At 40.2% G+C, this 72089-nt stretch overlaps 2 protein-coding genes, 1 long non-coding RNA gene and 1 pseudogene across 7 annotated transcripts; 2 read left to right on the top strand and 2 right to left on the bottom strand.

The window, feature by feature from the left end:
• Window positions 1–23418: 23418 nt before the first annotated feature.
• On the bottom strand, window positions 23419–34977 carry LOC149011506 (uncharacterized). The gene is made up of 3 exons (XR_016174762.1): window positions 34895–34977; window positions 31636–32756; window positions 23419–23542 (listed from the first exon to the last, which is right to left on the bottom strand). It is a non-coding gene; the product is annotated as an uncharacterized LOC149011506 (long non-coding RNA).
• A 6192-nt stretch (window positions 34978–41169) lies between these two features.
• Window positions 41170–69137, top strand: LOC149011503 (uncharacterized). Of its 5 annotated transcripts, none has more exons than XR_016174633.1 (6): window positions 41170–41657; window positions 61187–61489; window positions 61713–61818; window positions 67141–67284; window positions 68008–68652; window positions 68743–69137. XR_016174633.1 is itself a non-coding variant. In XM_089163429.1 (6 exons), the coding sequence occupies exons 3-6, from the start codon at window positions 61215–61217 to the stop codon at window positions 68266–68268; spliced, it is 786 nt and encodes a 261-aa protein (XP_089019555.1). In that variant the 5' UTR covers window positions 50333–51184; window positions 51298–51366; window positions 61187–61214; the 3' UTR covers window positions 68269–69137. The 5 variants fall into 5 exon arrangements, 4 of the variants coding, with proteins under 4 accessions (XP_089019553.1, XP_089019555.1, XP_089019556.1 ...); XM_089163429.1 differs by lacking the exon at window positions 41170–41657 and adding exons at window positions 50333–51184; window positions 51298–51366 and having other exon boundaries at window positions 68008–69137; XM_089163427.1 differs by having other exon boundaries at window positions 68008–69137.
• On the bottom strand, window positions 48225–49220 carry LOC149011505 (uncharacterized). The gene has a single exon (XM_089162681.1). It carries the CDS (start codon window positions 49218–49220, stop codon window positions 48225–48227), a length of 996 nt encoding a protein of 331 aa, XP_089018807.1.
• On the top strand, window positions 51642–53205 carry LOC149011504 (putative pentatricopeptide repeat-containing protein At1g26500 pseudogene; annotated as a pseudogene).
• Window positions 69138–72089: the final 2952 nt, after the last annotated feature.

Genomic DNA, 72089 nt, shown 5'->3' with positions numbered 1-72089 from the left:
ATCAAGGTCGGCCAATGAGACGATGGGGGATAAGCTTCATCATCAAGAGGGAAACAGCCCGGATCACCAGCTAAGGCCCCTAAGTGACTGCTCAATGATAAAGGAGGTAGGGATGCAGAGACAGCCAGGAGGTTTGCCTAAAACTAGCTACTCTTGAAAGAGTGCATAGTAGCTCATTGATCGAGCGCTCTTGCGTCGAAGATAGATATATTGTTTTTTAGGATATATATTAGATTGCATAAAAACATATTGGCCAATACATATAATAAGATACCTAATATTAGACCTTAAGATTCGGCTTGGATTCGATAAGCAACATCGCTATCCAAATCTGATCTGATATTCGGCCGAAATTTACAGAAATTATCCAAATTCAAATATGAAACTTTATCGGATATCCAGTAATAATCTGATTTGATAAATTATCCGATCACTGATTGTTAATTATCATTTTTTTCTTTTTTATTTTTGGTTTCCTATTTTCAAATCAGCTGTTTTTAGAGAAAAAAATGTTATAATACTTTACTCTAATCGGATTACTTTTTATCCGAGTATTATTCAATCCGATAAGCAATTATCCAAATCTAATTGATTGTCGGAAAAAATATGAATATTTATCGATAAGAAAATTCCGTATTTGGATACCCTTAAATAAATACGAATGCAAATTTGAAGGCGAATCTCTACTATCTATTTACAGCTTCTACTTAACGTAATATGCTATGTTTCTTAAAATCACTTGACCCGATACTCATACTTTAAACCTTGAAAAATGATGTCATGTATGATAAGGTCAATTTTGTATTTTTTTTATCACAAAAGAATACCTCATTAAGATACTAGAAAGCAGTTACATAGAGCGCAATGTTTTCCTATTGCTGCTAGTAGTGTTGTTATAAAGAAGTACCTGTTAGCTATAGTAGCACAATATACAAGGAGTGTGAGGATTTAAAATTACAAAAAGAGACATGAGGTACTTTTTTGTTTTTTTTTTTTTTGGTAGTGAAGACATGTGGTACTTGACTATAATATCTAGCAAAAGGGGAAGTAAATGTTACACCATATTTCTGTAATATTTGGACCTTTAATAAGTGGGTGATGCAATCCTTCTCTACTGCCTGTAGCACAACGTTCAAATCACTTCCATGTTCTACTTTGCCAGCCTTAATAAGAAGCTTTCTTGCTTGGGTGATTACCCCACATTTCATCACGTTTTTTCAAAGCTAAGTCTTGTTGACAATTGTGCAGTTGGAGTCTCTTGGATATCTTGAATCCAAAAGAGAGTGGAATTGGCTAAACACCTTGCAGGGGTTGGTTGACAGCCATAGATAGTCCTGAGATTTTGTCTAAATACCTTAAACTTGTTGTAAAGCGATTGAGGAATCTGCACACACACTAGAACTGTTGTTGTAATCACAATACTCCTTTAGAGCTGAAACGTACATGAAGTACTTTCTTTAAGGTATTTAGACACCCTGATTTGTGCAGTATGGGTTCTAAAAGTGTCTTCACCCAAGATCAGTCAGCCCGCCTTCCGGACCAAAGCCCACGACCCACGACCCAAGTCCCCAAGTCCCAAGTCCCAAGTCTTACAGATTTATTAATATTAATATTTATCTATATAACCATAGAAGGGTCACAACAGGATTCAGGCTCGGTTCGTGTCGCACAAATTAATAATACATGGGCCCTTACTATATATAAACTATATAATCAACACTAAAGCTATGTTCACTAATGACATTAGATTCTGGTTGATATGGGGCAGTGGTTTCATGAATAATGCCATTCTCTTCAAAGAATTTACTAAGGCTGAAATATTCTGACCCTCTGTCAGTCCTTAGCCTTTTTATCTTTCTTCCAAGTTGATTCTCTACTTCTGCTTTATAAGACAGAAAGGCATTGCAGGCTTCATTCTTAGATTTCATTAGATATATCATAGTATATCTAGAACAGTCATCTATAAAGGTGATAACATACCTATTACCACCTCTTGATTCTTGTGATTTGAAGTCACATAAATCACTATGCACTAGTTCTAGCAAATTCGATTTTCTATCCACTGACTTATGAGGTTTCTTTGTAAATTTAGCCTCAACACAAATTTGACATTTAGTCAGTGGTGGTTTAACACTATGTATAATGCCCAACTTACATAATTGAAATATATAAGGTGCACTACTGTGACCTAGTCTACCATGCCATAAATCAAAAGAATCAAGAACATAACCAGAATCAGAAGTATTTATTAATTCAGTAATACTCAATACAAAGAGGCCATCATTTAAATAACATTTTCCAATAAATACATCATTTTTCAAGAGAACTGCTTTGTCTGCTTCAAAGGACAGTTTGAACCCAGCTTTATTCAGGAGCGGACCAGAGATCAGATTTCGCCTTATATCTGGTACATAGAGGACATTCTCCAACTTTAGAATTTTTCCAGAGGTAAGCTTCAGGATGATTTGTCCTTTTCCGATTACATTGGCTGGTTGAGAATTTCCCATGAAGATCTTGTCAGCAGCCATCGAGTACTTGGAGAAGAAGCTCCTATCTCCACAAATGTGCCTGGTGGCACCTGTATCTATCACCCAGGATGTTGACTTTTCAACTACAAAAGCCTCTGTTATCATTGTAATGTAGATCTCAGAATCAATCAGATTAGCTCTTGCTTTCTCTAATCCTCCTTTCTTCTTTACCCTGCAATCCTTTATGAAATGCCCAGGTTTGCCACACTTGAAGCATGCTCTCTTCTTCTTTTTGAAGGTAGCATCTTGATTGGGTTTCAGAGACTTATTAAATTTCTTTTTCTGTTCAGTCTCTACCAAGTTGGCCTTAGGCTTATTGGAACTACTAGGTTCATTCCTAAGTCGGTTCCTCTCTTCTATTCTGATCCGAACCACAACACTGTCAAAAGCCTAGTCCTTCCTCTTCTGTTTCATTGAGACCTTGAAGGCACTCCAAGAGGAAGGAAGCTTGTGTATCAAGGCACTGGTCACAAAGGCATCTGGCAGAATGATATTTTCTTTTGTCAAATTCCCCGCCATCACTTGATACTTGTTTACTTGGTCAGAGATGCTAATCCCATCAACCATCGTAAACTCGAGAAAGGTTTCAACAACAAACCTTAAGTTACCGGCATCCTCAAGAGTATATTTCTTGACTAATGCCTCCCAGATTTCGTAAGCAAATTCAAAAGAGCTATACACATTGTACAACTCATTTGACAACGCATTTAGAATGCGATTCTTACATTTGAAATCCGCAGTGAACCATTTGATCCTTTTCTGATCGAATGAAGGATCACCTGACTTATTAGGTTGGGGTTCACTTAGCACAAATGCTATCCCAGCTTCCATAAGTGTGAAATATAGCATTTGCTTCCAACGTTTAAAGTTCTCACTTTTGAACTGCTCGATTTTGTCAAAATCTGACTTTCCGGTTGGTGCTTGTGAAGCTTGCAGAGATGGAAGAGGAGTGCTGTTCTCAGAGACTTTCTCATGTGCACTTACGTTTGCAGAGTCCTTCATGTTGGTCTCTTTTCCAACGGTTGTGTTGACTACTTCAGTGTTGTCAGTAGCCATAGTAGAAAATATTAAATACCTTAAACTTGTTGTAAAGCGATTGAGGAATCTGCACGCACACTAGAACTGTTGTTGTAATCACAATACTCCTTTAGAGCTGAAACGTACATGAAGTACTTTCTTTAAGGTATTTAGACACCTCGATTTGTGCAATACGGGTTCTAAAATTGTCTTCACCCCAAGATCAGTCGGCCCAAACCTTTAAGGTTGCACCCCATAAAGGTTTACTCAAGGTATAATTAGGTTATGTTCACTGCTTGACAGAATAACAGGGAGAAAGAGAGAGAGAAAGAGGAGGAGGAATTCAGTGTGTCAAGAATGAGCACGAAATTAAGTTTATATAGAGCCCCAAAGGTTGTGGGTGAAAGGGTAAGGCTGTGAGGTACCTTTCAGCTCAACTCTCTTCAAGAAGGTACCTCCAGCTGACCTCCCTACAGGAGAGTGCCACTCAAATGGCATCTCCACGTATTCACCCAGTAGTGGACTTTCCAGAATAGGGCCCATGACAAAATGTGCCTTCCAGACCAAGTCCCAAGTCCCAAGTCATATAGATTTATTAATATTAATATTTATCTATATAACCATAGCAAGGTCACAACAGGATTCAGGCTCGGTTCATGTCGCACAGATTAATAATACATGGGCCCTTACTATATATAAACTATATAATAAAATCCTCTCAACCCGATGTGGGACTAAATAAAACCATGGATAAAAGACACGATTTAAACAAATATTTATATAAAATAGCTTTAATAAGTTTTAAACATATTTACAACAGTCTCTCACCCCATGTATTGGACTGATGTTGAGTTCCTTTAACCATTATGTGATATTGGCTAATGTTTTTTAGGGTTGGGTTGTTGGCTATTAAGAGTCATCGAATTTCTTTCCATTTATACAAAATAACAACTGATAATAAAAACATAGAAAAACCATCCGACTATATTATTGCCTAGCTGGTGACGCCCAAGTCCTAAGGGTGTCAATCGGTATGATTTCAGTAACTGAGTACGGTTTCAGAACTTTGAATACCGAAAACCAGAACCGTACCGTAATGACTTTACCCGGTACTGTACAGTACAATTTCGGTATTACAAAAACGATTCGGTATGGTTTTAGTATTAAATTAGTGCAGGAAAACGGTTTAAACATGGTGTCTAGTGCGGTACAGCTTTGATACGAATGAACTTACGCTACTTTTGTTATTAGTTCATTAAGATCCGGTCTTCTTGCTTACTTATTTTTTCATAATTTCTCATGACTTCTTCTGATAATTTCCGCCATCCCAGGAATGCTGTGTTGAGCTTCTATCAACACATGGAAGCATTGAGCCGGGTTGGCCGCAACAGCTCCTTGTTGCGACCCTGTGAAGAGAATTTGGCCAAAGCCAATTCTAAGATAGACCGGCTGACTGCAGCTGCCGAGGAGCTGCAAAGAAAGCATGAGGAAGAAGTGATCTCCCTCAAGGAGGCCCTTGATGCTTCGAAGGCTCGTGCTGTTGCTGTCGAGTGCGAGGCCAAAAAGCAAAAAGAAGCTGCCACATTGTTTGGTGACAGACTTGAATTTAAATGTATAGAGAACGAAGAATACTTGAAATTGGCGATTCCCAGCAAGCCCGAGCACATCAAGCCAGAGCTTCGGAAGGATTGTGTTCGGAAATACCTGAACAGCGAACCTTTCTCCCAGCTATTGGGTGCTTACAACATCCAAGCTTATCGCTTGGGGCAGAATGACGTTTGGGAGTGAATTCTCGCATCAATCCCTTCCTTCGATACTGCTTCCTTTCGTGAGGTGTGCCATAAAGAGGTCTTCGGGAAATTAGGCATGGATCTCCCAGACTAGGCTCGGGAAGAAGATGATCCTTTTTCAGCTGACCCACAATATGAGGCATATCTGGCTGACGAGCCGGCACTTCCAGAGGAAAAGTCACAAGCCGAGTCACAAGCTGCTGCTAAAGAGGACTCTGACAACGTTAATCTTGAGGAAGGCTCTTCTCAAGATCCTGAGAAAAGTCCTCCTGACCAAGGCTTCTTGGGCAACAATGAAAGAGGCTTAGGGAGTTATCTTTTTTTTTTTTTTTTTTTGTAAAGATTGACCTCCTTGCTAATGAATAGACACTTCTTTTTCATGTTGGCCTTACTATTTCCTCGTCTCCTGCTGAAATCTTGTCTTGAATAAAATATAAATGATAAAACTTATCACTTAACTTCACATTCCTCGATTAATAATAATCTTGTAGAGATATTATGAAGATACGTTTTGGAAAGATGCATTAATCTTCCCCACTCCTTCATTTACTGCAAAGTCCGCACGTTTCCCTTCTAGTATCCGCGAAGTCCAAACATTTCCTTGCTTTGGTATACCATTCACTGTTTCCAATGAATCGGTAATACATCCATTATCACAATGGCGGTGCGACAATTGGAGGTATCCCTGCATCGGGTGCTCACCTCCACATGTTTCCATGTGGCCTCCCTACGACCGTTGATCTTGCTTGTTACGGATTTCGAAGCGTCATTTCGATCTGGGCCATTGGTTGTCTTTAGCTCTCAACCGTCGTCTTAATACCTGAGGCTATTTAAAGCCTTCGTGGGTACTCTCCATCTATCCTGCTATCTGCAAGTTAGATTTGCAAAAGCGACATTCCGTCCTCCTGCTTGCTTCCGTATTCCTCGTACTCCAACAATAACTCTATCAACTTCTGAACAAGTGAGTTTTTTGATTACTCATCTCTTTCCCCCTTTCCCCCTGAGTAAACTGCATAGTAGTAGTACTTGGGGTTTAGTTAATCGGGTTTGGGCATTTGACAGAGAACTAGGGTTTTCCCTTGTTGCTGTTGTTGTTGGATATCTGTACTGATACGGTTTTTCTGTTTATATAGTGGCTCCCAGGATCAACCCGAACTTTATCAGAGCGAAATCTTGTAAGAAAATCGTTCCGTCGGCGATGGTTGGGGCCAGTGAGGTGGTTTCAGCTAGTGAATCCTCCAAGTGTAAGGCGACTGCTGTTGGTGAATCTTCAAGTCAGATTCCCACAGTTTCTATTGATGCCGCCCCTACGTCTCTTTTGCCTGAAGTGATCGCTCATTCTTCCCAGGAAGATCTTGATCACTCCGTTGTTGATGGCGCTGCTGACGCCCCTGCTGCAGAGACCGTTGGTGCACCCCCGAAGGAGACTCTTCGGGCATCTGAGGCAACTATGTTGGCGTCTGATGAAGGTGTGGTCCCAGTAGGTGCTGCTCCTATTTCCAATTCCAGTGCTTGTTTGGCATCCTCCTCCTCTCCTTTGGAGTTGGAGGATTTTGCCACCAGGAAGCGCCGTCGGGTGACAAGTGATGCAGCTCATCCTTCTCTTGGTGTAGCTCATCCTTCTCATCCTTCGCCCGAATTAGTGTCAAACGAGTTTGACAGAGCGTTGGAATGGTGCACTGCTGCTCGAATGACTTCTGAGAGCGCAGTTCTTTCCAAACTTCTAGATGAAGTCTTTATGAAGTCACTGGTGATGTAAGTCTTTCTTCATTATCTTTTGATTCTGAATATTACTCTTCTGCTCCTTTTTAACTTAGAAGTTGTTTGCAGGAGTCTTACTGGTAACTTCCACAACCAAGTGGAAGCAGCTTCTAGGCTCAATAGGTTGAGCAATGAAGTTTCCAGGCTTCGGGAAATCTCTGAAGCAAAGATGCTGAGATTGCTCGACTTAGGAAACTAGCTTGGGAGGTTGTAGGAGAAAAGAATTCGGTGATCGATCGTCTTTGGTCAGACTTGGATGATGCTAGGGAGAAGATTCGGCACCTGGAGAGAGGAGTTGGAAAGTCAGGAGCCAAAGGATCTGAAACGTTACCCCAAAGGCAAGTTGTCGTTCCTTTTCCCGAATCCCTTCCAACTGATGTTCGCAGAGCCTATGTCTTCAAGTATTTACACAGTAAGCCCTTTGTTGATATGCTGAATGCTTATAACTTGCAGGCGTACCGGGATGGTGAGAACGAAGTATGGGAATCAATATTAAGGAAGGATCCTCATTTTGATACGACTCCCTACAGTGCTTTTTGCCATCCTGAAGTATTTACCAAATTGGGCCTTCCTCCTCCTAACTGGACCAAAAATAAGATTGATCCTCCACCTTCTGATCCAGATATTATGCATTATCTGGAAGATTCTCCTGTTTATTCTCCCTTGGAAGGATTCAATTATGACGAGCTCGCCTTGAATGCAAGTTTGGTCAAAGACCATACTTCTCCTTGACAAGCTGGACAAAGAGTATGAAATTGCAGAGGATTTTATACATACTGAAATGTTTTTTGTAATCCTCATTTCTCCTCTTCTTCTCCTTGAATCCATACCAATGATTGACTCATGTGTTTGTTCTAGCAAAGTTGTGCCGATCTTGTATGACTTCTTAATGATCATCGATGATGACTTTCTTTTTGGACCGGAGATTGTATCCAGCTCTTGTAATCTTATGTTTGATGTTGAGACCGGCCTCTTCTAGTCTTTTGAAGAAATAAGAAATTAACTTCATCTTGAACTTTGCTAGCCACTTGAATCGCTGTTGTACTAGGTCATAGTTGTTTAGAACAATGCCTTTACTTAAAGATTTCCGGAGAAATACAATAAGCCTGAGAAGGAACTCACTCGGGTTTTAAACCGATGCCTTTACTTAAGGATTTCCGGAGAAATACAATAAGTCTGAGAAGGAACTCACTTGGGTTTTAAACCGATGCCTTTACTTAAGGATTTCTGGAGAAATACAATAAGTCTGAGAAGGAACTCACTCGGGTTTTAAACCGATGCCTTTACTTAAGGATTTCCGGAGAAATACAATAAGTCTGAGAAGGAACTCACTCGGGTTTTAAACCGATGCCTTTACTTAAGGATAATTCGAAAATTCAATAAGTCTTGAAGGAACTTACTCGGGTTTCAAACCGACGCCTTGCAGAAGGAACTCACTCGGATTTTCATCCGATGCCTCGACTTAAGAGATTCCGAAAAAATTCCATAAGTGTTGAAGGACCCACATGAATTTTCATCCGATGCCTTATAGTTGAATCTTGTTCTTGAATGTGGTGTATGATGCCCCCCCAATCAAAAGATGCCTGGCATTCCACAAACAATCCAACTCTTTCTGGGTGTTGATGTTCTTCAGCTTGTAAGCTCCTGAACCAACTGGTTTTACAACCAAATAAGGTCCTTCCTAGGAAGGGTCCAATTTTCTTTGGTGACGCGGGTCGGAAGCTAAGGTGTTTCTCAACACCAAATCTCCGGCTAAATACCGACGATTCTTCACTCGAGTATTATAATGAGACGCTATCCTTCTTTGATAATGTTGAGTTCGTGCTATTGCCTTTGCCCGAACTTCGTCCAATAGATCAAGACTATTAAGCAGTCCTTGCTCGTTTGTTTTTTCCTCGAACTCTCGATCCCGTAATGTCCCCGCCATTATCTCCACTGATGCCAATGCTTCGGACCCATATGCTAACCTGAATGGAGTTTCTCCTGTGGGTGTTCGAACCGTAGTTCTATGGGCCCACAATACATTATGAAGTTCTTCGACCCAAGAAGCCTTGTTAGCTTCGAGTCTTCTCTTTATTCCTTCCAGTAGCGTTCGGTTAGTAACCTCTACTTGTCCATTGCTCTGGGGGTATGCCACTGAGGACATACGATGCTCGATCATATATGTTCCGCAAAATTGCTCAAATTGCGGACAGTCGAACTGAGTACCATGGTCAATGACGATAATCTTTGGAATCCCAAAGCGATATATGATTGACTCAAGCACAAATTTCTCCACTTTTTCTCGCAATTGCTGCCGGTGCACCGCTTCAACCCATTTCGTGAAGTAATCAATTGCTACTATCAGATATTCCCGTCCGCCTGACGCCTTGGTGAATTTGCCCATGATATCAATTCCCCACATCGCAAAGGGAATGGGATCTAGAATTGAAGTCATGGTTTCCGCCGGGCGCTTCGATACTGTAGCATGAATTTGACAGTTGCCACATCGACGAACATACTCCATAGCCGCCTCTTGGATCTTAGGCCAATATAACCCAAGTCTTAGAATTTTGTGGGCCAGGGCTTGTCCACCCATGTGAGCCCCACAAATTCCTTCATAAACCTCAGCCAAAGCTGACTTTGCTCCTTTGGGGCCTATACATCTCATAAGGGGTCCAGAATAAGATCTTTTGTATAGTCTCCCATTATGAATGACAAATCTCGCCGATCGTATCTTGATCAACCTTGCCTCTTTCGGATCCTCAGGTAATTTGTCATCTCTCAGATACTCAATTATCGAATCCATCCAGCAACGCTATGCTTTAATATAAGAAATTTCTTTCTCATGATAACTTGGAAATGTTATCTCTTCAATATAGACCGAAGGGTTTAGATTTTTTTCTTTGGCATTGGCTAGTCGGGATAGCTCATCTGCCACTGAATTTTCAGTCCTCGAAATCTGAGATATCTTCAAATTCCGAAATTGGTTTTGAATTGCCTGCACTATCTCTTGATATTTCTACAAGCGTGGTTCTTTAATACCATACTCCCCCTGGACTTGGTTGACTATAAGTTGAGAGTCACTATAAATAGTAACATCTGCTATAGACAATGCTTTTGACAACCGAAGTCCATCTATCAGAGCCTCATATTTTGCTTCGTTATTACTTGCTCCGAATGCAAACCTCGAAGCATATCGAATAATAAATCTTGCTGGACTTTTCAATAGAATTCTAGCTCCTGCTCTATCTTTATTACTCGAACCATCCACATATACCTCCCAAGTGGTTGGTATAATGGGATCCTCAATGGTGGACTCCACTGGTGCAGTAGTTTCTACTACAAAATCGGCTAACGCCTGAGCCTTGATTGCCGTTCTGGGCTTAAAGCTCACCTGGAACTCGCTGAGTTCAACTGACCAGGACACCATCCTTCCAGATAAATCAGGTTTATTAAGAACTTTACTGAGAGGAAAAGTTGTAAATACCTCAATTGGATGAGCCTGAAAGTATGGCCTTAGCTAACTGGCGGCCATCATGAGAGCCAGAGCCTGCTTCTCAATCTACGAATATCGTGTCTTCGCATCTAGCAATACGTGGCTCACATAGTAAATCGGCCATTGTTTTTTATCTTTCTCACGAACAAGTATTGCACTGACCGCTGAAAGGGACATCGCTAGATATAGCTGTAATATTTCCCCCTTCTCTGGTCGGGACAAGATCGGTGGTTGTCCGAGTGCTTCTTTTAACTCCTCGAAAGCTTTCTGGCATTCTTCGGTCCATTTTGCCTCCTTGTTGCCCCTCAAATCTTTGAGTGCCTTGAAGAATGGCAAACACTTTTCTCCAAACTTGGAGATGAATCGATTCAAAGCGGCAACTCTCCCTGTTAAACACTGCACATCACGAACAGTTTTGGGAGCCTCCATATCAATCAGAGTCTGTATTTTGGCAGGATTAGCCTCAATACCTCTCTGTGACACCATGAAGCCCAAAAATTTGCCCGAGGAAACTCCAAAGGCGCGCTTTTCTGGATTCAACTTCATTTGATATTTTCGCAGTACTGAGAATACCTCAGTCAAATCTGCAATATGATTTGCTTTTGTAAAACTCTTCACTAGCATGTCGTCAACATAAGCTTCAACATTCTTTCCTATCAGATCTTTAAAAATCTTGTTGATGGCCCTCTGATATGCAGCACCTGCGTTCTTCAAGCCAAATGGCATGACTTTATAGTAGTAGCTTTCACGATCAGTCATGAAAGCTGTAAACTTCTCATCTTCCTTATTCATAAGGATCTGATTATACCCTGAGTATGCATCCATGAAACTTAGAGTTTCATATCCTGCAGTCACATCTATCAAGAGGTCAATCCGAGGCAACGGATAGCAATCTTTAGGGAAAGCTTTGTTGAGATCTGTGTAATCTGTACACATTCTCCACTTCCCATTCACCTTTTTTACCATTACCACGTTAGCTAACCAAGTTGGGCATTCAATTGGTTCTATGAAACCAGAATTCTTCAGTTTTTCAACTTCGCCCCAAACGGCTTCATACTTTTCAATGGAGAAATTTCTCCTTTTCTGTATCACTGGTTTCACCTTCGGATCTATCCAGAGTTTATGCTCTGCGACAGCCCGATCGATTCCTGGCATGTCTTCAGTAGACCATGCAAATATGTCTTTATTCTGTTGAAGAAATAACTTCAACTCATCTTTGAATTCCTCCAGCTATTCAAACCCGATATAAGTAATCTTCTTCTTATCCTCGGTACACAGTTGGATTTGCTCCAGCTTCTCCACTGGTTCGGGCCTTTGCATTTCTGCTTCTTCCCAATCATCTCAAACTTCTATAGGTAGGGCAGTCTGTCACACCCCACCCGTCGGTCTCGGTTACCCACCCGACAACCCGTGGGTGTGATCCGTCACAAGATCCAAGGTTTTAGTCTATCAACAATATTTAAGACAATATAGAAAATCAAGAGCAAAGAATATTCAATAACTGAATTAAATGAATTACAGGAGCCCAAAATACTCCAATATCAAAGGAAAGAAATAAAGAATAAAGGATAAAACAAAAATGAGGGCAGCGGAATAATTCAAAAGTATTTATATCAGTTTCTTTCCAGTTTGCTTTTCTAAGTCAATGAACTTAGACTCCAGTTTAATAAGGTGAGGGGTCCTCCAATTCTTCTCCAGCCTCTGTGCGAACTGCCTGACCACCTTTCGCCGCTGACCATCAACCGGTGCGATAAGCGCACTCCATGCACCCGCAGGAACTCCCGCACATGCTATTTCCATATCCCACTGGCGGTGCCACATCTTCTTCAAACGAGATGGTTCCTTCATAGGAAACCAGCCCATCTTCAGATATAAATCCTTCTTCTGTATAGGCTAAAAACATACAAAGAATAAAGGAATGAGTTCTAAAGAACTCAGTAAGAAACAATCATATATCTCATCCATCATCCAAAAATGCCATGATACAACAGTAATATGAATGAATGCAAAATATGAATGATGCTATGATTTCTATGCAGGTCTCTAACAGTTGACATGCTTTAAGAATAAACACCAACCCTCCTCTGGGTAAGTCTCATCACTCTGATCCGGCAAGGACTGGTTACCTCTGTAGGGATCCAGGGAAAAAGGGAAAGTCCACACCTGGCTCACAAACCATGGTTAGGGGTTAAGTTCACACTCTCTCACCACGACCATTGGTAATGAGTACTGGCGCATGTCGGGGTTTCTAATCCAATGCATGGTCATAATGGTTACATGTCTACATGAAGTCCAGATACATCCCCTATGGCACCAACCAACTCGGTTCAGTATCCTTCGCAACCTAGGAGTAAGAATCCTCACGGACTGGCTACCTCTGTTGGACTCTACTCCTTAACCCTATGGTCATCCACATATTATTGGGGCGGATGCTCTCATGATTCCTCACGACACCCGGTCCGATCCTTGGACATCCATGAGCCCAACCCTAACATATGCAACCCTACCATTTCATGACTAACAGTGGACCACCAAGTCACATCACTGTCATCACGGGTCACTCGGTTTCAATCCCCCTACCGAAAGGGTAGTAGCATGTGGGGTACCTAGCCATGCAATCTAGACTCATCCTAACAATGTCATCAATTAATCATGATAGTGCTGAAGGTATCAGCAGGCATGTGTCCCATTCCACAGCCTTCTGATATCATCAGCCAAGATATCCCAAAAGGAACACCCCAACTATCATAACCATATACTAATTACCATAATCATATAACATTCACAATTCACCAGATAATTATGAAATCAAAGCAAACAGCAGTAGTATATTAGAAATAAATACAACTACAGCAGCATATAACAATAGAAATTAAGACTAACAACTATCAGATTAACATGTTCAAGTATATGTAGATAGATAAGATAGACTGTCCTTACTTGCATATAACTGAAACGTCCGTAAAATGGAATCCAGTAACTATTAGTAGACTTTTCTTTTAAACAGTAATCACCTAAACACAAGGTTATTAGAATATATAAGTTACATGAATCAATTTGAATCAGAACCGAAATCCAATTGGTCACTGTTTACCAGCCGGTCGCTTGTGCCGGTCGCTTAGGTTAAGCGACCGCCACTAGTGACCGCCCCAAAAACAGTGAGTTTCAATCCGAAACTCAGGCTTCTGATTACTCAATTTCAATCCGGATTTCGAGTAATCTTGACTTAAGTTTCGAATTAAACACTCCCTAAGCCAAAAGGGTGAGAGAAAATTAACCATTACCATCAATAGATTACCCATAACCCTCTCCTTGATTGGATTAACCATCTCACGGAAGCAGGGTTCCGTTTACGGTTATTCCATCTCAAGTAAATTTAAAAGAGAGTTAAAATATCCAAGGGGTAATCACAAAGATGAGGGAAAAAAAAGGTAAAACCAATCTAACGGAGAAAAGAGAGTAAAGAACGAAGGGTTAGTTCAATACCTCACACCAGAAAGCCAGAGAAGAAAAGAACTGATCTTCCAAGTCACTGTCAGTACTCCAGAGACTCTTTCGGATCTTCCCCGCAACCGTCTAACCTCGCAAATAAGCAACCACGAATAAAGTATTCGTTAATTAGACGGAGGTTAACTTATATAGAAGTCAGGGGGGAAAATAGGGCAAAATCCCCGAAAACAGACCGGGCGGTCGCTTGGGCCGGTCGCTTAGGTTGAGCGACCGCCACTAGTAACCGCCCCCATGTAATTTGCCATACAAGGGTGCTTTTACTAGGGGCTTGATACCCAAGGCCAACCTAGCCCTAAATAAGAGATGGGGGAGATCTTACCTTCATTCCGAACATCTCTGAACAACACCTGACTTTCAGAATTCCCAGCTTCAACCAAGGCAGGCTCTTCAGATAAAGGATCCAGATCCATGGGTCCTAGGTATGGATCATGGGCTTCAATCCGGATACTCCACAAGTTCACCCGACTAGACCTTCGGGTTCTCGGACCTGGAATACGGATCTCGGGTTAGAAATATGGGGGGTATTACACAGTCACCTTCCTCGGGCACTCCTTGTCTTTTAAATAGGCAACGTAACATTGTCGAGAGATCCTCTGGTCAGAGGAAACTTGACCAATTCCCATATCAGTCGGGAATTTTATCTTCAGGTGTTTTGTCGAAACAATAGCACCTATCTTGGATAAAGATGGTCGCCCGAGGATAACATTGTAAGTTGGCAGCTCCCGAACCACCAAAAAATTGATTCGGACGGTTGTTTCCTTAGGAAAACTTCCAATAGATAAGTCCAACTGGACAGATCCTTCCGCCACCGCAGACGACTCTGCAAAACCATATAGATGCGTGGATGAAGGCTCCATCAAGTCCTCATCCACCTTCAGTTTTTGATATACTTCATAAGAAAATAGGTCAGCTGCAGACCCTGTATCAACCAAAACTCTATGCACTTCCCGACGTGCAATCTCTACCTTGATGACTATGGCGTCATCATGAGGTAAACAAACGCCTCTTTCATCCTCCTCGCCAAAGGTGATAGAATCTTCACCATTCAGCTTCTTTCGCTTCTGCGTCTCTCAGGTTCCGACAAATTTGAATTTTGTCTTCAAACTGCGGAGTGATTCGGGCTCTGGTCCTCCGAAAATGGTAAGGATAGGTGACCGAGTAGCTTCAGTCACCTCCTTGCCCTTCTTAGACTTCGGATCCTCCCTTGATCGTTTTGAACTAACCGAACAATCCCTTTTAGGAGCAGCCGCGCGTGGCTCACGTGGCTCCTCCCTCCTTCTGCTAACAAAATTGGACAAGTGTCCCTGAGATATTAATCTCTCAATATCTGCTTTCAGATGACGACAATCATTTGTATAATGACCATAGTCCTTGTGGAATCGGTAATACTTTTCTCGATCCTGCTGCTCCCCAGGTTTCAAAAGAATTTTAGGTGGCCACTTCAAAATATTTTTCCTTTTGATGATATTTAGAATATTAGCCCGAGGAACATTCAATGGAGTATATTCACTTTTACCGGGAGACCTCTGGCGCCAAGCCTGAGATTTTCCAACCCGATCACGGACATTTTTCTTTGGCTTCTGCTTCTGCTCAGGAGCCTTCTGTTCCTTATTGGAGACTTTGTTATCTCCTTGGCGGGCATCTAGTATCTCCATGACTTCGGCCTGCTTCTGGCATCTCTATACCAACTCAGCATAAGTTGCAGGCATATCCTGTAGTAATAACTCCAGGAGTTTTCGGTTAGTGAGTCCAGTGAATAGAGCAGTTTTGGCTACTTGCTCATCCAAATTTTCTATCTCCATCGTTACTTTGTTGAATCTTTTCAGAAACTCTCTGATTGATTCGCTCTTTCCTTGTCTGACAGTAAACAAGGTTTCTTCCATTTTCTTGACTTGTATTCCACTCTGGAATCGCCCTATGAATTTGCGCGCCAATTCATCAAAGTTTACTATACTTCCAAAGGGGAGGTTCGAAAACCACTTTTGTGCTGCTCCGGTTAAAGATGAACAAAAAACCCTGCATAAAATTTCATCAGAATTACCTGAAACTGCCATGGTCTGCTGATAATAGCCAATGTGGGCCGTTGGATCTCCGGAGCCATCGAATGTAGAAAAGGTAGGCAAATGAAAGTTATGGGGAAACTGATATCCCACAATTGGCTCGGCAAAGGGGGTCTTCCGAATGACTGAGTAAATATCCTCAGTCATCCTGCCTTTAGCCAACTGCCCTAACTTCTGATTGATGTTGGCCAATTCCTGACCAATCTGGGTCGGGTGATCTTCAGCGATATGATCACGACCTCGATTAACACGATCATCACGTGCTATTCTATCATCACGAACAGCCCGTCCTTCCCGAACATTCCGCTCGTCGCGAACTGCTCGATCATCACGACCGGTTCTTCTGACAGTTGGTGAGTGAGTTCTCACCCCTGTGTCCAACCTTGTATTTGAATCGGTTGTACTTTCCTGCGGTCTGTCGAACCGATCGTCCCGCCTAGGTTGATCGTCAACTCATCTAGGTCCTCGATCGCCTTCATAAAAGTTCTGACCGATATTCCGGTCTTCAGCCAATCTTTGATCACGCGGTTGATCACGTGGTAACGCGCGCCTCTCTGGATCGCGATGGTCAGGCTCTTGCGGTAATACCACTCGTCTGGTGAGCATGCGGAGTGCTTGGCTCACCTCCAAGAGTTGAATCTTTACCTGATTCAATTGATCTTGGTATGTATCAGGAGGATTACGTCCTTCCTGACCACCATCTACTTCGATAGGATTTTGGCTTCCCCTGGGAACGTCTGGATTATTCACTCCAGGGATTTGAATACTAGAATCGCGTTGTGCAGCGGCTGCTGCAGCTGCTACCGATCTAGTCACCATGGCTTTACAAGTCTTTCCCACAGACGGCGCCAAATGATGCGTCCAAAATCTGCTCAGCCCTTAGATCTCCTCGTGATGACCTTCAAAACGAAAGCGTCAGATGTGGCCCGACCACGGGGGTCGGGAGTCCACCTCCGAAGGCTAAGTCAATTGATGAACTTAATCACAAACGGCTCTGCTAGAAACACAGAGCTAAGGAATAAAGAACTGGAAAACGTGATCTAGATCGTAAGCCTCTGATAGTTTACGTCTACCAGTATGTATCTGAATCTGAGTCCCTCACCTCGTATGGTAGTGAGGTTTATATAGAGTGTACCTTCGAATCTCCTTCGTTGGATGCACTTGAGCCTTCTTCGGGTAGTCGTTGGATCTTAACAGTTAGCTCCATTGAGCGATAGACTTCTACTAATTTGGACTAGTAGAGGACTCCTGAGATAACCTTTAGGTTATGCGATGATTATCCCTTTGATAATGATTAGCCGCAGCCGTCAATTTGAGTCTGCCATCATTAGGGTAATTAACCTAATTCATAAGTTGAATTAGGGCGTGCTTGTAGCTGAATAAGTTTTCTTCCTCAGCAAGCCATCTTCTGGATCCGATTCGCTCGGGAGCGAGTCGATTCCCTCTGTCTCGACCGGGGTCGAGGGTCGAACTAGGTATGAACCCGGTTCGATCATATTTTCTCCATATCAGTTAGCACATTAACTTCTTGGGGAACAACATTGACCTCAAGGGGAACAACATCAAAAGCTTCTTCATGTGGTGGGATGTTTTGGACATTTTCTTCAAGAGCAGGAGCTATGTTAATGTCTAGAATGACATTATTCACAGCAAGATTTGGTAAAGGGAAAGCAAAAGTAGGGGCATTATTCACAACAATATTTTCATTTTGAGGAATATTTTCAGAAATATTCTCTCCAACAACAGTTTCCAAAAGCGGATCAGGCACAGCAACATTCTCATCAAATAACTGATCAGCAATCTGTTCAATAATTTCACCTGCAGCATGGGCGAGTATATCTTCAGCAATTTTCTTCAGATGATCAAAATAATAATCAGGAATTTCCTTACCTTGACCTTCATTCTCAACCATTTCTTCTGGGAGAATAGAGGCATTATGGAGTAATTCGGCTGATGCAGGGGGAAGTACATGTTCTGTAGTTTCTTCAACAATGTTGTCAGTGGCTGTGGGGGCTTCTTCCTGAATATTACTTTTTTCAATGGGAATTTCAGCAGGAGCAGAGTCAAATTCTTTCTTCTTTCTTTTCTTGGAGCCGATAACCCCCGACCAAAAGCCAGGATCTGTAGACCGGAGTCTACATCTCAAAGTATTGGAGGTCCTGGAAGTTCTTGTCTTGACAGCAGGATTATCACTGGCAACTATTTTAACGAGCTGCAAATCAGGACTTTCTTCAACAGTTTTTTCTCTAACAGTATCTTCTGGTGCCTTGTATGCTTTTCCCCGACCAGGCGAAGATATCTTTTCAACGGACTTTTTCTTGGAGGGTTTTTTGTGACTACGATCACTGGAAGGACGGAGGGCAGTATGTTTTCTCTTCTTAACAGATCTTGAAGGTTTGGGATCAGATTTCTCTTCTTCTGAAACAGCCTTTCGAAGTTCGGCAACGTTGGGGACTTGATGAACAATAGTTCCTATATATGTATATATATATATAGAGTGAAGACCAGGTTTTAAAAAAGAAAATGAAAGAGAAGAAAAAGTATATCATTATCATTGTTCTTTACCTGGAAAAAGACCGTGGTTGGCGAGGCCTGCGTCAGTTTTCAGGTCAGCCGCATCAATCGGAACTCCAATAGAAATCAAACCCCAAGTCTCTCGATCATACTCGTTGAGTTAAGGATGCTTGTTCAGAGGAAGAAGAGAATTCAAGGAGTGCAGACACCAACGAGAGCGGAAATTTGGATTGGGAATGGCACAGAAAAAATATTTTCTCGCCACTGCTTGTTATCATGAGGGATGGAAGAGTCAATGAAAATCCGGGACTCTCTACCCAGTTCATTTGCAATGCATGTTCTTCTTGCAAAATGAATGTATCCACATTCGCGGGATACTTTCAAAGTATAGTAATTTCTAAAAAGTTCAATAGAAGGAAGGTGCTTCATTCTAAGAATAAAGACAAAAAAGCAGTATACTAACCTCCAACTATTTGGAGTAAGCTGAGAAGAACAAACATGGTAGTAATCCAACAAAGACTAGACTATTGGAATTAAAGGGATCCTAAAACCAGATTCAAGGTGGTCGAGATAGACAGTGATAACTCCGGGATCAACGATATATAGACGATCAGAAGGTCCAGGAACCCATATTTTAGCATTGGGGGGAAAGTGATAATCTTCTAAGTAAGATGACAAATGAGATTTCTTTACCTTGGTCGGGTACCACTCTGGGCCAGCGTATTTTGGGTCTTTCTTTTCCTTGGACATGCCACAGGCGTATAAGGAACAATAACTTCGTCGTGGGCATAGGGAGAGGGTTTCCAATCTGAAGAAATCTGATCGGAAGAAGAAGTATCTAAGGTTTTTTCCGGTCGTTTAGCACTTGGAAGTATAGTGGGTTGCACAAAAGTACTGGGCGCTGAAGGAATAGTTGTAGGGTCCATAGTTGAAACAGAAAGGAAAGATGAGAAAGATTTGCAGAGTGCAACTTAGAAGGAAACTTGAAGAAGAGTAATAGAAAATGGCGGATAGATATATTTGATATTTTCGAAGAAAGCGGACAAAGTACGGATGAGAACAGATAACAGCTGATGAATAAATATAAAGAATGAAGAGAGGCGAAAGAAGTTTCTTGAAAAGTGGAGGGAAATATACGATGTTTCAAGATCGATGGTCATCACTTTTCATAACCGACGCGTGGAGTCAATTGGTGGATTTAAAGGTATTGCGGTTGAGAACACGAGAATGATATGAGAGGAGTGGGGAAGGACATGGTAACCGTACGTTGGGAAGAAACATAATTTATGATCAAACGGCACAGGAGGGAATAACGTCAAAGAAGATGAAAAGTTATATTTAAGAATGTATAAAAAGTCTGACAATATAAAGACTTCAGCTGGTCTGCCGGATGATTTGGGGGCTGAGCACAGAAACATAATGATTATGGAGGATGGTTTGGTTATCGAGAAAACTGTGATTTTACAAAGAAGATGAACCACAGATCAACGTTCGAGTTAATGATGATTTGACAACTTGATATTATAGTTTTCGAAAATCATAAATCTCTTGGGAAAAGTTATAAAGTATTGATCCGGTGAAGATTAGTTGCGTAGAGAAGGCGATACAAAGGTTGACGAGGAATATCAAGAGTCGACAATCACAAAGGAGAAATATGAAGGAAATCTTTATTCTGATTAACGATACAGATTCAACATATATGGTCTTTTGATCAGAGTTCAATATGGTATTCTGGAGTTCCTTGGAAGAAAGATTCAAACCTCCTGACCAGAGTCTCGTATGAGTTCGACCTGATCAGCAGGCTTGGGGGCTTGTGTTGTGACTAAAATATCCCAGTCCCGGTTCAAGGCGGTTTGCTCGGTTCAATGACAGTGTAAATGGGTTCAATTATTTAAACAAAGTAATCTATGGGTCCGCCCAAGATTACAAAGAAAGGTTGATCATCACCATCCAATCGAAGCTACGATCCCGGAGGTCATGGTTGAAAACACTATAGGCGGGAAAATCTATATAAAAAGGAAGCAAAGGACTTGTCGGGGTTAAGTCTCTCAAAACAATTCATACACTGGATTCATTCTTGATTTTACTCCATTAGAACATCTCAGAAGCTCCTTCGAGCTCTGAAGAATTGTCTTCACATACCTAACTAGACCGTCGGAGATGCGACGCCGATCAAGACAATCGGCTCCGTTTCTAACTGGTGTGTTTCATTTTCCAGTGAACGAGAGACTAATAGAGGAATAAAACAACTCAGATCGATCTAGATCTGAAGAGCTTGGTGCGAAGATTGCGGTTCAAAGCTATTGGCAAAATTAGCACCAACAGATATTAACAGAGATAAAACAAGTGAATTTAATTAATATAGACAAAACAAGTAAATCTAAGAAGGGAAGTGAAGGACAAAACGAAAAATTGAAATAGAAAATTAAGGATAGGGTAAAGGTAAAGTGTTTTAATTGTAATATTACAATTTATATCCTTTAATTTGGTACGGTTTCGGTACATACCGACAGTATGAGTACCTAAAACCAGAACTGTATCAAAAAAATTCGGTTTCCATACGTACCGTACCGTACCGAACCGAATTTTGAAAGGTACGATGCGATTTTAAACAGTGTAGTTCGGTACGGTTAAAAAAATATGAAATAAAATAAATAAATAAATAAAATTGTTCCGATACGCAATTGACACCCTTACCAATCCAAAAAAATTGAATGTTAAAATGTCAAATTTTGTAATTTTAAAAAGCCAAGTGGAAAGGTTGGCACAACTTACAAGGTCAAATCAAGATTTTATTTTTATTTCGCTTTTTGGTAAAGCAAGGTAAAGTCAAGTCAAGAGGAGAGATACGGGAAAGGACAACCTCCAGTGGGGTCCATGGGCACGTGAAACGGCAATCTTTTTGAAGAATTCCTTGGCGTGGTGAACATATAATAAAAAACAAGAGTTTCTTTGTTATCGTGGGCCCTTTTTGTATCGAAATTGATGGCGGGAGGCCCAGCGTGTTCTAATACGTCACGTGCACCATATCCTGTTGTGAGTCCCCACAGTCGCTTTCATTCAAGCAGCGTCTGGTCCCTTCTTCGAGTCCGGATCAGCTCCCCCGACGGTTTCTGACCACACAAAGCAGTGGGGCCCACGGTGAAAACACTTTTTGGAAAAACACAAAAAAAAAAAATTACATTTTACCCGTGGGCCCCACGTTTTGTGTGGTCAGAAACCCGTCGGGGAGCACTCTGTGCTACCCCGACGGGGTGAGGATCCAGATTCCCCTTCTTCCACCTTCGCGTGAAAACGGAAAAACCATCGCGAATCATTATCCACTATTGCCCTGTGTGGTCACCATTACTCTCTAGTGCGCAAAATAGTGCTTGAGATTTTTCTGTTTTTATTTGTGCACTAGGGTACTTGTTTTTTTTTTTTTTTTGATAATTCACAAGGTGGCGTTTGATTCTGCAATTCTGCGGAATCAGATTCCAGGAAATCATCTCCAACAAAAAAAAGGGCGTTTGGTTAGGGCCTGTTTGGTTACATAAATTCAGGAATTTAAAATGAAATGAGATTTCAAATCTATGGATTTCAAATCTATGGATTCATGATTCAAAAAATTAACCATTTGGTTACTTGAATCTAATGAAATGAAATCTGTGGATTCATCTTGAAAATTGTTTGGTTACCTGAATCTGTGGAATGAAATCAGTAGATTCATCCTGAAAAACTGTTTGGTTATCCTAAATTTGTGGATTTGAAACCAATAGATTCATCCTGAAAACTATTTGGTTATTTGATTCATGGGTTCCAAAAATTAACTTTGTTAGTTTGGTATATTTTTTATATGAAAATAAAAAATATTTAAATTCACAAAATAAATCAAAAACTTTAAAATAAAAAATATATAAATTGACAAATTCACTTTTAAATTTGTCTCCATCTAAGATATTCCATCATCAACAATCATAAATTGCTTCTTCATAATTAGATTTGCTTATACCTCACAGGTTCTACATTATCAAAACTGAATTAGTCCTATCTGGTTGAAAGATTCAAATCCAAAACCTAAGTCTATTAAGGTATATACGTGGCTAACAGAAAACAAAAAAAAAAAAAAGAAGTGAAATATAAATGTGTTTAGAAGTCTTTCATAAATTTGATGCTTGATAAGATGAAAATATTTACCTTATAGAAGTCTCATAGATTTTCTTTCATAATATGGAAGTCTCATAAATTTGATGCTTGATAAGATGAAATATTTAAGTTATTATTTATAAAGGAGATTATGGATTTACTAAATTGAACTGCGGTATTTATTTTAAATTTTATCTTTTAAAAATATCAAACTCCAACTGTATTTTGGAACTTAAAATTTCTTGATTATGCCATGATCTTCACTTATTGGAAGCTTGAAAATTATTTGCACCAGATGGCTATGCATCGAAAACAGATGCCATGAACATTGTGAGATTGTGCTTTTCCTCAATTCTCCTATACATATGCTATTTCTATGGTTCCTTATGTAAGAATGTATAGGAGAACTAAGGAAAAGCACAGTCTTACAATGTTAATTACATGTCTGTATCTCCATTCTTTTTTATTTATTTTGACAAATATATTAGTATATTAGAGGATAAGCATTGCTGATGGCATTTACGAATCAAACCCATCACTTGGCCTCAAAGCAAAGGATAACGAATTATTAAGTTAGCAGAACAACGACAAGTGCTTGCAATTTTGAGTTTCTAAGTAAGCCTCCGTATAAACAACCTGGTGCAAGTGTTAAATGATGAGCAGATTCTTACAAGCATATTGTGGAGATCTTCCATGAGTCCTAAATTTCATGAGATATTGATTGAATTTCAACATAGGCACATACGAAATATTACATACCTGTTGCGTATAGAACTTCTTCGAGAGTCGGATATTGAGATGACCACCTTAAGAGCTCTCCAACCAAGTTGGAATAACTGAGATGCCTGCACACACAAAGAAAGCAAGAACGGTCCGGCCTAGTTTTGGCCGGGGAGCCGCCTCCGACGCTCAAATCAGCCTATGTGACAATAATGGTTCTTGAGAGAGTTCTCAAGAACGTAATGAGTAAGTACTCAGATGAAAGTTCTCGTTACCTTTCTCCATGTTGGAGGTAGGTTTATATAGAAGTTACCTGGAGGCGGCGATTCCTTAGATTCCGGATCGATAGTTGAGGAGTGAGTGGAGTAGTGGAATAACGGCTCCTTCTTTGTCGCACCTGATAACGCCGTTATGCTGACTCACCTCCCCAATTCTCGGAATAGATATGTTGAGTGTTTATGCGTAACTAACTCTTCTTGACTTAGTCAAGAGAGTCTTCTGAGAAATGCTAGAGTTGGATATTTTTCCCAAGTGTGGCACTTCTCCAACGAAGAAACGAGCCTGCCCAAGAGGGAGGTATCTCTCCCGAATGAGGCCCTCGGGACCTTCTCCAACGAAGAAACGAGCCTGCCAAGAGGGAGGTATCTCTCCCGAATGAGGCCCTCGGGACTTTCTCCAACGAAGAAACGAGCCTGCCCAAGAGGGAGGTATCTCTCCCGAATGAGGCCCTCGGGACCTTCTTCAAGGATGAGATGCACCCGCCCACGGGGGTGCCTTTCTCTCCCGAGATGGGGACTCGGGACTCTAGCTCCCCACAACAGAGCCCCCCATTCCGTGCGATCGGTTTCTCGAGTGTATGGAATGCTTTTCTCATACCTCTTTGAAGGTTTTTTCTTTTGAAGAAATTCCAATGCGTCTTCTTGAATGATAGCCATCATTTCTCTAAAGTCTCGTCGAGTCGAGAAGCCCCCGCCTGGTTCTCCGAGAGATGCCATTGCCTTTATTAAGGGTGACTACCCAAGTGAGGTCCCAAGTGTGACGCCTTAGAAATTCCATCTCATGAGAGTCTCACTTGGATTTTCATAAGAGGTGGGGAAAACTCCCGAGTGGCTACCCGAGCGAGGTCCCGAGTGTAACGCCATTGAATAATTCCATCTCATGAGAGTCTCACTTGGACTTTCATAAGAGGTGGGGAAAACTCCCGAGTGGCTACCCGAGCGAGGTCCCGAGTGTAACGCCATTGAATAATTCCATCTCATGAGAGTCTCACTTGGACTTTCATAAGAGGTGGGGAAAACTCCCAGTGGGCTACCCGAGCGAGGTCCCGAGTGTAACGCCATTGAATAATTCCATCTCATGAGAGTCTCACTTGGACTTTCATAAGAGGTGGGGAAAACTCCCGAGTAGCTACCCGAGCGAGGTCCCGAGTGTAACGCCATTGAATAATTCCATCTCATGAGAGTCTCACTTGGACTTTCATAAGAGGTGGGGAAAACTCCCGAGTGGCTACCCGAGCGAGGTCCCGAGTGTAACGCCATTGAATAATTCCATCTCATGAGAGTCTCACTTGGACTTTCATGAGAGGTGGGGAAAACTCCCGAGTGGCTACCCGAGCGAGGTCCCGAGTGTAACGCCATTGAATAATTCCATCTCATGAGAGTCTCACTTGGACTTTCATAAGAGGTGGGGAAAACTCCCCAGTGGCTACCCGAGGCCGAGGTCCCGAGTGTAACGCCATTGAATAATTCCATCTCATGAGAGTCTCACTTGGACTTTCATGAGAGGTGGGGAAAACTCCCAAGTGGCTACCCGAGCGAGGTCCCGAGTGTAACGCCATTGAATAATTCCATCTCATGAGAGTCTCACTTGGACTTTCATAAGAGGTGGGGAAAACTCCCGAGTGGCTACCCGAGCGAGGTCCCGAGTGTAACGCCATTGAATAATTCCATCTCATGAGAGTCTCACTTGGACTTTCATGAGAGGTGGGGAAAACTCCCGAGTGGCTACCCGAGCGAGGTCCCGAGTGTAACGCCATTGAATAATTCCATCTCATGAGAGTCTCACTTGGACTTTCATGAGAGGTGGGGAAAACTCCCGTGGGGGCTACCCGAGCGAGGTCCCGAGTGTAACGCCATTGAACCCGGTCGGTTCGGGGGGCGGCGTCGGGTGACTCTCTTGGGTTCTTCGTTGATTTGAAGGGCGCTCCTGGGTTCTTAAGCTTGTTAAGAACTCTCCCTGGGCTCTTCTTAAGAACGCTCTTGGGTTCTTGAACTTGTCAAGAACTCTCTTGGGTTCTTCGTTGATTTGAAGAGCGCTCTTGGGTTCTTAAGCTTGTTAAGAACTCTCCCGGGGCTCTTCTTAAGAACGCTCTTGGGTTCTTGAATTTGTCAAGAACTCTCTTGGGTTCTTCGTTGATTTGAAGAGCGCTCCCGGGTTCTTAAACTTGTTAAGAACTCTCCTGGCTCTTTGTAAGAAATGCTTGTGTCTTCTTCGCTATAACTTTCTTTTCAAGAAAAAGGATGTCAAAAATGGAGACGTAGACTTTATTGAGAATCAAATGGTCTTTCGACTTGCTTGCATTTTCTCGATATAGTCCACGGCATCTTTTCGAATAGTCGGCCAATAAAGGCCTTGGCGTATTATTTTGTGGGCTAAAGCACGACCTCCCATATGCGCTCCGCATATTCCTTCGTGTACTTCGGCTAAGGCATATTGAGCTTGAGAAGGGCCAACACACTTTAGAAGAGGTCAGGACCGATCTTTTATAAAGTTGTTCTTCAATAATGGTGAACTTCGCTGCTTGATTTGTAACTGCCTTAGCCTCCTTGACGTCTTCCGGAAGGATATCGTTCTTCAAATATGATATTATTGGGTTCATCCAACTAGGCTCTTCTTCAATATCCATTGCCTCGGCCTCCCGAATGCTAGGAATTTCTAAGCTGTTCAATATAAACGGCTGAGCCTAAGGTCGAATATTTGGATAAAGCCAACTTGGATAACTCGTCTGCTACTTCATTTTCCTTTCTCGGAATTTGCTTTATCTCAAGATGATCGAAATAATGGCGACAATCATCAATTTTGGCTAAGTAATTTGCCATTCTTGTTTCCTTTGCCTCGTACACTCCACGAACTTGATTCACGATCAACTGCGAGTCGCTTCGGACTTCCAATTCTCGGACTCTTAGGGCTCGGGCAAGTCTTAATCCTGCTAGTAGGGCTTCATACTCGGCCTCATTATTAGAGGCTTTAAAGTTGAATCTTAAAGCATAATGAATAGTGAATCCATCCAGGCTGATAAGCATTAGTCCTGCTCCACTCCCCGAAGAGTTGCTTGAGCCGTCAACATGTAAAGTCCATAACTCTGGACCGGGTGAATTTTGTACTCCCGAACTAGGCATGCTATTCTCAAGAATGAAGTCGGCCAGAACTTGTCCCTTTATGGCTGGACGAGTTCTATACTCAATTTGATACTCGCTCAACTCAATAGCCCATGTGACCATTCTTCCGGCTAAGTCTGGTTTCTGTAGTATCTTCTTCAACGGGAAGTTGGTCAAGACTACAATTGGATGAGCTTGGAAGTATGGTCTGAGTTTCCGAGATGCGATTACAAGTGCTAAGGCTTGTTTATCCACATCCGGATATCGTGTCTCGGCATCTATTAAAACATGACTTATGAAATAGACAGGATTTTGTGAAGTACCTTCTTCTTTTACTAAGACCGCGCTTACTACCGCTGGAGAAATGGCTAAGTATGTGAATAATTGTTCTCCCGTTGAAGGTCGGGCTAAGAGAGGTGGAGTCCCGAGCTTCTCCTTCAATTTCTCGAACGCTTGCTGACATTCATCGGTCCATAAGGTATCCTTTGCCTTCCCGAGCTCTTTAAGAGCTTTGAAGAAAGGCAAACATTTCTCACCCGATCGTGAGATAAATCTGTTTAAGGCTGCTACTCTTCCGGTTAGACATTGGATGTCTCTGACCGTCCTTGGCGACTCCATCTCGAGCAAGGCTTTGATTTTCTCCGGGGTTGCCTCAATTCCTCTTCGGGATACCATAAACCCAAGGAATTTTCCGGAAGAAACTCCGAAAGCACATTTCTCCGGATTTAGCCTCATCTGGTATGTTCTCAAAGTATCAAAAACTTCTTCAAGATCTTCCAGATGACTTCTTCGGACGATACTCTTTATGAGCATATCATCCACATATACTTCCATATTTCTTCCTATTTGGTCTTTGAAGACTTTGTTTACCATTCTCTGATAAGTGGCCCCAGCGTTCTTCAACCCGAATGGCATTACTTTATAAAAGTAACTTTCTCGATCCGTCATGAAGGCCGTATCCTTCTCGTCCTTGGGATTCATCATAATTTGATTATATCCCGAATAAGCGTCCATGAAGCTCAATACTTCATGTCCCGCTGTAGCGTCGATCAAAAGGTCGATCCGAGGAAGTGGATAGCAATCCTTTGGGCATGCTTTATTCAAGTCCGTGTAATCTGTACACATTCTCCATTTGCCGTTGGCTTTCTTCACCATGACTACATTCGCCAACCAAGTTGGGCATTCTATGGGTTTTATAAAACCCGATTGCTCTAGTTTCTCCACTTCGGTCCGGATGGCAGCATGTTTCTCGAGCGAAAAATTCCTTCTTTTTTGGATCATTGGAATTGCATCGTCCCTTATCCATAAGCTATGTTCTGCAATTCTTCGATCTATTCCGGGCATGTCTTCGGCCGACCATGCGAATACATCTAGGTTGTTTTGGAGAAACTCGGTGAGCTCTTCCTTGAATTCCGTAGGCTGTTCGGACCCGATCATAGTCCCTCTTTCGGGAAGATCCGGATGAAGTTGAATTCGCTCAAGCTTTTCAACTGGTTCGGCTCTCTGCATAGCTTCTTCATCCCGATCATCCCGAATTTCAATACTCATTGTATTGCCCGATCTCTCGGCTTTTTTGACTTTCTTAAGATAATTCACATAACATTGTCTAGAGAGTCGCTGATCCGAAGAGCACTCCCCGACTCCCGCTGTGGTTGGAAACTTCAACTTCATATGTGTTGGAGAAACCACCGCCCCTAAGGCGTTAAGAGTTGGCCTCCCAGGTAGAACGTTGTAAGCTGAAAGGTCCCGAACCACCATGAATGTTGCTTGGACGACTGCATCCCGAGGGGAGGTCCCGATCCTTAGATCCAATTGGATAGTCCCTTCGGATATGGCGGACGACCCGGCGAACCCATATAAGTGAGTCCCGCATGGAGTCATCATCTCGTCCTCAAACTTCAATTTCTTAAATGCTTCATAAGATAGTAAGTCGGCGGAAGATCCCGTGTCCACAAGAACTCGGTGAACTTCTCGGTTTGCCAATTTCACTTTGATAACTATAGCATCGTCGTGAGGAGAAGTGACGCCCTTGAGATCTTCGTCGATGAAGGTTATTGGATCTGGGCATAAGTCATTTCTTCGTTTTCTTGGTAATTGCATCGATCCAACGAACCGTGCCTTTTGCTTCGCCTTCTTAATGGATTCTTCCGTCGGATTTCCCAAAACGATGTAAATGGGGGAAACTCCCGAGTGTCGGGTTTCTTCTCGGGATTCTTATCCGCCTCTCTCGGGACTTTTGGATTTGAGTCTTTTAGTTGATCTAGGTGGGGACTTCTCTCGATCTTGTCGCTTCTTCTGAAGGTACTTTTCAAGATGCCCTCCTTGGATGAGTTTCTCGATCTCGATCTTTAAATTTCTGCACTCATCCGTATGGTGGCCGTAGTCTTTGTGGAAACGGCAATACTTTGTCATATTCCTATCTTCGGGTCGGGCTCTTATCTTGCCCGGCCACTTCAAATTTTCGTTATCTCCGATCCGTAATAGAATTTCGACCTCTTAGTATTAAGAGGTGTAAAGTCTCCATTGGCGAGTCTTTCTTTCCAAACTCCCTTTTTGTCATCTCTTGCCCGAGCATTTGAATTCTAACCTCTTTCTCCATAATTCTTCTTTTCCTTTACGCCTCTCGTAGACTCTTCTCGGGCTTCGATAACTTCTGCAACCGTTGCTTGCTTTTGGCATTTCTTAAGAAGTGCTCCATAAGTCCTCGGCTTATCTTGAAGCAATACCTCGAGCAAACGTCTTTGGGTTATTCCGCTCCATAGTGCATTGTACGCCACCGTGTCATCCAACTCTTCTACCTCAATAGCCACTTTATCGAATCTTAGAAGGTAGTCCCGAACGGACTCATTTGGTTTCTGCCTAATGGCAAAAAGGCTATCTGCTGTCTTCTTACTCCCGATGCAACTTCGGAATCGGGCAATAAATTTTCTCCCGAGTTCTCGAAAGTTTTGGATGGATCTTGGCGGTAGGCTAGAAAACCATTTTATCGCCGGGCCTTTGAGAGATGCCGGGAAAGTTCGGCATAATAGCTCATCTTCTCGGCCAATAACTGCCATGACCGATTTAAAATAACTAATATGTTCTCGAGGATTGGACTTACCTTCATAGGGTGTGAATGTCGGCATGATAAAGTTCGGTGGAAGAGGTGCTCTCATGACTTCTTCTGAGAAGGGTTCTCTATCAACCACATCATAGTCGTCATCGAGGTCCCGATCATCAAGCCGTCTCTCCATGGCATCTAATCTTCTCCCGAGACCATGCGCCTCTTGACGCTCTTGCGGAGACCGAACACTTCCGAGATCAGAATATTGGGAAGTTGGTCCATGAGAAGATCCATATTGACTAACCGACCCTCTCGGGTTATTAGATCTAGAATGGCCTCTTCCGTGACTTTCTCCTTCTTGCTCCCGAACTCCTTCATTTCTGCGCCCTTTTCTAGGTAAATCTTGAATTTGTCTAAGCCCAGCCAAACGGTGGAACACACTTCCCCTCGACCGATCCTCTCAGGGACGTGGCTCTTCAATATGCACTCCTTGAGATCTTTCTCCAACTCGTTCGGCTGGCCTTCTTGGTATTCTGGGATTTCTCCTTTCTTCATTCGCCGGACGTTGCCTATCCCGAGTCTGACGGACGGCTTCACGCCTTCGTCCCTCTTGGGAATTTCCCGGGGGTCCGGATGGTACCCCGATCCGATGGACTAAGCCTCGAACAACTCCTTGGAGTTCCAACATTTGTTGTTGGACTTCTCTTTGCATATTCTCGCAAATCGGCCACTTGTCGCTGGAATAGGAGGTTGACTCGAACCGCCTTCTCCAAATGGAGTTGGAATAGTTAACGGGGGATTCTCCGGAACTCCTTCTTGACCTTCCTCCGGAATAGGAATTTGTCGATCTAGAGAAGGGAGAGTTTGTTCTTCAACACGTCCGTTTTCTGTCTCCCTTTCTCTCGCTCGAGTGAGAATTTGAGAACTTGCCACCTGAGGTGTGGTACGTCTCGTCATGACTTTTTGTGATGTTTCCCACAGGCGGCGCCAAATTGTTGCGTATAGAACTTCTTCGAGAGTCGGATATTGAGATGACCACCTTAAGAGCTCTCCAACCAAGTTGGAATAACCGAGATGCCCGCACACACAAAGAAAGCAAGAACGGTCCGGCCTAGTTTTGGCCGGGGAACCGCCTCCGACGCTCAAATCAGCCTATGTGACAATAATGGTTCTTGAGAGAGTTCTCAAGAACGTAATGAGTAAGTACTCAGATGAAAGTTCTCGTTACCTTTCTCCATGTTGGAGGTAGGTTTATATAGAAGTTACCTGGAGGCGGCGATTCCTTAGATTCCGGATCGATAGTTGAGGAGTGAGTGGAGTAGTGGAATAACGGCTCCTTCTTTGTCGCACCCGATAACGCCGTTATGCTGACTCACCTCCCCAATTCTCGGAATAGATATGCTGAGTGTTTATGCGTAACTAACTCTTCTTGACTTAGTCAAGAGAGTCTTCTGAGAAATGCTAGAGTTTGATATTTTTCCCAAGTGTGGCACTTCTCCAACGAAGAAACGAGCCTGCCCAAGAGGGAGGTATCTCTCCCGAATGAGGCCCTCGGGACCTTCTCCAACGAAGAAACGAGCCTGCCCAAGAGGGAGGTATCTCTCCCGAATGAGGCCCTCGGGACCTTCTTCAAGGATGAGATGCACCCGCCCACGGGGGTGCCTTTCTCTCCCGAGATGGGGACTCGGGACTCTAGCTCCCCACAACAATACCTAAAGTGCTTTGCAGTTGAGAGTTATAACATAAAGAAGACGAGATGGTTCCAATTAAAGGGAAGGAACATACATTAAGTCATTTTTGGTATTTTACAGAAAGAATTCCCCCACAGTGGAAATTTTGGTATTCAGAATTAGTCATTTTCATTGCCTGCCTTGCTACCGAGAAATATCACATTTAGAAGGGTAGCCCGCCAAGCTGTTCCATCTCCCAGCTCAACTGTGAAGCAAATCTTTCACATCAGGGAAAATATTCCTGAAATCAGCAAAAACATTGTCTCACACCACATGACTTGGATGTGTAAATCTCTTGCATAATGAGGTACTAGTATAAGAACCCGGTTAAAACCTTCCCAATTGAGAAATTAGAATTATAGCAGAAGAGTTTATAATCTAAACTTGGTGGCCGACTATTAAAAAGAAAGCAGGTTCCATCATCAAGGGTTGCACATATAACCCAGTCGTTTGAATCTTACTAGAAAGAAAGACAATAGTTGTATATATAACCCAATCATTTAATACTTAATAATCCTTTCAACCTTTGGAAGTCCAACCATGTGTTGTAACAGCTCCATTTATATTCTTTGCTCCAACTGGTACTCAGCTTGCTATAGATATCAATTGGTAGTTCAGAGGACAGAAAGAGTGATGAGTAAGTAGCTCAGGAACTTCTAACTGCAACATAATAAGAATGCAAGCAAAAGGAGCACATATGCGGCTTCTCCAACTGCCATGTTTTTGGCTCTGCAGATACGCCTTGTCGTATACTGCTTCTCCAACTATATCATCATCACAATCACAACAGCGAACGCCACCAACTTTGGATGCCCTGCTCCAAGCTATGTGCTTGCAAGAATTTCTGGATTGGGAAGTTGGCTGCATATGTGAATATTTGAGGGATCAACCCATACACAAACAATGCAACAGCATAAGCAATGGTGGCGGATTCACCCAGTAGGAGTAGTATGGGCTTTTGAGAATATATAAACCACCATGAGTGGAATTCCAGTTGCCATGAGTAGGATTGTTGACCTCTGCATATAGACTCCCAGCATTTCATACTTAACTGTTCCATAAGCTTGCCCACATAGTGTCTCAACCGCACTACCCATGCTAAGCTGTCCATAGATAAACAAGAATTTATCAGTCCTTGGGTAGTGCTTATCCTTCAATTCACTAACTGGTAATTACAGAAATGAAATATGGGTGGGGGTTGTACAGAGAATTAATGCTCTTACAACTGTTAGAAAGACGCATTCTATGACAATACAGACTACCATAGAACTGTTAGAACACAAGCATCAGTTAAGCAGATACTCTTTGCAACAAAAAAAAAAAAAAAAAAAATGATTAATGCTCAAACCTTGGCTTCACACCAAGATCAATGTTTATAAGTCAAGTGATTGGGACTTCAATAGATTGTAATATAGCCTCTTGTGTCTTATGGCGGTCTGTCAAGCTTTCCTTGACATTGGTCTACCTAGTTCACAAAAAGGTCCAATTATATTCCTTCTCCAATGGTTGTGGCCAATAATAAACTTCATTCATGATACCTCAAAAAAAGGAAGTATCTCGTGCCTTCCGGATATCAGAGAGTAATCAGGATTGTTAAAGTCCAGAGAAGACAAAATATGTCATGTCCAGAACCACATTCTACATTCTTTTGTGGACCAACATAGACCTGTACTCATACATCTAATCTGATCCCAAATTTGAAACCTCTAGTAGATAGAGATCCTTAATGGAGATAAAATATATGATTTTTACATTTCTCTAGAATACAATGCAGCAAAGAAAAAAGCATAGAGAGTGGCTGGTACAATGGTAATCTTTATTGTATTTTTTTTGTTTTCAAGTTCCATCCCAATTGGAGTCAGTCAAGTAGCAAAACAAGCCATCAAAATAATAAACAAAATCCCCACAAAACACATGATGTTCATCTCATTAGAGTAGCATGTATAGGAAGTCAAAGAAATGGAGGAAAATATAAAAGGGCTCTGTAGAGCTGCTAACCTTCTCCACAACTCAACCAGTCTCAAATTTTCTAGACAACCAAGCAGTTAAGGAAACACAAAACGGGAACTGCCCTTTGATCAGTACCATGTATGAAGGCTTTTATAGGAAACACAAGTCACTAAGGACACATAAAAAAGTATGTGGACAAAACAAAGCAAATACATCAGAAAGCAGCAAGTTAGAACTTAAACAAAATAGTTTAACCAAACAAGTTTCTAGGTGAAATAGAAGAAGAAGAAAAAAAAAAAAAAACAAATACAATACTATAGAATGAGGATTAAGGAAACATTTAAGATTTCCTGTAAAAGTAATTCAACAAGAAAATGTGTTTACATTGGGTGGGATATGAATTAATAATTAGAAGTCCCCTCTAAATATATAAACTCCTTTTAGAGGATTAGTTGATCCCCAAAAGGCGAGACAACTTGGTTATCGGAAAAAAATTAGTGATGATGTGAGATTTAAATGAAATAAGTTCTCTATTAAAACTTGGTCTCCCTGGTTATTTAGATTATATGCCCAGTTCAACCTCAGATGCAAAAAGGGAGAAAAACAAAAAAAGAATGTCTATTAACACTTCCATTTCAATTTGGGTTGTAACTCAAACATCACAATAAAATTTGTGAAATAAATCTGGAAACAAATCAATACTTTTCAGCTTGCTAATTGTGTACAAAATTAATTTCCAAATTTAAAGAAATATAAATTACTGATTTGCTTTGCAGTAATTCCTTTGTACAAGTATTGGAGGCTTAAAACTGCCCCTGAAGCTACTTCTTCTACCTAATGTTGGAGCTGAACCCCTTGAAGTTTGATTTTGATGTTCAAATACTTCTGAAGCTTGATTTGATGTTTAAAAGCTTCAGGTTAGCTACAGATCGACCATGGAATCCTTTATCCTCATTCTATAGGCTTAAGGGATTAGGTCCACACCTCTGTTTCGAAATTCCAGACGCAGACTTCATTGGAATTACTACAACTATAAGAAATTAGACATAGAAACTAGAACCAGGAAGAAGCAAAATAAAGTTTCGAAACCTGTAATTTTGTTGGAAATTTGTTGAACAAGCTTGACCATATGATAACAGGAGCTAAGTTTCATTGGCGTTCTGCAACGTTAGTGAATATAAGGAGGCAGTGGTTTAAAATAGCAGTGCTTGTATCGATCAATACATCAGAGAAATAGAAGAAAGAAAAAAACAAATTCAAGACTTGAACTGAAATGAGATTTAAACCTCACCTTCAAGCTTCAGAGAACGGAGCACCTTCAACCTAAAAAAGCTCCTTTGATCTTCTGAAAACCCTACCGTGAGAGAAAAAAAAAAAAAAAAAAAAAAAAAAAAAAAAAAAAATAAAAAAAAAAATATTTTTTTGGGGAGAAAGAAAAAAATTTGAGAGGGGGGGGGTGGGGGGGTGTTGTGGGAAAATAAAGGGGGGGGGAAACGCCATTTTTTTTTATTTTTTTTATTTTGGCCAAACACAGAAAAAAGAAATGCATTCAAAGAAACAAGTCTGGGGAAATCCTCCCAGCAAGAACATAGTACAAAGGATCAAGACCTTTAGGTGGTTGCATCCACCAAACTTTCGACATGCCTAAACGGTGGGCCCCCCTAGCCAAGAAATCAGCCTCAGTATTATCTGTTCTAGAAATATGAAAGACAACACAGTTGTCAAACCTCAACAAAGAGGTCTTAATAAGCTGAAGTAAGTTGGAACAATACCAATCTAAAGTACTAGAGTGATCCTGTAGACTAGAGACAACAGCCTGACAATCAGAGAAGAGCTTGATATTCGTGATCCCTATAGAAGAGGCCACTTGAATGATGTCATATAACGCTTCCAGCTCCACTTGCTGTGTAGATAAAGCCCAACCTGCTTTCATGCGAGCAGCTATAAAAGACCCAGAGGAAGTCTTTATAATCCCACCACGACCACTACGAGAAGTTGACGAATCCCAGGAACCATCTGAGAAAATGTGAAAAAAATTTGTGTCATCAATATCTATCATATGCGTATTCAACGGATTAAATAGAAGACTTGAAGTATGCAGCATATGAGATTCAATCACTTCTGTTGTGGCCGATGAAGAAATAGTCTCAAAAAAATGGCCATGAATATCCTGCAACAAACCATTTAGTGACCATAAAAACATACTTAAGTTAGGTGCAAGCCCTTCAAACCAATAAACTTTTCTTGCCTTCCAAATTAACCAAGCTACTGCACTCCAAATAGAATGCACCCAATCTAAATTACCATTAGTCCTATAGAAGGATTCAATAAAGTTCCACCAGTCCACAATGTCATGACCGTGAAATAAATCTATATCCAAACAAAGAGGTGAGACCTTCCAACAAAGTTTTGCAAAAGGACAATGAAATAAAAGATGAACAATCGATTCATGGCACATTTGCAATAAAAACACAACGGAGTGTAGCAACCACCTCTTAAAAACAAATTTAAATTTGTAGGAAGAGCATTATGTCCCAATTTCCAAATAAATTGCTTAATCTTAGGCAATGTATGAACTTTCCACATGGAAGTCCAAAAGGATAAAGAGTCTGAGCTGGTTCCTTTGGAAGATAAGCCTAAAAAGCCTTGTAACTCCACAAAATAAGCAGATCTAATAGTGAAATTCCCTGTTCGAGTATGTTTCCACACCCATCTATCCGGCACTATCTCAGATAAAACTGGAATTTTAATAATTGCACTAATCTCATGAGATAAAAACCATCGTTGCAATTTAGAATAGTCCCAGGACCTTGAGGGCCAATGGATTAATTCAGCCACCCATAAAGGACTGCCTGGAGATGGATCTCTCCAAATACGGTTTAAAGGAAAATCAGGAATCCAAGGGTCAGAGAATACCTTTGTTTGATGTCCATTACCTATGTTTCGAATCAAACCCTTTTTAAGAACTTCTTTCCCCGCATGTAAACTCCTCCATCCCCAGGAACACCCTCGCGAACATCTGGCATCAAGAAAATCATCATTAGGAAAATATTTGGATTTTATAACTCGGCCCACAAAGAATTGGGATTTTGCAGCATTCGCCAAGCTTGTTTAGCTAATAAGGCTTTGTTGAAAATGTAGAGATCACGAAACCCTAAACCCCCATGCTTTTTGGATGCACATAACGTCTCCCAGGAAACCCATGAAATACCTGTCTGAGAACCTCTTCCCCACCAAAAAGTTCGAATTTGTTGATGTTGCGTCTTGAACTTCTTCGAGAGCCGGATATTGAGATGACCACCTTAAGAGCTCTCCAATCAAGTTGGAATAACTGAGATGCCTGCACACACAAAGAAAGCAAGAACGGTCCGGCCTAGTTTTGGCCGGGGAACCGCCTCCGACGCTCAAATCAGCCTAGGTAACAATAAAGGTTCTTGAGAGAGTTCTCAAGAACGTAATGAGTAAGTACTCAGATGAAAGTTCTCGTTACATTTCTCCATGTTGGAGGTAGGTTTATATAGAAGTTACCTGGAGGCGGCGATTCCTTAGATTCCGGATCGATAGTTGAGGAGTGAGTGGAGTAGTGGAATAACGGCTCCTTCTTTGTCGCACCCGATAATGCCGACTCACCTCCCCAATTCTCGGAATAGATATGCTGAGTGTTTATGCGTAACTAACTCTTCTTGACTTAGTCAAGAGAGTCTTCTGAGAAATGCTAGAGTTTGATATTTTTCCCAAGTGTGGCACTTCTCCAACGAATAAATGAACCTGCCCAAGGGGGAAGTGTCTCTCCCGAATGAGGCCCTCGGGACCTTCTTCAGGGATGAGGTGAGCCATCCCACATGGGAGGTGTCTCTCTCGAATGAGGCCCTCGGGACCTTCTTCAAGGAAGAAATCAGATAACTAAGAGAGGTGCATTTGTCCCGAGTGAGGAACTCGGGACCCTTTATGAGGGAAGAGAAGCACCAACCCGAGGGAGGTGCATCTCTCCCGAGGGGGGGGGTGCATTTCTCCCGAGGGGGGTGCCTCTCTCCCGAGGGTGGATGATCGGGACCATATTTCCCCACAACAGTTGAGATAACCCATTTGTTACCTGTTTCGGTAATAAAAAGATAGACATTGCATAGGTTGGAAGAGCTTGAGCAACTGCTTTAATTAATATTTCCTTGCCCGCACTTGACAATAATTTACTCTTCCAATAAGCCAACTTGTTTGCCATTCTATCACGAAAAGAAGCAAAAAGTTGACTTTTATTTTTACCAAAAGTAGAAGGTAAACCTAGATATGTACCATGGGAACTTACCTCATCAATCTGCAAAATAGAAGTGATAGCCCTTCGAACAGTTGAAACTGTACCTTTACTAAACACCACAGATGATTTAGCAGAATTAATATGTTGCCCAGAAACATGCATATATTCCTGAAGAATAAAATTGATATGATGAGCATTTGATTCACTTGCAGGACAAAAAATCATACAATCATCAGCAAAGAAAAGATGGTTAATATCAGGACTATTGCGAGAAATTCGCAATCCTGGCAACCTAGGAATACCCATATTAGCACTTAATCTCCGAGATAAAGCCTCATGACAGAGAATGAAAAGATATGGACTAAGTGGACAGCCCTGTCTAATACCCCTAGTGGGAACCACCTTCTCCGATAATTGACCATTAACTTTGATTTGAAAAGTGACAGTGGTAATGCATTGCATAATCCACCTCACCCATTTTGCTTGAAACCCCAAAAAGTTTAAACAATCCTCTATAAAACCCCATTCTAACTTATCATATGCTTTACACAGGTCTAGTTTTAAAGCAAAATATCCACGCTTGGATGTAGATTTCTTCATAAAATGAAGACGTTCATGTGCCAAATATACATTATCAGAAATGGATCGACCAGCAACAAAAGCACTTTGGGTTTCACTAATAATGTTGGGCAAAATGACTTTCAAACGGTTTGTTAAACATTTAGCAATAACTCGATAAGGAACTGTACAAAGACTTATTGGCCGTAGATGGCCAACTTCTTGAGGGTGTTTTCTCTTGGGAATAAGAGAAATGATGGTATTGTTTAAACTTTTTAATAAAAAACCCCCAATAAAAAAATGTTGAATGCCCTTAACAAAATCCTCGCCTATAATATCCCAGTTTTTTTGATAAAACCGAGCTGGAAACCCATCCATTCCAGGAGACTTTTTCCCCTTCATTTGAAACAAAGCATATTTAATCTCATACCTAGAAAAGTCTTTACATAATCTAACATTATCATCATAAGACACACAATGTGCAAAACTTGATAAGAAGTATAGAGGGGATTGGGGCTGAGAAGTGGTGAAGAGGTTACTGAAATAAGTCCATATCTCTGACATGATATCGGACTCCGCAGACAGCCAATGTCCAGTACTCGATTTGAGCTTGGAGATATGATTTTTTTGACGTTTTTGTGAGGTAACCTGATGGAAAAAAGAAGTATTTTGATCTCCTGCCTTCAACCACTGCACCCTTGCTCATTGCTGCCAGAATCTCTCTTCTTCGCGTATCAAAGAAGCCAATTTCTTTGACAACGCAGCCTCTTGAACGGTTATATCTTCTGCTGAATTGGAAGCTTGTAAATCAACCAATTGTTGTTGAACTTTAAGAATTTCAATGGAAGCCACTTTTGTATTTGCTTTGCTCCATAATCGCAAGGTCTTCGCACAATTATATATCTTATGTTGAAGTTTGTAAGCATCTGAACCCTGCTTTGATGTGGTCCATCCCTGTAAAATGTTATCCCTGAGCTCTGGATACTCTTCCCATTTAACTTCATAATAAAATTTTTGTGGTTTCTTAACTCCTTTGAGCAGCTCTATTTCCATTGGAGTGTGGTCGGAGCCAAGTCTTACATGTTTGAAAGCATGAATATCAGGAAACATATGTAACAAGTCAAGATTATAAAAGACCAAGTCAATATCCTCTTGAATGTGAGCATTCCCTTTCCGTTTATTGGACCATGAAAACCGACTACCAGAACTAGGCAAAGCTACCAATCCACAACTGGTAATTGCAGAATTCAAAGCATCCAAATGAGATTGAGGTTTTCTTCTACCGCCCTTTTTATCCTGATGAGTTAGGATTTCATTAAAATCCCCTAAAACCAACCAAGCACCATGAACAGAGTGACCCAATTGTCGCAATTCTTGCCACACCCTTCCACGCCCTGATTGCATAGGCGCTCCATATAACAAGGTCACCCGAATATCTGCATTTATAACATTCCAAGAAACCATGAAATCAAGAATAGAATTTGAGAGAGATAAAGGGAGAACAGAGCAATTCATATTCCACATCACCGCAATGCCCCCAGATTTGCCTTTGAAGCAACAAATAACATATCCGAAAAACCCAATTTGAGCTTGAGCAATTCCATGTATTTGGCAGATTGTTTTGTTTCCAAAAGTAGGAGTAAGCTTGGTTGAGAGCGTCTACATAACTGACATAGATAGGAAACCGTCAAAGGCTGACCACATCCCTGGCAGTTCCACATTAAGAGCCTCATGTTGAAAGTTGGAAACAACCAAAATATGGCACACACCACCTGCTAAAAGAAACTCACTACCACAAAAAGATAAACCTAAAGAAAAACCCAATTAACCTGCTAACTCTTACAGCCTTTAACTTAAAGAAAAACCAATCAAACAGACAAACAGAAAATCTTCTAAGGCCGAAATTCTAAAAGCATAAGAAGAAGACAAAAATCATGACATTTTAACAAGACAGAATCATACCAGTTGCTACCCAAGAAGAACAGAAAATCCACGCATTAGACAAATACAAGAAGAAAAGAACATATGAAACAGAGTATCTACAAGAAGGGTAAGATAAAGCTAAAAAACATGTAAAGGGGTTAGCACAATATTCAAGCAGCCAGAGAAGGGAAGAAAAATATAGGAGACATAGGAGTTAGACGAACATACAGTAAGCGAGTGCAGACGTTTGATTAGACCAGCAACGTAGGAGACAAGACTTACCAGCAATAGCAGACCAAAGGCGACGACGAGAGAAAACTTACCATCAGCGACCAACCACAAGAGGAAGCCTGGTAGAAACACCGACAAACCTCACATCTGAAGATGGAGGTAAGATTGTTAACCCAAAAAGGTTAATTAGAAGCAACAGCTCATTGCAAAAAGAAAGAAATCTCAGATTTCAAAAATCAGAACCCGAATCGCAGGGGAAAACCAAAGCCCTAATCGCAGGGGAAAACCAAAGCCCTAATCGCGTTAAGTGAATCCGCTCATTCAAGGGCTTTTAGACGCAAGGTTAATTCCGCTCATTTCACCCAAAGTCTGGACTCAGCTCATTCACGTTTTTAGCCTAAATTTTGAAATGGCTGGATTCATGAATCATTTCATATTTTTCAACCAAACATAAAAAATCTGATTCATGAATCACACAACCAAACAGGCCCTTAAAAATTGAATCGGTTTCTTGGTGAGTCATGAATCTCCAGGAATCCACGTTTTAGCCTAAAGATCTGAATCACGTGCAATAGGTGGTTTCCAAATGGAGTCACTCAATTTTAGGTGACTCGCCCAAACTCACTTTCATCGAACGAACGTCGACAGGCGACGAACACCACCAAGAAGCACTCCCGCTGCTGAACTCGAAGCCCTCCTCACTCCCGCTGCCAAGAAGTTCGAATCACTCCCAACTCTCAGGTCTGCTCTGCAACTCCAGCGTTCCCAAACCCTAGCTTGGTATTATCGACTTCGGCATCGAAATAGGCGGTAGCTCTCTGCATACTCTTTATTTTCCCTGTTTTAGTAATCCGGTCTTGGTCGACAATCTCGCAAAGCCGAAGAGGTTCTAACTTCCAATTTGCGGCCCTAAACCGAAGCTCATCCCTCACCTGGTGCGAAACCCAAGACATCCTTCGTCTCCGTCGATTATTCTCCAGTGATTTTAGCTTGATCGCCGATGAATGGTGACTGAGATTTTGGAAGACTCAAGAACTAGGTGATTGCATTGATTGCAGCTTCGGTTGAGCAACGAGTTCGGCCACAGAAGGTAAGTGCTCTGTGAGTGTTTGCAGTCCTTGGATGCATCTGAACCCTGTTTTTTCTTTTTTCTTTTTTGGAGATTTTCACTGTGTGAAAAGAGCATCTTTAATTGTTATTATTGTTGCATGTTAGATGTTCGATAAAAGGATGTTTATAAGTTGGAAGAATATAAACTGAAAAATCAACCCTCTCAAAGGCTGCTTTAAATAATTAAAACCTGAATGAATCTTATCAATTCAGTCCCAGATTCTTTAATGCCTGCACTAAGTTGTATTCCACGGGTAGATATCACAACATTACCTTGTTTGTTTGACTAAGCCTTTACCAAATAGCAATTCAAGCTAGTTTTGCAATTGGCTTTACCAGATTGGTATTTAGAGAAGCTTTGCAATGGGTACATTTCTTTCTTTATTTTTGTTTTTCACTTTTTGGGAGAATGTGCAAGACTAAATGGGAAAAGTTTGAGATTTTTTGCTCTTTGGGGGTAGCGAATGCATGCTGGATCATGATAATCTAATACGTTTTGCAACTACAGTGATGGGTGGTATTCAGGTGGTATTCAGTGATGGGGGGGGGGGCTCTTCTCCTTCTTCTAATATACCCTGAAACCGGTACCCCAAAAACATTTCCTAACAATCCCTTTCACCTTAGCTATACTTTCTGAATATTCCCAAGAACTAGCTGCTCCCCTATTAATCCCTGCCATGTGTCCTTGTCCTTCAATTCTGTCCCTCATGATTTGGTAGAATGATCTCCTACAACTCACCTGCCCCTAGGATGCCCCAACAGATTCCTAGGAGCTGCAAATCTGTCCGTGTGTTCCCACTTGGAAGGCTTTTTTAATTGTTCTCATACATCATTGGAATTCTGCATATGCCACTGTGTGTGGGCAAAATTTTGAAATATTCCTAGGGGTGGCTTCATCGATTTGTTTTGGTAGCAGTATGGCTCCTTAATCAATTAATATATTTCATACCCTGGTGATCAAAAGATTGTATCTGTGGTGCTTGAGGAACTATAGAAGATGCAAAAAGGGTTTCTTCAGCAAAGAGAAGTTGATACATTGTTCTATAGAAATTGGTTTGTAAGCTGAAGTTGATGAGCTAGGTCTAAAGTTGAAATTAGATATATGATTGTTGCTTTCTTGGGACACTTGTTGTGACCAGTTAAAAAGGAGAAATTTCTGAAAAGGTGATAATCAGTTGATAATGTTAAACCTTAGATTGGTTTTTGATGAACATTTGATGGCTGTTTTTGTACTGGAATAAGCAAGCTAATGGGAGTAATTTTTTTACTGCTGATTTTGTAATGGTGAAGATATTAGAATGCAGGGGAAATGATTAAGTTGGAGAGATGACTGCTGTTCTATATGCAATGTTCCCACTTCATTCGATTCCTTATGTCTATAGTGGCACTGCACTATTTATAGCCTTCCATGAAAGCTTGCTAGTTCCTTCTCATTGCCCCTCAGATTATTGTGTAACCAATGGTGTAAACAAGACAGCCAGGCAATTCACGTTTGGCACTTGGCATGGCTGGTAGTTTCTTATAAGTTATTTTATTTTCTATACCTGTGGTCACTGGAGTCAACAAATACATGCAGTTTATGGTGCTGTGTCTCACAGGCAATGTCACTTCTGTTCTTCTTTATGCATCTCCCATGTAATTAAAGAGTGGTTTTAAGTTTCAACTTCACTGCACTAATTTTGTGGATTATTAATTTGATCCATTTTTCTGGTCATTCTGTGCCTCTAAATTTATTGTTCATGACATATTAACTTTTAAAAGGGTCATAGGGAATCAAAGCACAGAGGAATTTTCATGTGTTCCTTGCGTTGTTACTTTGTTGGCTAGTGATGGGTGTCGAATCCACCAAAGATAATCCTTCTCTCAACTGAATTGTATTAGTAGTGAGTAGGGTCGAATCCACAGAGATTGGTGAAGATTTATTCCTTGATAAAAATTGGGGGGTTTTGAATCAACAAACTAAATAAAAATAAACGAATGCAGTAGTTAACAAGAAAATCAGAATAATAAAACTTTCAATCAAGACTTAACTTTAGTAATGATTCTCTCAATTGATCATTGACTTAAAAAATAAAAACTTTAATTTCGGGTAGATTGGTTATGGTCATTGAGGATCAGTCCTCTAACAACCAATCTTTCCCTACTTTATCAATAACCTTCGGATCCGTCCTTTGAGTTATTCCCTAATTAATAAACATAACCTTCGGATCTGTCCTTTGAGTTATATCTATTAATCACATCTAACAACCAATCTTTCCCTACTTTATCAATAACCTTCGGATCCGTCCTTTGAGTTATTCCCTAATTAATAAACATAACCTTCGGATCTGTCCTTTGAGTTATATCTATTAATCGCATAAAAATTTGAAAGACCCAATCCCTAGTCAATAAACCCGGAAAAGCCTTGTTTATTTAAACTAGGATATACATTCTCATAGAAAACTCTCCAGGGCATTGATTACCCATTCGAGGATGCTATTTGTCACTTATATAAGAATAATAAATGATTATTCTAATTGACTAGGTATTGTATTAATCATAAAACAACAGGCCTCTTGTCTAAGGATTAATACAATAACATAATAAACATCGAAAACGCATAAATACCTGAGAATTAAAGAAAACTAATAATCCGAAGTCTCACAATTGGTGAAAATCAAACTTCCATTAATCTTGATTGAAAGATAGAATTAGTTGGACATGGAAAAGAAAAACAAAGAAATGAAAATAGAAAACATTGTGCCGTTCTTCCTCTGAACTGTGGCTTCCTCTTGTTGTAGCTTGTGTGTGTTCTTCAATCTCTGAAAATGCGTTCATTTTTATAGAGGATTCCTGCCAATTCTGCATTCTTTCCAAATCTGTTATTTCCATCGTTCGCTTTGGCAATGCAATTCTTCCCAATTCAGTTGTTTCCTTTCTTCCTTTTTGCCAATGCAATGATTTCCAATTTAGTCACTTTCCAATTCAGCTTCTTCCTTAAATGTCTGATCGCAAGAGAGAACGGAATATTTGCTTGTTGAATTAAGACATTTTACGAAAATCCTTCTGATTTGGGCAAGATCAAACCTCTAGCTTTGGACATAATCAAATCTTCCATCTTAATTTGTGTGTGATTCTTTGATTTGATTTAAAAATGTGCCAATATGGTTCTAACCATTATTTTTATGGATTTGATATCCAAATGCTATAATCTGTCCATATCCAATAAAACAACCAATTAGTCTCATTAAAATATAAAGGATTTGATATAATATTAATGCAATTAAGTGACCTATCGGCTTTTTTTTTTTTTTTTTTGTTGCTGGGGTTGGGAGAAAGGAGGGGGAAAGTGATTGTTTTTTTTTTTTTTTTTTTTTTTTTTTTTTTGGGGGGAGACTTTTTTTGAAACAAGCGGGTTTGAAGAAGGACTAATGACGTCCTGATTACAAAGATCAAGAAGCCACGTAGTGGAATTAGGCCAAATCATCATGCTTGCCACAGATGATGCCTTCCTAGCTAGAGCATCAGTAACACAGTTTGCTGCCCTAGAAATGGGCTCTAAAACAAAAGAGTCAGGCCCGCTAAGAAAAACTTTAATGTCCTCGACAATGTTGGATATATTGGCCGGAACACAGAAGGAGGGGTTAAGGAGGCAGTTTGTCAATTCCTCACAATCGGACTCGAGAATAACTTGACAATGCCCAGCTTTAATAAGCTCAAGAAGACCCATCCTCAGAGCCCAACTTTCACCTACTAGAACCGAAGAGGAACTCAACTTATCTGAACAAGCCCACAGTGGAAGGCCCCTGTCATCCCGCAAAATAATACCCACTCCCCCACTTGCAGTTTCTTCCCACCACGAAAAGTCAACGTTCATCTTCAACCAACCAGAAGGGGGTGGTGACCACCTTTTCCGGCAAATAGCAACATGGGATCTAGCCTCATCTTTGCACAAAGAAGACCAAAATTCCGCATGGGCATGATGAGCTTTATGGATGACTTCTTCAGGGCTCCTGTGAAGACTTTTAAAGACCAACTCGTTTCTCGAAATCCAAATGTTCCAACATAAGAAAACCACAAGACTAAAAGTTGAGTCTTCTTCTAGCTTCGAGTTAAACTTCAGCTGTTTCCAAAACTCCAAAAGATGTAGTAACTTCGGATGGATTTCCTTCTGGGTAACAAAAGAGAGGTTGCTGCCAAACCATATAACCTCTGCATAAGGGCAAGAAAGAAGGATATGGTCCATTGATTCACACGGATAGCCACATCTTCTACACATGGGATCAATGGTAATTTGTCTCCTTATAAGATTTTCACCAGTAGCATGACTCTGGGCCAAGGCTTTCCATAGAAAAGTCTTCAGTTTTGGGAGGCACTTGCAGTTCCAAACTTTTTTCCAAATCTCAGGCTTTATAAGCTCCCATTCGTGGACTCTTGACGATGAGGCTGCTCTTGAAGACCTATAATCTCTCTCATTTGATAATTGATGATATGCCGATTTAACCGAAAAACACCCGCTCTTGGCTCCCCCCCAAATAATCTTGTCCTCTTGAGGGTTGATGCTAAGTTTAATCATGAGGATGGCGGAAATATCACTTTGACTAAACAAATGACTCAAAATAGGTAGGTTCCAATTCCGATTATCAACATCAATTAACTCAGAAACAAGCTGGATATCACAAGAGTCGGATTTAGGGGTCCGAACCTTGAAATTTGGAGCCGAAGGTAGCCAGTTATCTTGCCATATGTTGATGCTTTCACCATTGCCAACTTGCCACATCATTCCTTTTTGGATGACCTCTCTACCCTTTAGGATGCTTCTCCAACCCCAAGATGGCGAACTGCCTGCTCGAGCTTCCATGAAAGAACACTTTGGGAAGTAAACAGCTTTCATAATCCTTCCCCATAAAGAGTTTGGGTTCTCAAAGAGTCTCCAGGCCACTTTTGCAAGGAGGGATAGGTTATGTAGGCTAGGGTCTCGGAAGCCCAATCCCCCTTTTTCCTTCGAGCGGCATAGATGAGTCCATGAAATCCAATGAAGTTTCCTTTCATGATCCTTTTGGCCCCAATAAAAGTTTGATATTGCTTTCCTAACAATGTTGTGAGTGTCAGCCGGTAAGAGAAAGTGATATGCTGCATAAGTTGACATAGAGCAGGCTACTGACTTAATAAGTACCTCTCTCCCCGCTTGAGATAACATCCTATGTTTCCAACCTTGCATTTTCTTTCATACCCTCTCACCTACTTCCTTGAAAACCTCCTTTTTTGAGACTCCAAAATCAGTGGGAAGTCCTAAGTATTTTGACGGACCATTCCCATACTTCACTTTCAATAGTCTGGAAAACCACCTCTTGACCCTAGAGGGGGCATTGGGACTAAAAGTAATGCATGACTTGTTGAGGTTGATTTCCTGACCACTAGCATCACAATATAATTGGAGACAATCTCGCAGATTCAACACTTCTTCCAATTTGACTTCCGAGAACAAAAGACAATCATCAGCGAATAAAAGGTGAGAAATTGAGGGAGCTCTTCTCTTGATGCTAATACCACGAATCTGACAATCTCTCTCAGCATTCTCCACAATTGAACTTAGAACCTGTGAACAAAGGATAAAGATAAACGGAGAGAGAGGGTCTCCTTGCCGAATACCCCTAGATGGACAAAAGGAACCTTTTTCAACCCCATTATCCAAAAGCGAGTAAGAAACTGATGTAATACATTTCATTACCAAATCAACCCATCTTTCACAGAATCCTAGTTGGATCAATGCTGCAGCAATAAATTGCCATTCAAGGTGATCATAGGCCTTTTTCATATCTAGCTTCAATCCAAGAAATTTTTTCTTCCCTTTTTTCTGATGCTTAATAGAATGAAAGAGTTCATGTGCAACAAACACATTATCAGAAATCAGACGGTTGGGTACAAAAGCAGATTGAGAATGAGATATGATACCTTTTAGGGAATTGTTGAGTCTTCCTGCAAAGATTTTGGATATTACCTTGACTGCCACTCCACATAAGCTAATAGGTCTGAAATGTTCAGCTTTCTCAGGGACTTCCAGCTTCGGAATCAGGCAAATAAATGTCTTGTTCAAGTCCTTAGGAAGTACCCCTTTAGAGAAAAATTCTGTTACAACACTGCATAACTCCAACTTGGTAATATCCCAATATTTTTGAAAAAAGAGGGGAGGGAATCCGTCTGGCCCTGGAGCTTTAAGAGGGCCCATCTCAACAAGGGCATGGAGAATTTCCTGTTCATCAGGGGTACGACACAAAAGCTCATTCACTTCATCTGAAATTTTTGGATAGACAATGGATAAGGCCTTATCGAGAGCATGTTGCTGGATCCCTTGTGAAGTCAGACTTTCAGCAAAGTGTTTCAAAAGAACTTCACAAACTCCTTCTTCAGAATCTGTCCAAACATCATCTTGATCCTTTAATTGTAAAATTCTGTTTCCTTGTCTTCTTGAGATTGTTGAAGCATGGAAGAATTTAGAATTTTTATCTCCACATTGGATCCAATCAACTCTACTCTTTTGGTGCCACATCATTTCCTCTTTAAGAAGTTATTCTTCAAGCTTTTTTGCTACTTCTGCCTCCTCTTCAAAATTATAGACACCTTCATCACATTTCTGGATTACTTCAAGCTGGATTTTCAAATTAGCAAGATTACTCTGTACCCTACCAAAGATCTCCTTATTCCACTGAGATAAGCTAGTTTTACAACTACTTAACTTGTGAGAGAGTCTGCTACCATCAAATTGCCTTGCTTCTTGATTCCAGGCATCATAAATCACCTTTTTACAACCATCGTGCTTTGTCCACATAGCTTCAAATCTAAATGGACGCTTTCCTTTTGCCTTTTTTCCCACTGTATCAAGAATGAGTGGATTGTGATCGGAGGAGATAGCAGGTCTTACCCAAACCACAACATTTTCAAACATAATTCTCCAAAGGCCATTACATAATGCTCGATCCAAACGCGTTCTTATGTTTGCCATACCAGCCCTTCGGTTGTTCCAAGTAAAGGTCGGACCTTTTGCTCCCAAGTCCATAAGACCACAGCTGGAGATCATATCTCTGAAATTTTGAATATCCCTCTCTCCCTTCTTGTTACCACCAACTTTTTCGTGCCATCCCAAAATCGAGTTGAAATCTCCGATACAAACCCATGGATCATTACGTTGAGCACCAATATTTATTAAATAGTCCCACACTTTTTGTCTTTGATCCCTACGTGGATCACCATACACACAAGATAGAAAAAACACCTTCTTTTCCACAGTAACTTCTGCATCAATTACTCTATCACTGGCATATAACACTTTGATTGAGATATTTCTTTTCCAAAGAAGAGCCAAACCACCAAAGTTACCAATAGATGCAATGGAGAATTGATTATCAAACTGAATCCTTCTCATAATCTCCAAAATTTTGCTGACTTGACACTTGGTTTCAGAAAGGAAAATGATATCTGGTTTATCCGACTTGGAGAGATTTCTTAAAGCTCGAATTGCCTTGGAGCTCCCCACACCTTGGCAATTCCAGCTAAGCATCCTCATTGGACCCCGTGGGACTGATAAACCCCAGTCACCACGGGTCCAGCTTGTAAAAAATGCTCCACGTCACTTGCATCACCTTTGTCTTCTTCAAGAATGAGAGTTGTTTCAGATTCCTTTCCTTGTTCTCCAGTTCTAGTTTTCTTAGCCTTGGGTCCTTTCCTTGTTTCATATGGCTTCACCACCTGCTTAGCTCTGGCACGGGTTTTGGCATTCCTGATCAAGTGAGTATTACGAATAGAGGTGGGTGGGTCAGGGTTGGAAAGGCATGAGTTTGGTGGGCCTTGGGTTGTAGGATCGAGAAGATGTGAGGGTAGGGAGGTCAAGTTAGACTGAGGAAAGGAAATAACAGAAGAGTTATGAAGACTAGATGGACTCGAGTTTTCAAATTTCTGAGAAGATCCTTGGAAATGGCAAGTTGCAAAAGGGGTGACCGAAGGAAGGGTTAAACTGTAATCCTTGTTTTGTGAAAGAGGAGAGGGACAAGTGGCTATTAAAGTTGGTTCTGTAGGATTATTTAAGCTAGACTGAGCAATGTTGACTTTTGCCAAGTGTTGCAGGAGAGAAGCAATAGCGGGAGAATGTTCAGGGCATTTTTGAATAAATTCATGGATAGGAGTAGGAAAGGTGATGTGGTGGTCAGGGAAGTTAGCAAGAAAGTGGTGATTTGTACTGAGGTTCTGATCTCCTACCTGAGCAAGCAAACTCTTATCACCCCCCCCCCCCTCTTGTTAAAAAAAATTAATTTTTTACTTTTTTTTTTTTTTTTTTTTTTTTTTTTTTTTTAGAGGAGGAGGGCCCCCCCCCCCCCCCCCCCACACTTAATTTTCTCCATTTAGTTCTAGTTCTGGCTAGGATATTTTTGTTCATCTGAATTATGTGTTGATGGATATTAAATTTTTAAAGACTTTATGAATGATCTACGATTCATTGGTTTATCAACTTGGCTGTTATTAGTCCTCTTAAGATGGATTTTTTGCTGCATTGGTTTATCAACTTGGCTACAATCAATGTATAGTCTTACCCATGTATAGTTGTTACTACTTCAAGGCATCTCTATATACATGTTTTTTTTTTTGGTAATTAAAAGAGGGGATGCAGTAGCGGCGACCTAGCGCCCCCCCGCTACGCAATGTTCGGACTTTTTATCGAGTGCGACCTTTGCAAGCATTAGCCCTGTGCACTACCAGCGCAAGCACTGGCCCCGTCAGCGGAGCCCCACCGAAGGCCTAGTATAATCCACAGAAGCCGGTAGCACTCATGCCCAGGCCAAAGAGCACACAACTGTCCAATGCAAGAAACAGAGGAGCAGAGGGGATTTGAACTGGGACATGAGGTTTACCAAACCACTTGGGAGTGAGCTTGGGACCACTAGACCACCACCCCCGGTGGTTATATACATGTTACCATATGGTTTATTAATTTGTATGTTTTGCTATTAATAAGGTATTCATTCTCCTCATTTATGCGGGGTATACTTGAAATTTTAAAATTATGAAGAGGGTACAATAGTAAATGCATAGTATTTTATAAAATCCCCTCTCAAACTCTCTCAAACCCTAACGCATGCTCTGCATTTCTGAAAAATTCTTCTCAACTCGCGGCGGCTTCTCAAACATCCCTGTCTCAAGGCTTCTCACTGATTCCTACTGCTACTTCTCTTTTCTTCTTTTCCTCCCTTATTCTAACGACAACAACGAGAAAATCTTGAGCCAGAAGATTTACACCAGTGAGTTTACACAACAATCTTCTGAAGTTGATCGATCTAGTTGTGGAAGAGCTCTTTCTGAGTTGCTAAAAACTTTTGAAACGGCTCCAAGGCTTCTTCTGTCTGAATTTTCAAACCGCAACTTTTCTGAGAAACGAAGCACAAAATTTTCAAACCTCAACTTGCCCGAGAAATGAAGCACAACTCAGAGTCCTCAGTTCCAGAAACTCTCCCAACGGGATTCAGGTAGCTAAGACAGGTAGCATTTTGTTCCCAAATAAAATGATCTGGGTGGACTATCACAAAAGGTGCATTGTCTGATCTGGGTTCACCCGTTTTCTTGCCTTCTAACAATTTCTAATATTGTTTCAGCTCCTGCGTTTTTGTTTGGTTTTTTGTTGTGGACTTATCCGACCTCCAAAAACAAGAGAAGCTTACAAGGTAGGATCTCGCGATCATATCTGTTTCAGCTTTTTTGGGAAGTCTGTGCACTGTATTGAACAATATGGTTTGGGATTAAATGCAAAACAGAGGCTATTAATTGTCAATACAAATTGGGTTTAAAATTGCTAGGCAATGGGCTTGGTTTCCTTTTTCTATCTGCTTCGTATGAACAGGAAAGGAAAAAAAAAGCAAGCAAGAAAGATCATTGAGACTTTGAAATTAGGACAATTTCTTAAATTGCCATTTATTTTTCTGTTCTAGTACCTCTTAAGGCAATTTTTCCTATAAAACTTCCTTTCCTCCCTGGTGCTTTCATCTACTCTTGTCACTCACTAGTCATGCAAGCCACATGAGCAGAAAATTGGTGAACATCAGCAGAGGACTCATCAAATTCCAGAGTCACCTCCAACTCCAATATCGATACTTGGAAACCAATTCAATTTCTGATTCAAATCTCTCCCTAACCCACCTAAAACCCAACTCACCTGTCGATCCTGCTCAGCTACTTCGGGTCTGTAGGATCCTCTACCAACAACAGAACGCGTTGGAATCAAAGCTACACTCACGCCTCTGTAAATGCGAATTCAATCTTTCTCACGAGTTCTTCCTTCAGGTCTGCAACAAGTTTCTTTATTCATGGAAACCCATCTATGCATTCTTCAAGTTCTCACCGAAACCCAGCTGGGTTTAACTCATTCGTCGGTCTCCTTCAACAAGATGGTCGATGTGATTGGGAAGTGTTACAGGAGATGGCCAGACGACGGCTTGTTAATGATAGAACTTTCAGAATTGCTCTGAATTGTTTGGCATCGGCGAGGGAGTTGAAGAAATGTGTCGAATTTTTCCATTTGATGAACGCCCATGAGTTTACTTACAATGTGGAGACTCTTAACAAGGTTGTTGAGACTCTTTGTTGCAATAAGCTTGCAGTTGAAGCTAAATATATAGTCTTCAAGTTAAAGCCTTGGATCAAACCATCTGGTGTCACTTACAAATACTTGATTGTTGGGTTCTGTGATACCGGTGAGCTAGTTGAAGCAGGAAAAGTTTGGAGTTTAATGATGGATGACGGGTTTCTGCCAGATATAGATGCAGTTCAGAAAATGATGGAGACTCTTTTCAAAACAAATCGATTTGATGAGGCGTTGAAACTTTTTCAGTTTATGAGAATAGAAAGGATTAACGATTTGGGTTTGTCAACGTACAAGCTTGTGTAAAAAGAATAAGTTAGCCCAGGTTCATATGGTGTTTGAAGAAATGCGGAAGAGAGGAATCAATGCAGATAACCAGACATTTGCAGCACTAATTTGTGGGCTTTTAACCAAAGGGAGAGTCAGGGAAGCATATAAGATAGCAAGTGAGATTGAAAACCCAGATATAAGCATCTACCATGGCTTGATTAAAGGGCTACTGAACCTGAAAAAGCCGACTGAAGCAACTCAAGTATTTAGGGAGATGATTAAAAGAGGGTGTGAGCCGACTATGCACACTTACATCATGCTATTGCAAGGACACCTAGGGAAGAGAGGAAGAAAGGGGCCTGACCCTATTGTCAATTTTGATGCCATCTTTGTTGGAGGCTTGGTTAAGGTGGGGAAGCTTTTAGAAGCTACCAAGTTTGTGGAAAGGATGATGGGTGGTGGAGTTGAGGTGCCTAGGTTCAATTACAATATGTTTTTGCACTGTTTTTCAAATGAGGAAGGCGTTGTAATGTTTGAGGAAGTGGGCAAGAGATTAAGGGAGGTGGGATTAGTTGATCTTGCAGACATATTTGTGAGGTATGGGGGAAGGATGGCTACTAGAGATAGGAGGAGAATACGAGTAGCAGAACCATGAAAATAGCTCCTGAAAGTTCATCTGATTGTTGGAATTGAATGCTAGGACAGTGGCTTACATATAAAGGGATCTGGAGAAATGGAATTCCTTTAACTGGATCACAAAGAAATTTACCTGAGTCTTCTACATATCCTTTGTCCATTCCTTGTGGACAGATGACTTCAAGCTAGGTAGACATGATGCAGAGATCACATGTATTCGTCTAATTAGAACTACGAAAAAGAATCATTATACAGGTTGGAATCTCTGTTACAAATTAGTCCTTTTAAGGTCTTGCTGGTTTCATTTCTATATTAAAAGACAGCAATTTTGGAGTTCTCCCTCAGCTCACTTTCAGGAGTTACATAGTCAGTTTTTGTTTCCTTTTTAATGCTTTGTTAGGGGGTGGATCTTGTCGGTTGGTAGGTTTCCAGTATTGCCTATAATGATTTATCTTTGTGAGTTTTATAAATATTGTAAAACTGCTAGCAGCCCCAATCTCCCCCTCCCCGGGGCAACGATTTTGAACTAATAGAAAACTGGCTTTCTTTCTCTACCAAGTTCGTTGTGATTCAGTGGCATGTATGATGGGGACTTTGAAATTGCCCTTCCTTTTTGTCATATATTCTTTTTGCCTGCAATCAGATTTCAAGTAAGCATCTTGTGCAGCATTTTTCTACTCTTGGTTATCTGATTCAATTTCATGATGCTATGACTGAAATTTGTTGCTGTTCTAGGTAATAATTTGACCCGAGTTAGTGAATGTTATTACATATTTGGGTGATCAATAACTTATCTTCTGAGAACTACATTTTCCCATATCAAACCTGCTTATATTATTCCATTTCTGTGTGCACTCACTGCATCAGAATCAATTGTTCGTTTAATCTGAGATTCTGACTTACCCTACAGGGTGGGCCTTTGATCGGAGTAGGATCAGATTCACTGGTGTTGATTTTTATATTTGAAATCTCAGATTCTGTTGTGCTTTTGGTTGTTAGCATCAAGTCATGTATTTCAGTTTTCCCATGGTATTTCATTAAAACTTTACAGAACTGTATGTCTATCTAAGATTGCCTTCAATCTAAATGTTGATTCATTTACATCAGCTTTCTCCTAAAATCTGGGTACTTTTTAAAGTTAGCAGTTCTTTTGGTTGGTTTCTGAAAATTTTCCTTTGGTGGCCTAGAACCATATTTTAGTATTATAATATGACACGAATTGAATGACTGCACTGGTATTCTCAGATGGGTTTTATATTCAAGATAAAAGGCAGAAATGAAATGGCTTGACAGTGTACTTAATGTAAGAACCCTGATCAATATCATTACTATTTTTTGGTACTCCAACTTCAGGAAGATAACTTATGCAAATATGACAGATTTCTGAACTAAATCTAATAGAGGAAGAGTTCTATTGATAGGCAAAGAAAATGATAAACATTACTGGACTTTTTACTAGATTGTTCATTCTCAGGACCTGTCGCCAGGGATTCAATGATATGTCAACTATTCGATTTCAAATGGTTCTTGTGTCTGAATCATATGTGAAAGAAGTATTAGAGATAATGGGCAGTTGATTCAAAGTACTACCATAAACTAGAGTGTTAATATCATGTGAGTGAAGTGATCCAATCCCAAGTTCACTATCAAATTTTGGCCAAAAAAAAAAGTTCACTATCAAACAATATCAAATCATCATCTATACTCTTACATCTTCCCCATTTCATTTCAATTCCAACTTCCTCATCATTGTCATATGTTGAAATGACAAGATCCTTGACTGAACTTCATCTCTTTTGATTTGATTTTTGTGTGAGTTTACATCTTCCTCATTAGAAAGAAAGCCAGTTTTCTATTAGTTCAAAATCGTTGCCCCAGGGAGGGGGAGATTGGGGCTGCTAGCAGCTTTACAATATTTATAAAACTCACAAAGATAAATCATTATAGGCAATACTGGAAACCCCTAACAAAGCATGAAAAAGGAAACAAAACTGACTATGTAACTCCTGAAAGTGAGCTGAGGGAGAACTCCAAAATTTCTATGTCTCTTAATATAGAAATAAAACCATCAAGAGCTTAAAAGGACTAATTTGTAACAGAGATTCCAACCTGTATAATGATTCTTTTTCGTAGTTCTAATTAGAAGAATACATGTGATCTTGCATCATGTCTACCTAGCTTGAAGTCATCTGTCCACAAGGAATGGATAAAGGATATGTAGAAGACTCAGGTAAATTTCTTTGTGATCCAGTTAAAGGAATTCCATTTCTCCAGATCCCTTTATATGTAAGCGACTGTCCTAGCATTCAATTCCAACAATCAGATGAACTTTCAGGAGCTATTTTCAGGGTTCTGCTACTCGTATTCTCCTCCTATCTCTAGTAGCCATCCTTCCCCCATACCTCACAAATATGTCTGCAAGATCAACTAATGCCACCTCCCTTAATCTCTTGCCCACTTCCTCAAACATTACAACACCTTCCTCATTTGAAAAACAGTGCAAAAGCATATTGTAATTGAACCTAGGCACCTCAATTCCACCACCCATCATCCTTTCCACAAACTTGGTAGCTTCTAAAAGCTTCCCCACCTTAACCAAGCCTCCAACAAAGATGGCATCAAAATTTTATAGGAAAAATTGCCTTAGAGGTACTAGATCAGAAAAATAAATTGCAATTTAAGAAATTGTCCCAATTTCCAAGTCTCAATGATCTTTCTCTGTATCCAGATCTTATTAGTCCTTTTGATTGAGGAGACGTGGCGGGGGAAGCCCCCCAAGTTGGATAACCATAGGGTGTTTGGTTGTGAGGCCTTTGCTCATCAAAACATTGGCAAGTTAGAGTCTAGGAATAAGAAGTGTATATTCTGGGTTACCCTGAGGCAGTTAAAGGTTATAAATTATAGGATAGATCGATATCTGGGGTGAAGACTTTTGTGAATAGGGATGTTCTATTTAGAGAGAGTGTATTCCCTTGCATGTCTATTGACAATACCAATCTTGATCCTCTAGACCAAAGATTGACTGATTTCACTTAGTTTGACTTATAGCAGGTTGGTATTCCTTTGGATTCTGTTTAGACTATTGATGGTCATGAACCTGTAGCACCCATGACTTCCCCTCAACCCAGCTCTAGTGATAAAGAGCCTAAGGTTGTGGAGCTTGACATTGTTAGTGGACCTTTGCTCTTTTCTGTGACTTCTACTAGTGATGTGGGTGGGGTTCCAGACTTGAGTAGCTACCAGCTAGCAAGGGATAGAGTGAGGAGAGAGGTTAAACTACCTAAGAGGTATTTAGCTAATTGTGGCCTTGAAGCTAATGATTCAGCTTCTCAGTTGGGGTTTGGTGAACCTAGTTCCTATGAGGAGGCCTTAGATTCTAAGTATAAGGATTTCTATATTCAGCCATAAATGAGGATTTAGAGTCATTGAATTAAAATCAAGTTTGGCAACTAGTTGATAGACCTAAAGACCTTAAGCTATTACCTTGTAAGTAGATCTTCAAAATTAAAGATGATGGGGTGAACAACTCCAAGCGATATAAGGCTAGACTTGTTGCTTGTCTAAAAGGACAGGGTGGATTATGATGAGATCTATCCCCTAGTTGCTAAGTATAAAACTATAAGGGTGTTACTTTCCTTAGTTTCTTAAGCACAAATGACAATAGAGCAAATGGATGTTAAAACTGCATTTCTTTACAGCAGTTTGGAAGATATGATATATATGCAGCCCCCTTTAGGCATCTTAGTAGTCGGTGGTGAAATTAAAGCTTGCTTGCTAAAGAAATCCCTATATGGACTTAAACAAGCCCCGAGACAATGGAATAAAATATTTGACTCATTTGTGTTAATCATTCGTTTTAAAAGAAGTGTTTATGACAGTTGTATCTATTTTCTTATTCAGACTCTATTGTTTTATATCTGCTACTTTATGTGGATGATATCTTGATTGCATGTATTGATTATAGTCTTATTCAAAAAATTAAATGTAAATTGAAATCTGAATTTGAGATGAAAGAGCTTGGACCAGCCAAGAAAGTGTTAGGGATTGAGATTTATTGAAATGAGGGGGAGGGGACTGTGTATGTTTGTTAAAGGTCTTACTTGCTTAAGCTCATTGAGAAGTTTAATATTATGAATTGTAAATCTTTTAAGGTTCCTTTGGCTGCATTCTTTAAACTTTCAAATGATCATTGTCTTAAGACTAGATTTGAAAAGATGAAATGTCTAAGGTCCCTTACTCTAGTCTTTTGGGGTCTCTTATGTATCTTATGATATGTACTAGACCTGAAATCACTCATACTATGAGTGTGCTTAGTAGGTTTATGTCCAATCCTGATAAGGAAAACTAGCTTACTCCCAAGTGGCTCTTGAGATATTTGAGAGGTACTAATAATAAATGACTTGTGTTTAAGAACTCACCTGATCACTTTGTTCATGAAGGATATTGTCACATCCACCGAGGGGGTACCCTATCTGGATTATCCGGGGGAGTGATCCACAGCCCAACAGATCCAGTTTAGGAACGATCATATCCATGTAGTACAATATTTTTATAATCAAAAGCAAGAACAAATCATAGTTTTCAAGTAACTTAATAATAAAAATCAAGAAAGGATCTCAGAAGGATCACAAAGAACATCAGAGTGCGGAATAACAAGATACCAAATCAAAAGATAACTATAGAGTATAGCGAAAATATACTCTACAAACGTATGCGGAAGGTAGATCGAAATAAGGTAAAGGTATTCGGATACACCAGTATCCAAATCCGAATCCTATTAGCAAAACTGCTATCCGAATATGAATCCGGTAGAAATTTAGAGAAGGCATCCGAATTCGAATCCGAAACTTTATCGAATATTCGATAATAATCTGATCCGATAAACTATCCGATTATTGATTGGTGATGTCATTTTTTTAATTTCTTATTTCCGATTTCCAATTTCCGACTATTGATTGCCGGTTTCCGAATGCAATTATTAGCCCTTTTTTAGAGAAAAGTGTTTAATACTTGTACTTTAACCGGATAATTTTCGATTTCCGATTATCCAATTACCTATTACCGGTATCTGAATCCAATTATCATCCCTTTTCAGAGAAAAAAATGTTGAATACTTCACTCTACTATTCGATCCGATAAGCAATTATCCGAATCCGAATCCGGTTGCTTAGCAGACGGATACAGATACCCTTAAACGAATATAAATGAGTATTTGGAGGCAGATTTCGGCTATCTATTTATAGGTCTACCAAGAACACAATACTCACTGAACTCCAAATTTTCAACCTTATCCTTGCCAAAAAAAAAATTGTTTCTTTAAAGCTTGCATTCCTCTGTTACTAATGTGCCCCAACCTAGAGTTCCACACACTAGTACATGTAGACTCAACTCGACAAGCAACAAGTACTAGAGACATCATCAAGATAAGTACTATCATCTAACACGTACAAACTAGACTGATATCTACCTTTCAAAATGCGTGTGAACCTTTAGAAATTGTAAGAACACCTCTAGATATACCTGTATCAAAACCAGTACTATCAACACTGTTTATGGAAATTAAATTTCTCTTTAAATCAAGAATGTATCTAACATCATGCAGTGTGAAAACAAAATTAGTGTGGGTGAGCAATTTAATAGTACAAATGCCAACCACATCACACACATCATTGTTATCCATCATAACTTTTAACATTATCTGTCTCAGTCAAGTATGTAAACCAATGTAAATGAGGGCAGCTATGGTAAATAAAACCAGAATTAATGATCCAATCATCATGCTTATCGCTATCAGAATTTTTCAATACCTCACAAATATCTTCATACACATTGGCTTCGCCATTATTAGTGGAGGGCATATTAGAATTTGATGTCTCATTTTTTTCTCTTAAGTTTCTTTTATATGCATAACAATTTCTTTTAAAGTGACCCACTTTCTTACAAAAGAAAATTCTCTTGGTGCTAGAGTCAGATTTATTATCTTACTGTTGTTCTTATTGGTATTAGTATGATTGTCATTCCCCTTGCCTTTCCCTTTGGATTTACCTTGTTTGCTAGGGCAATTTTCCTTCACAAATAGGTTCTCCCCACTTCCCTTGGCCTTTTCAAAAGCCGACAACTCTAACTCTCTATTCTTGAGAACCTCAATACAATGGTCAAGGGTCATATTTTGATAAACATAATATTATTTTGTTGAATTCTTAATAACAAGATAATCATTGTGAAGGGAATTCAACAATATAATAGACAAATCTTAGTCATCTAATTTACTTTTCTCCCCCAGTGCTAGCCAAATCTTGAACTAACTTCTTAAACATGTCTAGATTTTGGTCTAGATTGATAGCAAGATCTATTTTGAAGCCATTTAATATTTCCTTCAAATTGATCCTATTACCTAAAATATTTTTTTGATTAATTTGTTCAAGCTTTGTCCATGCATTGATAGGGGTATTATCTTCCTCCCTAAGGCACCTAATAACACCTTCAAAGCATGCAACCACTTGCATTCTACATTAACCCAGTCCTCAATGTAGGGTCTGTACTTTCAAAGTAAGCATCGGGATCATCTATAGCCCTCAATAATCGTGTTGGGCCATTAGGGCTCTTTTCTTTCTCTTCCAAATCCCAAAGTCTCTAGTCCCATCAAATTTCTCAATATCTACCCTTGCTATTGGAACTTTCAAATTCAGATACTAAGGGTTATCACCCTTACCTACAACCCAACTAGTTCCTATGGTAGTCACACTGAGAGGTGTTTCCTCCCTAGGCAAACCAAACCCCTTCCTAGTCTCCACTTTTAATTTCTGTAAGCAACATTCTCACAAATCAGAATATACAAAATGAATACAGGTATATTGTGAACCAAAATATATATTATGAATTTGGCTCACTGATGTTTCTTTGGTGGCTTCGATTGCTTCTTAATAAATGAATTTTCTACTAAACATATTATTCACAGAAATCCTTGTCTTTGGTTAGTTTGTGTTTTTTTTTGGAGCTGGCGAGTTGATATTATGGGGTTGGGGGATATTACTAATATATGCCGCCGGAGGATGGGTGCGAACCCAAGACCTCCCCATGTGAGTTTGAGTTGTTAACCGCTAGACTATCCTACCATTGGCAATGGTAAATATATCACGTGGATATATGTGAGACATTCAAACGGAATCTATCACGTGGAATCTATTTCTCTCATAGATTTCATTCGGATACATCAGATCATTTAGGCGCATAAAGTTCCCTAATTTCCTCGTAACCAAACACTTAACTTTTCCATATTTTTTAAGGAATTTGGATATACTCCTCATTACTACCCTTTTTATATTCCAAAACCTTGCAACCAAACGGATCCAATTTTCTTCCCAAACCGAAACCGCCAAAACCCCACGAGATCCCAAAGCACAACTTCAGTGAAACTGCGTAAAGAGAGTTGTGGCACTGACACAAAGCTTTTATCATGGAGAGACCAACAGGATGATTTGATGTTCTATCGCTTACCTGCTTATCCACCGGCACATCGGAGTTCTATTTCTTTTTCGTTGTAAGTGAAGCGAATTGTTTCTCCGATTTTGGTCTTCAAGGGTTTACATGTTTTTCCACGAACGATGCTTCTTCTGTAGGATTCATTTTCATGAATATTGCCTCTGGATTTTCATCTCTGTTCTTCATTTTCACTGTTTTTGTTTATAATTCAATCTTGTTTTGAAGTTTAGGGTATTGATGGATTTCAAATGAAGCAGCATTCTCTTTTGTTTTAATCCCGTAATCAAAGCATGTTTTGTAAAATCATTACCCTAAACTAATTTTTTTTCTTTTCGTTATGGTCATTCGTCTAGTGTGATTTTTCTATTTGGGCATCGGTTTTTTGTCCCTTGTTTTGCTTTTCAATTTAACAGTAATTTTATCTGGGCATTTAATTTATGAGGATTTTATGAGAAAGTTTTGTTGATACCTGTGATTCATCATTTTTATTTTTTATTTTTCTGATGTACATTTTACAGGTAGAATCACAAAATATCTATAAGCTCCATGGCTTTCTTGGAAGGTGAAGAGAGTATTTTAGATTCCCTTAACGATGATGTAAGCATGGAAGATGTTGATATGGTTGATGTAGAAGAAGGTGAGTGTGTGGAGCATGATAAGAACATTGAACCAATAGAAGCTAGTGGAGAAGATGATAAAATGGCTCTTCAAGACTCACTTGATGGAAACCGCAGGTGGAATGGGAAGGAGAAGAGAAATAAGAAGAAGAAGAAGAATAAGAAAAGGGGCATCTCAACGTCTAGCATCACAGACATAAACAGGCAAGTGTTACTAAATTTCTGATTTATATGATTTCCAATCCCTAATGGCATTCATGCAATTATGTGATCATCATTATATCTATGGCTATATTTTCTAACATTGCTCACTGAACATAAGATATAAATCTATACATCATAGATGTACCAACGCAGGCCAAATTAGAAAGCTATTCATGATTTTGAGGTTTTGATTATTTCTGTTCAATATTATACCTTTTTGCAGGTTTGTGATTGACACATGTAGACGTTTGAAGGAAAAGAAATCATACTTAGTTTGGAATGCTGTTGGTTGCCTTGGAATTGGTGCATTAAGTGATCTTGTCAAAGAGGTATGCAATCTAGATCCATTTTTGTAATATGTTAATGTATAAGAGGTGGTCAACTGATCAATAGATACTCATTACTGATTGAGGGTATTATTGTTCTAGACACTTTTTTCATAAGAAAGTCAGTAATCTTTTTCTACATCTTAATATGTTGTGAATTTCAAAATCAGTTTCTGCTGGAACTAATGGTTTAGGGCGATGCTAGTTGAGAGTTGAGACTAGTTGAATGTCCCTTAATTTTCTTACAAGATGCTTATCAGCATTTATGCAATGAGTGATTTTGTGATTATTGCAATGGAACCCTTTTTTTTTCTTTTTTCCCCTTCTCTCTCTTCTTCTTCTTCTTCTTTTGAGGGAGGATCTGCAACTGCCTTGGTTTTCTAACTGACGGTATGAGTCTAACAGTGTATCCATTTAGTTTTGCTAGCTGCTGTATACTTCTCTTTTGTGTATCCTGAAAACTGGCCACACCCACTCATAATGACTAAATGTTTCTGGAGTCTGGATCACCAGTTTGACCAGTCAAGTTGGGATGTCAAAATCTGGATTTATCTAAATACATGGATGTATGCAAAGGAAAAAACTAATTTGTATTGCACCAGTTATTGCATGACTTAAGGTGAAGTGGTGAATTTGATTTGATGGTATCTGTAAAGGATTGCCCAAAGGTATTCTGTTAGCATCTATGAATTTTCTTCTCATATGTTAGTTTAATCCAGTTGTTCATTTCACAAGGTTGAAGCGGTGGAGTAGATTTGGTGGTGAAGCATGTATTTGGTGATATCTATAAAGGGCCGGGCCCGAGCTACACCACTGACATAGGAATTTTTCTTCATATATTTGTTTAAATCCATAAATATATACTCACTGTTGTAGCCTCAATTGAATGAAATCTGAACAGCCAAGAGGTCAGTCAGAAATAGCTCCAGCAACAGTTTTACTAGTCCAACATATGTTCAATTAGGGTGATATAGATCATGGTGGGATGTTTATTATGATCATCAAGTTGATAATGTATTGAGAACAGGTGATCGCAGAAGTAGGTTCTGGTTCTTATTAATGAGATTAGGTGAAGTTTCAAGAGGAATAGGTAAATTCTCGATGGGATGAAATACGGAGAAACCTTAATTGCCTGTGCATCTGGTGAAATGAATTTAGAGCTGGGTGAAACTTGGGTCAAATTTAGAGTTTATTGGCTGGACAATATCCTCCAAGTTCGAAGGATCTAGCTGGGTGGCTTGAAAATCATGAAAAATCTTGATTTTCAGTCCCAAGATTTGGGGTTTCTGACCAAGAATCTCAAGAATCAAGGGTAGGATTTTCAGGTTTGGCTGATACAGGGATTGAAAGTCAGGTTTATGTAGGGGAATATATGTACACCAACTATGAGAGAATTATGACAGTGGAACTCTAAGGTCTGTGGAGATGAAGGTGGTGCTCTGATGGGGTTTCTTGTACTATGAAACAAGGAAAATTAAATGGAAAGAAGGGGGCAGGGGGTTTTGTACTGTACCTGGGTCAATGGTTGAAGATTGGTGCTGTTGAGGGCTGATTCAACAGTCAGTTGAAAGAGAAGGTCTTCACCTATTTGCCTTATGGCTTCTCCTAGGGCTTCCCCACCTAGGCAGCAGCTATGTGGAATTACCTGGGCTGATCCCGTGCAAGAGCACTAGAGCAGTTGGCAAACAATTAGATAATCAACTGGAACCTTGTAGTAGCCCTCTATGGGGTTTGTATGAAAGTTAGAAGAGGACTCTCAGTCCTAAAGGCTGAGGTTATAGGAGGATTCTTGGACCTAAAGGCTTTCAAATAGAAATTATAAACTAATCTTGTCAAGGAGATCCAGCCGTTAATTAAAGCCCTTGGACTTGTTGTCCTACCCTTAGAAGCCCAGGTAAAGCTCCTTGGCTAAAGTCATTATTTTTTTGAGGTCATTTAGGTTTTCTATCAGTCTATTATTCAAAGTCATTTTATTTCTTGTAAACGCTATTCACTGTTAGGCTTGCTTGGTCAATAAGGCTCTCTCTGGCGTGGTTTTCATTTTTTATTTTTACCTATTTTTCAAAAATCAGTGTTAAAAATGATTTCTGATCAAAATGCAAAAAGTGTTTGGTAATCAATAAGTAAAAACAAAAGAAACGACTAAAAAATTTGTTTGTCATATCTTTCTGCAGAGTGCAGAAATGATTTTCTTTTTAATTTTAAAACTTGTATGCTTCATAATAGTCTTTCAAAATTCTATTTCATAAACTAGCATGCATTGATAACATTTCTATGCTAGGAGCACTGTTTCAACATTGTAATCATGTTTATAGGGAATCATGAATTTGTATATCCACCTCATATGCTTTCCTCTATTCCTCTCTATGTTGCTAAAGTTTTTAAAACTTGACCAGCAACAATAGAACAACCAGATCCCATAATATACAATAGTTCAAACACTTTTTAAAGTATTCAACTTAATGCTAGAACAATGTATGAATCATGTTGGATTTAAACCAACATTCCCTGAATAATTCCAAGTGCTCTGCCATATTGAGCTAAGGATTCATTTTGCATAGAAACATAAGTAGGTGATTTTGCTTTCCCAACATCTTAGAGGAGACAACACATGAAAATCAGATGAATCACACTGGAAAAATAATCTAAGAAAAATGCGCCAAGACTGACTAATGGAACACAACTGCCTTACAAAAAAATAAAGTAAAATTTTAATTGATAAAAATTTGATGTAACCTAGGGTCTAGGTTAGATCTTCCAGGATCCTCTTTAATAAGAACCAGGAAATAATTGAGCTCTCAATGAAGTTAGGGCTATTTAAGGAATGGTTTGGAGAATAATCTTGTTTAATACTTGGTTAACAAAGCTAAATGGGTTGGTTTTGGGTATGTTTGAGATATTTAAAAATATGGGATATCCTATGGGATATCCTATGGGATGGCTTGAGTGGAAGAAAAGGACAATTATTTATGTATATTGGGTCGTGGGAATATCCCAAGACCCTATGGAATGGATTATTAGGGTTGATAGGAGGGGAATGGGATAATTTGGATCAATAAAGGTAGGGTGGTATATGCTCAAAGGGGAATGGGGAAGGAGAAGAGTTTAGTCAGACAATTTGGTGAAACCCAAGGAAGATTCAGACTTACACTGGGTGAGCCAGAAAGCCTGCAGTAGGTGAAAAAGGGGTTGGGGAACCTTGTGGTAAAGGAGGGAAATGGGTCTTGCAGCTAGGGTAAGAAGGGGGTTGGGGCAATTCTTGCATTTTCTTGATCTTCTTTCTTTTCTTTTCTTCTTTTCTCTTTCTTTCTTATCTTTCTTTTTCTTTTCTGTTTCGTTTTGCTGCAAGAACCAGAAAATCTGAAAATTAGAAGAAAAAAAAGGGAAGAGGGGGTATCGCAGAAAAAGAAAGGGTAAGGGGGAATTCTGTTGCCGCAAGTGAGAAGGGGAAGAGGGGAGGGAGGAGCTGTGGGGGTAGGGATGAGCTGCAATGGAGGAGAGGGGGTGGACTAGGCCCACGATGGAAGGGAAGGGGCTGGCGAAGTGCGGCAATGGTAGAAGGGGGGGACTGTATTGTACTGCTGTGAGTTGAAGGAGGAGAGCTTACCAAAATTACCCTATTCCAACCCAAAACCCTGGATTTATCCAAAATAGGGAAATTCTGAAATTTCATAGATCCCTTCTTCCTTGGTTTACATCAGAAAGTTTAGCAATAGCTTTCGGTTTGGGAAGGGAATGCATAATGAAATAGAGAAGGATTTACTCTATCAGTCCCTCTTGTTTCCCCTATCAATTTCTGCTTTCATCTGATTCTCACCCCGTTCATTCCTTCTCAGCTGCTCCTTCATAAACTCTGCCAAAGAGGTTGATAAGTTTACCTGAAGTGCTGAATTAAATTGCCAAGCTTCCTCAAAAAGACACAATCAAGAGTTGATTTCTGAAACCCTACCTTTGCCAGTGCTATCTCTGTATTAGTTCTGTAACTCAAAGGCTTCCTTGTTCTCACATAAAGAAAAGGAAAAATTGAAGGAAGAAAGAAGAGAGAATAGAATTAATTTGGTCATGGAATTGGTCAGTTGATCTGTGTCAAGCATTCAAGGGTTCTCCTCTCTGCGATTTCTCTATGATGCGCGGCTCCTCACGTTGGCGTTGGTGCTCGTAAAACCAAGAGAAAATTATAAAACATTACAAATTTATTGATTTAACCTTTCTTATACATGTTAAGAAGCACGTATGTTTTAAAAACCACCGCAAAAATAATTGAAATTGATTTTGATAGAAAAATCAAGTTAGGCCTTTCCTTTTTATTTTAGGACTAGTTTGGTTTTAGTTTCTAATTTTGAGGCCTAGTTAGAGTTTGAAACTATGTTAAGCTATTTGGCCATAAATATTGATGTAAACACTCAACTGAGCGATGATTTGAATTTTGAGCACTGCTGTCAGCAATGTACAACGGCTTAGGGTGGTTTTGTGACCATCGATGAATTGAAATTTGAGTTCTATTTATTTCTGCCAGCAATGTACAGTGGCTTAGGGTGGTTGTGTGACCATCTTCCCCCCCCCCCCCCCTCTTTCCCACTTTCTCTATTTTCCTATGTGATTTCTTCTCCATCTTATTGCTGGAAATTCCTACAAGATGAAGTTCTTCTTCGAGCATTCCACTTGTTCTTCAAGTCAGTAGTAAGTTCAATCAACCCATCCCCAAGGTTCTTGTAAACTTCCTTTTGTTCCTCCCTTTCTATATTTTCATACTCCATAGGAAACCCAAATTTCAAACTTGGGTCTAAATCAGTCTGACCGTTGGAACCGTCCCAAACTTTAGGGACCATATTTCAATATTTCCTCCTGCAAGGGATTAGGATGTTAAATGCAAAAGATTACTCCATTGAATGTCCATTTAGAATCAAACATGTTCATAGCCTGATTAAGTCAAATTATAGCCCATATACAGCCCAATAATGGCCTGGGACTGGCCTTAGCCTAGGGATCTACCCGCCCAAAATTTTTGGCCCTATGTGACATGCAATGTGGCAGATTTCAGGCTGATTGATTTTTTCTGAAGATCTTAGTATTGCTATTGATTTTTATGGGAGTTGTACAGTGAAACAGGATGGAGTTAGCTGACCTTTTTCATTTGGGATGAGGGTCAGACGGGCTCAACTAAGTTTATTTAATTGCTTCCTTCTTCATGGTCTATACACAATTCAAACTGCCATATGGTTTGGTATGCTTGGGTTACAAGAATGTGGATTTTCATTGGTGGTTGTTTAAATAACATGTAATTTGTTCGTGGTTTTAATTTCTTTTGGCTTTTTGAAATTACAGGTGGATGCAATTCAGGCATGTGGAGGTCAGATGACAACTGATGGTAGACGCTTTCGTACAGGGGGTGGCATATTATGGAGCATTTTGAAAGCACGAGAACCAAAGGCTTACAAAGAGATAATGATGAAAGGCAAGGAATTTGAGGTGATCTCTCTCTCTCTCTCTCTCTCTCTCTCTCTCTCTCTCTCTCTCTCCATGTGAGAACCTTAGTGCACTGTTTAGGTTATACCATTGCAACCATCTGACTGGGTTCAAAACTTGGAAAAGGTTTGTCTGTGAAGCAGGGTTAAGGTTGTGTACATTTGCCCCTTCTAAATCCTGCAGTGGTTGGAGCCATGCTATTGGACTTGTGCCCTCTCTCTCTCTCTCTCTCACAGCATGCATGCACACACACACGCACATCATAGTGAGAATGTTATTGGAACTAAGTTCCCTTCCTTTGTCTGGCACTTCTATTAACCGTCCACTAGGACTAGGTGACAGTTCAGAAGATTCAGACATTTAACCCCCCCCCCCCCCAAAAAAAAAAAAAAAAAAAAAAAAAAAAGAGAGAGGAAGAGAAAGAAGAAGAAGAAGATTCAGACAGACTGGACCGTCTGGACATGCCAAAATTCTGATGCATGAGCTTGTCCCTGTTGTAAACCATTGCCCTAACATTCCAAATTTGCTACTTCATGGTAACACTAACTGATCCTTTTGTCTCTTTTGTTGTTCCTGCTGATTTGTAGTGCTTTGGGTTTAATTGACAACACCATAACCCCCGCCCTTCAGTGTGTGCTTGAGTGATGGATGTAGTTAGTTTGGGCTGCCTACCTATAAAAGCAAGACTACTGATAATCGCTGAATTTGTGTGGCATGGCATTGCAGAAGCAGTTCAGGCTGCAAAGAGTAAAACAATTGCCACAGCAGAACAAAGAGGGCCCTCCTCAGAAAATTGCAGATGATTCTTGTGATGGTACCAGTAACCGGGTCTCAAAAGAGAGCTTGCAGCATTCACCACAAATTCGAAGTGAGGAAACAGAAGAGAGTGATTCTCAAGGTAAAAGGGTATCTGTCCTGAACAGGATACGTGTACCAGTGACATATGATGACTTGGTCGGAGAGGAAGCAAAAGATCTATCAAATTGATGGCTACATACAGAGGATTTTTTAGTCCATAGAGCCTCACTGTTCAGTTTTGTCAACTTTAAGTATACTTCATCTCATTTGAAATGCATATATTCATTATTGAGCACCATTTTTGTCTTCCCCATTGACTACAAGTCTACAACTATCAGCTAGTTGGCTATATTTGAAGCATAGTGTTGCAGTGGATCTGAGATTTGAAGCTTAATTTTCTTCTTGACATAGTGACTATGGCTAAGGTCTCTTCCGTTGACTCCATATTTTATATGCGACTAGACTACCACTTTTGCACCCCCCCTGGTAAAAGAGAGAAAAAGAAGAAAGAAAGATGGAGATGCTTTCACCATTTGTTTTATATTTATGCATCAATGGTCTACCTTTAGGCATGTGAGAACTTCACTTTAAGTCATCAACAATTGCAGATCTTTGTGCGCTTCTAATTTATCAGTCATTGACGTGTATTGATGCACTTAACAGGGCATTGGCAATGGTTTGCCATTGGGAGCTGTTGGGACAACTCCAGAAATCGCAAATATTTTGGCTCAAAAAGTTCAGTTCAACACGTTTGTATGTTCTTCTGGTGGACTTGCAGTGCTCAGGGTACTTGACAAGGAGAAACATCGAGCCCATTGTACAGATGTTTGGCTCTCATTTAATTGAGCGTTTTAGAGACCTTCAGCAAAAAATATGACACTACTATTCTTCAACTTTGGCACAAATTTCTTACGCTTGATAATTGTTGATAAATTTTACTGGATACATTATGAAATGCATACCATACTTTTAGTGGATAAATTGTGAAATACCACATCTGTACTGCAAAGTTGATTGGGTGATAGATGACAAATTTTTTCTTCATCATTCAATGGCACGATTTTCTATTCTGAACTTTTAACTTATCCGCTTTTTTTTTAGTGCTATCACTTATGAATACAGTGGAAGAAGGCTGTTGGTATGTTCAGTTTCGAGTCAATTTATGGCTTTCTCAGTTCCAAGCCATATCCTTGTATCCAATTCTTCTTAGAGAACCTTCTCAAGGAAATATGGAATTGGACAGACGATAGGCATGACCTGAAACCCATTGCATCATATAAACTGATGCAATTCTCTATCCTATTTGCTCATTTTATTGTTATCTTGTTTTTCAGTCAGAGGAGATGTGAGAAGTAGAGGCTTAATATTTGGGGTAGGGATTGTCACCGACAGGAAAGAGAAGACACCCGCAAAGGCAGAAACTGCTGTTTTGTTTGAGAAGCTAAGAGGTCAAATGTATATATACTTTTAGATCAAACTCTATGTCTTATTCTTCCTTTAAAAATAATTAATCTACTACTCACCTATAGTTCTATCGTGAGAAATGATTTCGGAAAAGCGTTATTACTAGTATATATATATATCATGACTTCAACCCTAAAAAGTCATGCAAACTAAAATTTTGTTTGGTAGGAGATGCATATATATATATATATATATATATATATATATATATATATATATATATATATATATATATATATATTTTAGGTAAGAGATGCAAACCAATGGTAGTTAGTTACATTACTAACTATATACATTTTATTCACCCTATAAAATCAAATAACAAAAATTGTAGAAGAAATAAAGAAACAAAGAATAACAAAAAATGAGGAAAAGAGAAACAATAGATAAATTGAGAAAGAAAAAGATTACCTAATTGTGAAGAAGATTTTTTTTCCGTTTTATTTTGCAAGTATACACATTAAGACAAACCGGAGGGCTCTGCAACCCTAGCGACGATCTGAAGACACCGTTCGCCGCCGCTACGATTTGAGGTGGGAGAGCCTCTGTCTCTCCCTCCACCTCCACCTGCTACTTCTCCTCCTCTCTCCCTTTCCGCCTCTCTGTTCTTCATACTTCCCTCTGTTTCTCGACCTCCTCTTGATCCCTCTACTCCTCTCTCTCTCTTCGCCTCTCTGTTCTACTCCACTCTTCCCTCTGTTCCTCCACCTCCACCTACTTCCTCTACTCCTCTCTCCCTCTCGGCCTCTCTATTTTGCTCCACACCTCCCACTCTCCCTCCACCTCTCTCCCGTGATCGGTTCCGAAAAAAAAAAAAAAAAAAAAAATCTCCGGTTTCTCCTTCTCTCCGTCTCTCTTTGTCTCCCGCGACCTCTCCGCCTCTCAATTTCGCTATCTCAACCACCACCCCCACCCTGTTCTGCTCCTCACCTCCCTCTCTATCTCGTGGCCGACCGGTTTTGAGAGGAAAACAAAAATAAAATGAAAAAAAAAAAAATAAAATGAAAAAAAATCTCTCAGTTTCTCTTTCTCCCTGTCTATCTATATTCTCTTTTTCCCATTCGGTGGCATCTTCTTTCCCGTCTCCGTTTTCTCCTCTTTTCCGTCTTCTCCCTCTTTCCCGTCTCCGCTTCAATAATTAGATCTAGGGTTTCCCCTTAGTTTTGTTGTTTTGGTTGCAGTACTTTGCTTTTTATTTCTTTGTTTTTTCTTTTCATATAACAGGTCCTTTGGTTGCAGCGTTTCTTTGGTGCACACGCGGAACAACTCCAATTTTGGGTACAAGTTCTTCTGCGTCGAGCTTGACTGGTATGCCTATACGGCAGAGCCGGATGGTAGGTCCAAACCTTCTCCGACTTTCGTTGCTACCATCGCCACAACTGTAGGAGTTTTGTGTCCACCCTTGCGGCGTTTTGTAGGTTCCCCTATGTGGGTGTATGTATGTCCCCCTATGTGGGTGTTATATGTCTGTCCCCCTTTGTGGGAGCTGATGGTTTTCTGGTGTCTTTGTTCTAAGGGTTTTGTGGACGCGATCCATTTTGGGCTTGACCCAACCCTTACCCTGGCTGACCCTATCTATTGCATGTACGACAGTTAGGTCATCTGCCGCTCCTTGGTTCGTTTCGATCCTTGTGTACTCATGCAGTCGTGTCTGTACTTTTTTTAATTATCTAAATGAAGTGCTGTTTACCCAAAAAAAAAAAAAGTAGTTTTTTTCCCAAATTTTCATGCTTATAGAAAGGGAAAAATAAATAGGAAGAAAGAAAAGAAAGAGAATAAATAGGAAAAAAAGAGGAGAGAGGAGAGAGGAGGTATGAGAGAATAAATAAGGATTGAGGAATTAGTTTCTAATTAGAAATGACACTTTGAATATCTAATAGGATATTTTTTTCAAAAATTTCCTTTAACCCACATTTATAGAGAGAGAAGAGAATAAATACGAAGAAAAGATGTGAGAGAGAAGAGAAGGGAGAATAAATAGAGATTGAGGAGTTAGTTTTTAACTAGGGATGAAATTTATACCTATTATTTTATTTTTAAAATTGTTCTCAATATTGAAGGAGGCAAATAGTAATATTTCATATGTGAGAAGAGAATAAACTAGAAAAATGAAGGAGATTAATATAAAAATTGAAAAAAATTAAAGGAATTATAAAAAAAATGTAAAAATCGGGGGGGGGGGGGGCATGACCCCCCAGCCCCACTGTAGTTCCGCCCCTGACTGGAGGTATTTGGAGGGACTCGAGCCATATGGGAGCTTGAGGATTCGAGAGAACCAAGCATTAAATCTTTGAGGAATATTTGGGCTAAAAGTGAGGAGGGATTTCTTGAAGTTGACGGCCTGCTCACTTGCATTGCAATATAGCTCCAAACAATCCTTTAATTTGGTGATGTTACCCAAAATCACTTGAGAGAAAAGGAGACAATCGTCAGGGAAGAGGAGGTGAGTGAGCATCAATATATAAAAGCTAAATCTATAGGAATCTCCCTTTGTGAATATTAGCAACAGAGGAAAATTTTAGAAACCATCTCTTAGTTTTGATCGG

The sequence above is a fragment of the Hakea prostrata genome, chromosome 7 (assembly GCF_041222555.1).
Source record: "Hakea prostrata isolate BN-2017 chromosome 7, UWA_Hpros_2, whole genome shotgun sequence".
NCBI classification, from domain to species: domain Eukaryota; kingdom Viridiplantae; phylum Streptophyta; class Magnoliopsida; order Proteales; family Proteaceae; genus Hakea; species Hakea prostrata.
This window is presented reverse-complemented; position numbering and strand designations above follow the sequence as displayed.

Coding starts and splice junctions, on each gene's coding strand:
- LOC149011505 (XM_089162681.1), bottom strand. CDS start 49,220: ATGAGGATGCTTAGCTGGAATTGCCAAGGTGTGGGGAGCTCCAAGGCA.
- LOC149011503 (XM_089163427.1), top strand. CDS start 61,215: ATGGCTTTCTTGGAAGGTGAAGAGAGTATTTTAGATTCCCTTAACGAT. Junction 61,490..61,712: donor AGCATCACAGACATAAACAG/GCAAGTGTTACT, acceptor ACCTTTTTGCAG/GTTTGTGATTGACACATGTA. Junction 61,819..67,140: donor TAAGTGATCTTGTCAAAGAG/GTATGCAATCTA, acceptor TTGAAATTACAG/GTGGATGCAATTCAGGCATG.